At 43.6% G+C, this 70,328-nt stretch overlaps 3 protein-coding genes and 1 long non-coding RNA gene across 4 annotated transcripts; 3 read left to right on the top strand and 1 right to left on the bottom strand.

Moving 5' to 3' along the window:
* The first annotated feature begins 9,001 nt into the window (after positions 1–9,001).
* On the top strand, positions 9,002–11,551 carry LOC120673984 (ABC transporter G family member 45-like). Its single transcript, XM_039955050.1, has 3 exons — positions 9,002–9,399; positions 9,482–9,605; positions 11,381–11,551. Exons 1-3 carry the CDS (start codon positions 9,311–9,313, stop codon positions 11,534–11,536), a joined length of 369 nt encoding a protein of 122 aa, XP_039810984.1. The 5' UTR covers positions 9,002–9,310; the 3' UTR covers positions 11,537–11,551.
* Positions 11,552–11,641: 90 nt separating this feature from the next.
* Positions 11,642–12,407, top strand: LOC120674014. The gene is made up of 3 exons (XR_005674947.1): positions 11,642–12,019; positions 12,211–12,278; positions 12,354–12,407. It is a non-coding gene; the product is annotated as an uncharacterized LOC120674014 (long non-coding RNA).
* A 23,474-nt stretch (positions 12,408–35,881) lies between these two features.
* On the top strand, positions 35,882–50,442 carry LOC120695235 (ABC transporter G family member 45-like). Its single transcript, XM_039978529.1, has 9 exons — positions 35,882–36,059; positions 36,142–36,265; positions 38,041–38,129; positions 38,293–38,377; positions 38,523–38,679; positions 38,872–38,939; positions 39,015–39,068; positions 45,353–45,443; positions 50,042–50,442. The coding sequence occupies exons 1-9, from the start codon at positions 35,971–35,973 to the stop codon at positions 50,440–50,442; spliced, it is 1,158 nt and encodes a 385-aa protein (XP_039834463.1). The 5' UTR covers positions 35,882–35,970.
* Positions 50,443–50,476: 34 nt separating this feature from the next.
* Positions 50,477–50,863, bottom strand: LOC120695236 (serine/arginine repetitive matrix protein 1-like). The gene has a single exon (XM_039978530.1). It carries the CDS (start codon positions 50,861–50,863, stop codon positions 50,477–50,479), a length of 387 nt encoding a protein of 128 aa, XP_039834464.1.
* Positions 50,864–70,328: the final 19,465 nt, after the last annotated feature.

The raw sequence follows: 70,328 nt of genomic DNA on the forward strand, positions 1-70,328 counted from the left end.
CTCACCGACGATTTCCCTTCGCCGCCGCCGCACCTCGCCGCGGGGAACCTCCAATCCGCCCACCCCGAGCCCCAAGAAGACGACCAAAAGGTTCGCAAGGGCCTCCTCTTTCTTTTACCTAACCTCCCCCTCGCTCCCAGGGCCGGACCTCGCCGGTTTTGGCCGGTCAACTGTCGCCCTTCTCTCTGACCCAGCCAAGGGCCTTCGGTTTTGAATTCGAAGAAGCCCAGGGGGCTGTCTGCAAACCCAAGACACATATGAATAGTGCCTTCAGGGACTTGTTTGTTAGGATTTGCTGTAAACTTTGAAATTCAGTATAAATTCATAGGAAATTCGTAAAATAACAAATCTTGGTGTTTTGGAATCCTCTTGAAGAGCTCTATGCAGTAGAACCATAATATGTTAGGCTTTAGTTGCAAGTTTTTGCTGTAGATTTTGATTTGTGTTACTAGGTGTATAAATACTAGTTATTTTCTCTTTTTCTTATCTAATGCTTGAAAGTTGATATTGCTCTGAAATTTTGGTGGTAGTTTACTATTGTTACACTAGCTTTGATATAAAAATTTCATGATCAGTTATTTGTTGTAGCTTTTTATTTGATTTAATCCTTGTTTAATAGACTTTATTTATGATAAATAGTTTCTGTTCTTGATAAATCCTGATTTTATTCCTGAGTGTTCATCTGGAGTATATTAGCTTGACCAGAAAGTTTGAGCCTTAGTTCATGACTAGAACAGGAGCTAAAATTAAATCTTGCTAAACTTATGTCTGTTTTGTTTATTTTCTCAGAATTAATTCTGTGTAGATAAAATCATGAAAAATTCACAATAGATAAATAATCCCTGTGTAGATCTCCTGTTAAATTTTGAGCTTCTGTTTTGATCTATTTTGATCTGTATAATTCAAGCTTGTACTAGGTGTTGCCTGCATAAATGATTTATTGTGATTACATGGTTAAATGTCTTGGCATGATTTTTGCAGGGTAGCTTAGTATGTTAATGTTCTGTTTAGGGTAATTTTGGTAGAATTTATTACTATTTGTACTCTGATTTGTTGATTTATTTACAAACCATGACTTAGTGGTATAGTAAATCACCACCACTCATTTTATGAAGTTAGTTAACTTCTTTTGTGCTGTTGATCATGATGCCTTGTGTAGTTAAGTGTGTTATTTAACTACTCTATAAACGTTTGCCCATGTGTGTTTTTAATATTGTCCTTGCATTACATATAGATACGACTACTTTGTCGGACGGGACGTACGAGTTGATTCCGGAGTCTGACGGAGGTGATCTCGAAGCTCAAGCGAACACTGCGGAACTAACTGAAGCCCCGAACCAAAGTTCGGAAGAGCCTAGCGCTGAAATAGTTAGCAATTACCGAGAAGGCAAGCCCCGGACATAACCTATACTTCAAATTAATATCATTTACTGTATTATTTTACTTGTGCATTTACAGTTCATAGGAGTTGAATTGAAACCCTAGATGCATGATCCTAGGAACCTATATACTGAACACTAGACCTGAGTTCGACTACTTGCTAAGCTTATAGGACCGGTAAAAGTCGAGTGATTGCCTGTCACTCGCGAGCTTTATAGGATTTGCTTGTTTACTTTCTGTTATCAATATAAGGATGACGGACGGGGTTGTGTTCGATATCATGACCTTATGTGAGACCCCGTCTGTGTTGATGAACTTGCTAAGGTCGCGGTGTGTGGTAGCGGTGGTTAAGTTTTTGAAAGTACTAGCCACATGCCGTAAATATGGTACGCGGCAAGCCTAGTAGCCGATTGGACCGGGGAGTGGATATACCTCCCACTCTCTCTTAGGGATAGGTTTTATTTTATGTTGCGCAACACTACGACTTCAAGGGACAAGGGTGGACCGGGCACGGGTGGACCTTGGAGCCCTGTAGTCGGGGAGAGTGGCACTATCCACAAGCCGGAAAGAAAGGTCAACGGTTGTTTGGAAACGACCCGACGGTGTTCCAAACGTGTGTGTTAGGTTTATCCTTGCAAGGTTGAATTTCGATTCAGAATCGTCCGCCTCTCACGATGAAATGAGACTGCTTGATCCCTTTGCCACACAGAGTAATAAGAGCAACAATATTTTTTATTAATCTTGATGTTTGCTTAGTTTTCTACCATGTTTGGATAGTAGTTGCTTACATAGAATGGTTAATCTACTAGAATCTTGAAGGCTAAAACCTGAAAGTAAGGATCTACTCTTTATTGCTTTTCAGCAAAAAGGAAAACCAGAGCCTCACAATCCTTGCATAGTCTAGCTATAGTGGGCTACTTATACCCGTTGACGGTTAAGTCTTGCTGAGTATTAGAATACTCAGCCTTGCTGTTGAAACCCTTTTTCAGGTATGAGTCTTGAGGACCAGGTCGCTAGTTTGACCTATCCCTGCTCTTTGCCTCCTGGCTGGTCTGTAGAGTGGGATTCGTCTTCGGCCGGCAATGACCATGACGAGTGATACCTTGCTTGGGCTAGCTTGGTATACTTTTGCGACGTGTTGTAGCCATCGTTGTCTCTTTCCGCTGCTTTCAAACTCTGAAGTTAAAGTTATGGTTTGTATAACTGCTTTTTAAAGTTTGTACTTGTAATAATATTTTAGAACTGGTTTGTAATCATTTTATGCCTGTGTTGCAAAACTTGTGGTTGTAATATCTCTGGACTCGCCTTCGTGCGGGGTATGCTTGTTCGATCCAAGAACCGGTGGTTGTATCGGGACGTTACCCGACAGACCCAGAATTATTCCGTTTGAAGTGCGTTTGAGCTAATGTTGCTTTTATGGTGATGGCCTGCGCACTTGAGCCGGGATAATTTAGGCGGTTCTGCCACAGCAATCATAGTATATATAGCCAAACCATGCACCACATGATACGCCGAATAATTCTAACTTTGTTGCACAAAAGCCAAATGATCCTTATTATAACCAAATTCTTGGAAAACATAAGAGAGATTTGGCTATTATGTTTAAAGAAACTTTCGGCGTAGAACTTAAAGACAAAACTCTTGTGTGTCAAAAACCTTATTCTGAGAGTTTTGATGCTATACCATATCCTCACAATTTTAAGGTGCCAATACTATAGTAGAACTACATGGGAGCATGTTAGCCATTTTAATGCCCAAATGGGTATTCACGGTAGTCTTGATCATCCAAAAATTAGAATATTCCCTTTGTCATTGTCTGGTACTGCTTTCTCATGGTTTTCAGCATTATCTCCTAATTGTATACGTACATGATCTTAATTATAGTGTAAATTTCATGAGCATTCTTACAATGATGATAATGAATTGAGGCTATGTCATTTAGCATCGCTTAAGCAAAAGCTTGATGAGCCTATTGCCGAATACATTAAAAGGTTTAGAGATACAAAAAACCAATGTTATAGCTTGATTATTTTTGAAAAGGATGTTGCTGAATTAGCTCTTTGATTAAAAAAAACTAGAAGGGTATGAGTTCCTAACCATTAACCAAGTGCTGCAAAAGGCTTTGGCTCAAGAAAGCTAAAGTAAAGATTCTAAACCTAAAATTGATCATCTTGGTATGCATGTTCTACATGGTGATTCTTCAGACGATAAGAGTAATGATGTTTATGCTGCTAGATTCGTATGGTCATCTAACGATAAGCCAGGCACTAGTGTTTCTCTAAAGCCGATTCCCAAAAATCGGCATGATGAAGTTAAATTTACTTTTGATATGTCTAAGTGTGATAGGATCTTTGATTAGTTAGCAAGGCTTGGGAAGATTAAATTTTCTCACATAATTCCATCAATGGATGAGTTGAAATGGCGTGCTTATTGTAAATTTTATAATACCTTCTCTCATGCTACTAAGGATTGCAATATTCTTCGTGTAGACAAATACAATCAACCATAAATGAAGGACGATTGGGTTGTTCCTACAATGCAAGTTGATAAAGATTCTTTTCCATGCATACACTTGAGTTGATGAATCCAAAAGTGTTGATTCAGCTGGACCAAGCAGATAAAGCCAAAGGAAAAATGCGATAATTGGTGAAGAATGGCCTACAAATTTAGAGAAATTTACAAAAGTATCACCAGGAAAGACCCCTCAATCTTCATTAAAGACTTCGATACTCGGGGGCAAGACAGAAACAAAGGTGCCGGTTCTACACGAACCAGTCTGACTGGTTGTAGGATCGGTCTGACCAGTCACCCTAGGAATTCTAAGAACAACTCCCAATGTAAGAATACAGTAAAGCCGAGTTTCGAAGAACACATGGCCAAATATGAGAAGAAAAGGGCTATTGATAAGCAAAAGAATCAGCCAAATACAGTTAAAAGCACAAAGTCGTCACCAAAACCTCGAGAGCAACCTGATTCTTACCTACATCAAGGCAATAGTGCCACAATACTCATTGTTTGGATCAGTTACTCTAAGATTTTGGTCATATCCTTGCTATTATTGACTGTTGGATTATCGTAGAATCCATATGCAACCATATATCATTCAATATCTTTCTACATATCCAAATTGTGATTCCTCACAAAGGCCGGTTATTGCTAATAATAATCTGGTAAAAACTGAGATTGTTAACAGTAAAGCGGGTGAGAAGAGCGAAGCAGAATTCAAAATATTTACAGTTGAGTTGGGGTCCCTCAGGCTTATCTCATACTCAAAAAAGAAAGTTGCAATGATTGCACAAGCGAGAATCATTGGGGAATCAATATGATACAAAACCAGCAAGATCTGCACCAGTCAGGAAAGAGTGGAGGCCAAAAAAAAGGCAATTTTAGCATCAACATGAGCAAAATCAAGTTGTATGGCTGATAATATCTATCGGCCTTAAAACAAATATATGGCCGATGAATTGATCATCATCATCCTTAGTCAATTTTGGTCCAAAGGTTTATTTTTTTGGTATGCAATCTTTGTCAAAAAATAGGGGTCATATGTTGACGACCAAAATTAGCACGGCTATGCACAATGGTCTGACTGGACCGGTTTGTTTTGTGTGACATAATCAAAATATATATTTTACTTCACCATTGTATAGCTCTTATCGAGATGATCAAAATGCATATATAGAACGTCCAATTTAGATATCGGATGAGAGAGTTGTGACTTCGGGAAGACTTGACCCAGACCTAGACCAGTCAGACCGGTTGGCTAGGGCGGTCAGACCGGTCCAGACAACCCAGTCCGAGTTAAGACTTGTATTTTGATATGAAATTAATTAGGGTTTGCTCTCTAATGGGGCAAAATCTTCCATCCCTATAAATATAAAGGGTACAGCCGATTGAGGGCATCTAATCGATCAAAAAACTTATCAATCTATTTGTTTTCATCACTTTTTGTCTTTTTCAAATCTTAGCTCTTCCAACCCGTATCTATTGTTCTTCCTTCGTCTCAAGGATGCTTGAAGGCGTTATAGGTGGCCTGCCAACTCTAGAACAACCCTACATGCACTTGCCCAGATAGGATCCTTCCTGGGTGTGTTCGTTGGATCTTTGACAGCCTCTCGACGAAGACCAGTCTGACCAGACTTCCTGACTAGTCTGACCGGACTTGAGCGGTGGGGCAGCAACGCGTGCCTCTGCTCACTGCACGTGGTAGTGCTCTCGGGTGTTGGTCCTGAATTTGAGCCAACAGGGAGCAGGAGGGGAGGAATGGGGGAGATCTGAGAAATGTGAGAGCAGGGATCGAATGAGCTGCCCAGCTGGTGGTGCGAAGGGCGAGAAAGGCGGCGGTGGGAGAGAGGGAGAGAGAGAGGATGTGACAGGACTCTTCATCATATTTTATAAAATGTTTGGGTCCAAAACTCGTCAGGGACGCATTTACCGGATCCGCGTCACCAAAGAGTACTGATATAGGTGATGCAGATGGACAGTAAGTGTCACCAATATTATGCTTAACATAGGTGATGAATTTTAATTCAAACGCATCATCTATATTGTTATACAACCGTGATGCTGATGAACAGAACGCGACACCTATGGGTGGTGTGGACATTGGTGACACGTTTTTATAAACCGTGTCTACGATAATACGCAAATCAGTGACGACGTATTTTATCCGGGAAGCAAACATATAGACGACGTGTCTGGTTACGAAGGGTCAACAATATCACATAGGTGACACTGCTCAATTATGTGTCACTGAATGAATAGGATGTTTTCTTTGTTTTATTTTGGAATAGTGTGACGTTGGCCTATTCTGGCCACCGATTAAGCAAATAATATATATCCGCATAGTTATACGAACAATCTATAGATTACATTGTCTCTGAATCCATGTCTCAGCAGTTTGCATCAGTCGCGGATAGAGAAGGGACAATGCAAAAATAAAGACTTTGGAGGGGAATCGTATAATAAGCATAAGCAGCGACAGATTAACCACTCAATCTCTAAAGAATCTCGTCAATGGTCACTAAATAGCCATTACTAGGCCAACATTCTGATTTTATTAGCATTCAATGAGATCGCCTTTTTCATCCATATATAGCAACCCGTCATTGAAGATCCCAGATTTCATTTTATAGCTGAAAAATCTCCTTTCAGGAATGACATGCGTACGTGAATGAAAAATGGTGCCTTAGGGATTCGGTTGGTATGGTTTGTTATGGTGGAACCAATTCATCCAGATCCTGAGTTAATAGAAATCTTTTTTCAGGATTTAACCGGTGTCATTCGACAATCTTGAGATCTATCGGTGAGGCGTCTGTGGTGACTTTATCAATTTCGAAATCTCAACATCAATACATCATAGAGTTGTTAGAGCTAACAACATTCTCTTCATACAATGCCATCGAAAGGAATATACCATAGACAGATTGCAAAGGATGAGGTTGCAAATATGTTAGTCGCCAAAATATAAAAAAAAAAATCGAAGGATGCCTCCTCTATATATATGCATTTAGTATATGATTCACCTGCCAAGTGTATGTGCATTGTTTTGGGGAGTGTCTACACATCATTCAGGTTTATTCTCTGTTGTCAATCACTTTTTAGATCAATGAGATAATAGCACATCAAATGAATAAGTAAAATGAAAACTAAGTGACAGATCAAGAAACAAGAAAAAATGAATAAAAATGAGTGATAACCAAGAAAGAAATCACTCAAATTTTGAGATCCCATCTGGTTAGATGTTATGGAACGTTTCCACGTGACCCAGACTTGGTCTCAACCAAAGAAATCTCCGAATGATTGGATCCTTATGCAGATAGCGGTGGTGCCACTGAAGTTGGAGTGGATCTAGAGACTTTTATCAGGGTGAACTGACCCTGATAAAATCCTGCAATTTCTTAGCTAAGTATCATCTAACGTTTCCACCAAAAATTTTGGTTTGATCCAACGTATATCATCGACGGGTGAGTCCCAAGTGTATACAATAAGAACCAAACAACAACACTAATTATAACCAAAACGGATTCGAATATAATAAGAACCTAAAAATACAACAAAATTTGCATCCAAAAACCCATCAAAGAAAAAAAAACCAACCGCGACCTGTACAGATATTCTGACCATGGCGACGCATGGGCATATTTTTTAGTCATTTATAAATTTGACACCATATATGGTTCTATTGTTGCCGACCCCGGTGTCGTTCCCAACTGGCTTTACCCCTGGTTGCAGTCCAAGTAAGCATGGAGCTTGAACTCCATGTCTATGGAGTATGGACTCAAACTAGGTGGCAAGGGCGTCCCGCCACTCCGATCCATCAGCAGCTGCGCCAATGACGACAGTGACGAGGAGCGGCCACCGCTGCCAACGACAACAACATGCTGCTGAACGCTGGCTCGTGATCGCTGGAGCGCACTTAGGAAGAGCACGTTCTAGTGCTGAGATTCATGAAGGGGAGGTGCTCCCTCAACATCTTGCCGACGAGCTGTGCCCAAAAACCAGCCATGGCCGTCAAAGAAACCACATGTCGCTGAAGAAGAAAAAGGTTTAAAAAAATATCAGCATTATATGGATTGATGAGGTTTAGATTGTTTTGCATTGCTAACAATTACAGTATACTCCTTTCGCCCTAAAATGATTGTTGTTTTAGCCTTTAAATCTTTATCCCACAAAGAGTAATCCATCCAATTAATGTAATGCCAAGCACCAAGAAAAAATTGTATAAAAACGAATCAAATGCTTAGTAAATTCTACTTTTCTAGCTCCAATGCATATGCATTTATTGAGAATCTAGAAAACCAAATATACAGGAGCAGCAAGATCATTTCTTAAGATGAGTAATGTGTCTAAAATTTCTATAAGAACAATCTTTTTAGGATGAAGGGAGTAAGAGCTCTTGCCAATGCATGAAAAAAAAGACAAGAAAAGGTCTATAAGATTAAGGGGCAAAATGGAATCAAACATCAATCTGAGTTTGTGACTCTTATATGATGTAATAAACAATAAGCTCTAACATATCCAAAAACTGTAGGGAACCCAAAATGACTAGGAACGATCCCCACCGGAAGGAATATTTTTTCTCTAAAATACACAGGAGAGCTACGCATCTTTGTATTTTTTTAAAGAAAATACACATCCCTTAGGGTGCCTATGCATCTTTGTATTAAGAAGAAGAAAAGGATGGACATCCGCAAAGACAGTTTAGGTTACAAGCAAACGTAAAACAGGCGGAACAAACACATAGACACAGGCACAGATGTGCTAACTACTCATGTCTTAAACGACCGAGGTGCAGCGCTCCTGCTGAAAACCAACCAGAGGTCACAATCTGCAATGCAAAACATATTATCTCACACAACCTAATGCACAGATCTTGACTAAATCACAGCCACATAAATCTGAGTGAAAAAGAAACAAGAAAACACTCGAGAGATGAATAGAAAAACCGTTGTTTCTTTACAACAATTATGAAGGTAACCCTATAGCTTGTGCTCATACTGTACATAATAAATGACACTGGTTCCTTTTAGGACCGAATACTATACTTTTTTTGCAATTTGGTACTTTTCTAAAACAGTTTCTTACAAACGAACCCTTAGGAAAACTAATTTCAAAAAACAACCCTTGATCACAAGAATTTGGAGCTCTCTATATATACAATGTAGGATCAATGTCCACTTTCATGATGATCAACGTGACATTGTGACAATACAGACGTGATGGCGGCCTGTCTTGTTGAATTACCAAACTACCCTCGATCCAGAGAGGGCTTCCCGGCCTGCTCCCTTGTATAAATATGGCAGCCAACAATGCGTAGCCCCAGATCAATGAGCCTCATATATATCCGTGTATTGACAGCAGACAATACCAAGCTAGCTCTGTATTCTTGTGCGCCTCTGCAGCTGTCGAGCGAGCGAGGTTGCTGGCCATGGCTGCCATCGTCCGCGAGGAGGCTCCTCCATTGACGCACGCGGAGAACGAAGAGTTCCTTCGCGTCCTTAGGGACGTCAGGCAATGGTACTGTGGTGGCCGTGCATCTTTCTGAACAGAGCTAGATATGAGCTAGTTACGGAGCTCTCCCACGGCCATGGGCGTGCAGGGTGGGGCGAGAGCCTCCGGAGAAGGTGGAGGTCGTGTTCGACGGCGTGAGCGTCGAGGCCGAGGAGCGCGTCGGTCGGAGGGCGCTGCCAACGCTGCCGAACGCCGTCTTCAACGCCGTCAAGGTACGTGAGGCACTCTGTCGTAGAGTATGCACGCACTTGCCAACGACGCCTCCATTTTTCAGAAAAAAGACCATTTGCAGGTGTACATCATCAGGCAAAATTTCTCCCAAAAAACCGTCCAGATTCAGACTTGGCCGAATTTTATGAGATAAAGAAACTCGACATAGTAACACAAGATTTTGTAGAAATCAGCAAATAAAATGAGGATAAAATATATCTATGGCCTAAGGCATCGCAGCATCCTTTCACTGCGGTTACAAGAATCCAGAACAACATCTGCAACAAAATTTGATTGGAAAACCGAAAATTCTGCAGGATGAGCGGAAAAACCTTCGGCTATTTTTATATGTTCATATTTTTACCACCGTGATGTGAATAAGTAGCGGGATAACTGGGAACCAAAACGAGCGCATATGGTTATAGAAAAAAAACAGCAAATATGGATGGAAAGGCGATGGAAACGGACCGTCAACGGTAAGAGCAGACTTGTTGGGGAAGCAGGAGCAAGCTGGATCGACCAAAGAGCAGAGAAGAAGGTTTGGAGGAAGAGCAGAGGAAGTGGACGGATGTGGAAAGCACCATTCACCTGGACAAAAGAAAAATCTTTATGTCAGACCAGAGTGTCCAATTCCCTATTTTATTTTGTTGGAATATAAGTGAATTGTTCATCTCATCAATATGGTATCAAAGCTAAAGGTCTCAAGTTCAAATCCTAGTTAGCGCAATTAAATAAAATATAATTGCTGCTCGTTCCTATTCCTCGTCTGAGGCCCGAGGGAGCCTCCACGTGAGGGGTGTGTTGGAATATAAGTGAATTGTCTACCTCTCCCTATGAGCTTAAACTTTTTGTTGAACTGGTTGGTGCATGCAACTCAATATATTTGGTCCATATGTATGAGGAAAATTTTCATACCCGGAGCTATTAGAATTTTGAATGCTTGCATCAGTTTGAGACTCCGACTGGTTGGTGCATGCAACTCTCCGTATGTACGAGGAAAATTTTCATGTCCGGAGCTGTTAGAATTTTGAATGGTTGCATCAGTTTGAGACGGTTAACATATGGAAGGTTAAAAGTTGCAGCAATTTGTGACGGTTGCTGTCCTAAATTTGGATACCTCTTAGGTTTAGTGAAAAAAAATGGCAGATAAAATAAATTGAAAAAATAGTTTTTTTTATCTTTGCCTCTAGTTTGGAGTGCAATTGTTGTTTTTTCCTTATTGTTTAACTTTGTGATTTTTCATCTTACTTTTCACAAGTCAACGCAATTTTTCTCTTAGTCTGCACATTTGCCCATATTTTGACCATCGAAAAGGGATAAAATAGCATTGACTTGTGAATAGTAAAGTTAAAATCGCAAAGTTAAAAAAAGTCCAAATTACTCCCTTTAAGTAAGGCCAAAGTCCGGATAACCCCATTATCTATCTCTTGGTTCAATTTTGCCCCTAAACTATGTCATTTAGTTAAGGATAAATTGAACCAAGAAATAATTAAGAAGGTAAAATGACACAAGAAATAGTTTAGAGGGTCATCCGGATTTCAACTAAACTTTACGGGAGTAATCTGGACTTTAAATTATAGGGAAAAAACACAAATATCCGAAATTAATAATGAAGACAAGAGATATCACTCAAAACAAAGCTTTATGTATGCATGACAGTTAAATAGAAATGCATTCGCATGTTTAATTACTTTAGAAGTTCAAATAACTAATTAATCACCGGGGCATTTAGAAACATATGTGTATGTGCAAAACTAAAAGCTATTTTCTTGTGCAGGCTATAGTAGATTCTATGAACACGTGTGCAACGCGAAAAGGAACATTCAAGATAATAAATGAAGTGAGTGGAACAATAAGACCATCCAGGTATAATTACATGATCCACTATCAAAATTTCTTTTCAAATATAATATATACTGTGTTTAAACATTAAAATGGCACATAGCAAGAAATATTTCGGCACAGGCAAGCATAGATGTGGGTTATGTCGAAATAGATAGCAGCGAGTTCTTTCTCCTGTTCTGACCAGAAAGACACTTGTTCTTGGAGCACCTGGATCTGGAAAGACGACCTTCTTAAGGGCACTGGCAGGAAAATTAGATTCTTCTTTGAAGGTAAATCGAATTTTGCAGCAACTTCATTCCTGAAAATCAGTGTAAATAGCAGAACAAGTAACAGATGGTGACACACATATATATAACATTGATAATGAAAACCATGTGTGCATATCATTGGTATCATGTTATTTCTTGCTTACAGTTGAAGGGAAAGGTATTCTACAATGGGAAATCAAGATCTTCTACACCACACTACCTTTGTCCTTATGTCAGTCAACATGATCTCCATCTTGCTGAGATGACAGTGAGAGAGATAATTAATTTCTCCTCCAACCTGCTTGGATCAAACAATGAGTTTGGTATGATATTATTCTTCTAGTATTTTTTGGTATAATAAAATGGGTACTTCCTATTTTCTAATGTAGATGGCATGACTGCCTTCTGAAGTTTAAAGGATAAATGGGACACAAAGGCCCAAACCTCAATATTCATCCTCAAACAATTGGATGAATCCATGTATACTAACGCAAACTTACTTTTTGCTGCGTAGAGATACTGGGAGATGCAATAGAAAGAAATACAGATACTAATAAAGTGTACAAGGAACTTTTTTCTAAGGTGCTACTTAGTCATATTATTCTATAAAGTTAATCTTGTTTAGGTTTAACGATATCTAAGATGCCTTTCTTGTAGGCAACCAAGCTCGGAAGCAAGAGAAGCAACCTAAAAACTAATTATATTATCAAGGTATCATATATGAAAAAAGAATTCAATGTAACTTTGTTCATTATTGCATAAATATTTCCCTGATCCTTAAAGGTTAGTTGACTTTATACAGATTCTTGGCTTGTCTGACTGTGCTGAAACTATAGTAGGGGGATGCGCTCCATAGAGGAATTTCCGGGGGCCAGAAAAAGCGAACTACAATCGGTAAGTAAATTCCTTTCAGGAAAAAAAGTACTAATATTTCACCTAACCATTTACTGCCACTTTATTATCAAATATTCATATGAGTTTATTATGGTTAGGGATAATTTTCTCATACACATGTACTCCTACAAAAGTGCACTGATTGAAGAATTATTTTATTTCTGTGTTCCCCTAGGCCGGCCGGCCTAGCACGTGCACGCGTTGAAGCCAAGCAACCCACACCGACATCAGAAAGAGATCAGAGACATTCAGGAGGAGGTGGCCACGTGGCCACACTCCTAGGCTGGCCGGCCTAGGACAGGCCGGCCAGCCCGACTCTGTAGCGTCTCGTATCCCGGCTTCGCGTGGAAGACAAGCATACCGACCTTACCTGCTTACAAATGACGCCACATGCTTCACCTGCTCAGAACCGACTATGGAGGACTATAAGTAGCACCCTCATCCTCACTTGTCAACACACATCATTTGGAGCTCAATCTCTCTTGCTTTCTAGAGTAGGTTAGTAGTTTGGGAGTTAGAGTCGAGTCAAGCTTGCTCGGGACTCCGGAATCGTCGGAAGTCTGGTATAGCTCTTGTATCTTTCTTTTGACTTTATTAATACGGGACTCCGGAGTCGTCGAAAGTCTGGTACAGCTCTTGTATCTTTTTTTTGACTTTATTAATATAAATTATCTTTTCTACTTTTCTGAGTCAGCTTTACTTTCTGCATTCCTTTATCTTCTCGAGTCTGAGTGTTCAGCTCGAGCACGAAAGTTGTACCCTTTAGCTTAGGCTGAATTATCTATCTAGTATTCGGGATCTTATCTTATGGGTTTTCTCGCTCGGACTAGAGTAGCTCAAGTTAGTTCTCTAGGTTGAGGGGGATTTCTCTCGAAGACCTCGAGAGAAATCCTAACACTGATATGTGGTGTCCGAATTTGGTGTTAGCTAGAAAGTGTGTTCCACCCCACGGAACTGTTGTGGTAGGCGGCAGGTGGTGACAACCCTGTTCGTCCCTTGAAGTCCACCACGTTTGGGTGTTTTCATAGTAGTAGTGCCGACTACGGTTGGACTCCCTTCTCATCTCAGTCTGATTCCTTCCCTGAGGCCGCCGAAGTAAACTCTAGTTTCCCAAAGATTAGTTAGGTGTTTAGTCTGATCTAGAGAGGCTAGCTCGATAGTTCAGAAGTGTATCAGGTGTCTTATCTCGCTCGTTGTCCTCCCAGCTGCTACCGCTCTAAGGAGTTGAGCCTCCGTGTGTCACTCGGTCATTGATTGGCCATTTATCTCACCTATATATCTGGCTTACCCCCATCTAGTTAGTCGGTTGATTAAGCTAATACGGTTATCATTCGATTTACAATACTCTTTACCATAGTGCTTCCCTGAGAAAAATTACGATACCCTGGAATACTCCAAGGTGAAGTGCTACAGTAGTGATTCTGTGCGCTTGCATAATTTATATTCTGTGCGCGGATTCATTTCTTTATTCTAACACTCAATTCTACATAATTTGTAATCAACTTGCTGTTTTTCACAGTCCAAGACACATGAAGGCATCAAGTTCTCCTAGTTCGTGGGATGTGTTTTGGCCCACAAGGGCATGGCGTCCAAGGTCACCTATAACCTGGACGACCCGCTCTCGGCGTACACCAATTCCTCCATCCACACCCGCATCAATGTGTACACAGAGGAGGGAAGGCAGGTCCATGGGCCAGAGTGGGATCCGAGCGCCCACCCTCTCGATGGAGAGATCATCACGAGGTGGGAGGAGGCAAGAAGCATGGCTGATACTTTATTGGTGACGACACTCTACACACGGCCAATATTCCCACTCTTGCCTAGGTCCGAGTAAGGAGAACGAGCAGTAGCCCGGCCATATGCCCACGATTGTCCAGGACACAGCTCCAAATGCAGGAACTTCAAGTTATTTATGATTTATTCATCATTCATTCAATTTCTACATATATTTGCTTTGCATTGTAATGGAATGAAAAATTGTAGGCCCAACTGGCAGCGCAAGTGGTGGCACACGATGCGGCATTACCCGAAGAGAGGAGGATACGACAGCAGGAGATGGCGAGGCAGCAGGCCGAGGTTTAGCAGCAGATGGCCCAAATGTACAATTACATTCAAGGTCTTTCTGTTGATATAGGTCAACCCCTACCACCGATGATGTCCACTCCGATTCCGACTCTGGCTCCTGCAACTCTTCCTGTGAGCCACTTGACAACCTTGTAGTTTCATTTCAAGTATTAGAGAATTAGAGAGCATAGAGACTTAGAGACTATTGGAGACTTAGAGAACGTAGAGACATAGACTCACTTAGAGACGTAGAGAATGTAGAGACTTAGACTCACTTAGAGACTTTGATGAAATTTTGAATGTTTTACATTATAACTTAGAGAACTTGATTCTTGTCTCACATGCAATCTATTCTCCTTTCTGCAGAATCAATCGACAGCATTGAATACGCCAGAAATGTCGCCGGGCATCTAACCGACGTTCCCCGCACAACAGTTGTTCCCATCTCAGATCCGCCCACCTCCGTTTGACCCACCTGAGTGATAAACTTTACTTCCTTTGCATTTGTGAACTTGTGGATATGTACTTGTGAACTTGCTGATTTATGTGTCCTAGAATTTGTGGATTTATCTACATCAAGTTCCTGTGATGTTTAACTCAAAAAAAGTTCTTGTGATGCTTGTTGTGATATATGTATAAATGTATAATGCATGTGATACTTGTTGTGATATACGTATAATGTCTGTGATGTTTGTTTGAGTGGGGATCTTTATACATGAAAAAACAATAAAAACAACGATTGTTTGGTCAGTTCATCGTGTGACTCCTGCACAAAACACAGTGAAGTGACCATTTCTATCCATTCTGGACAACATTTTGCTGTGTGCCTCCTGCACGGCACACGACGAAGTGACCATTTCTGTCCATTCTGGATAGCACTTTGCCGTGTGCCTCCTGCAAACTTTGTCGTGTGCCTTCTACCTGGCACACGACAAAGCTGCCCCTGCGACGTCTGCCGGCTGTCTGCTGGCGCCGTCATTTGCCCCGCGCTGTTGGTTGCTTTTTTTTCATGTGCCGCACAAAACACACTGCAAAATTCTTTACCGTGTGTGTGATAAAAAGCACACGACAAAGTCCTCTTCGCCGTCAGCCAGACTGCTGTGCTGGCTTTGCTGTGGGCGGTAGACGGCAAATGCTTTGCCGTGTGCTAGAAGGGCTTTGCCTCCTAGCGGTAAACAACCCAATTCCGGTAGTGGCGGTTGTCCATGGTCTGCTTCTCCTGAGACGGTTGAGGCATGCAATGGATTAAACTCTAAAATTAAAGAGCTTGAGGACATTAGTTGATGTATCAGACTCATATTGTAGACGATTGGTTTATATTTTTTAATTTTAAATTCCACATAGGTAACGGACATTATTGAGGCCCGTCACCTATATGTTGTTACTAATAACGATTGTTGTCGATGCTTGTTACCTATATGCTTTATATTCTGTTGCTGGCAATGGGCGTGATTGATGCCCGTTACTAGCATTCTATTACTGGCAACGGGCATCATGTTAATGCTTATTACCAATGTTATTAGTAACGGGCATTTGCTTGTTACCGATGATGGGTCATTGGTAACCCACCATCGGTAATGTACGCAATGCCCGTTGCTAATACTTATCTACTAGGTTCTTTCACGTAGTGTCAGAAATGCCTATTCTGTAGAACCGACCGAAAAAATCCAGTCATGAAAATGCGTTGGGACAGGTCCTGAAAATGGTATGTAGTGATTATTATTGGATAAGGAATCCACGTGCATGATTTGCATACAGGGAATGATATATTTTCCACGTCCATGCGGTCGTTGTTGTTGTTGCTATACTCAAAAGAGACCTCTAACTGCAACGCAGTATCGCATTAGTACTATAGAGCACGACGGAGACCGGTTCAGAAAAGTAGCCACGACACATGAATCTCATAGATGATGTGGACCCTCAACTACTCCGTACAGGTCATTGGACAATGCAATCAATGACGATTATTAGCCCTAGCTGTGGATTATAGTCGACGTTTTCATCATTAATCCCAGGGCGGCACATCCAAATGGTTTTTTAATGAAAGGCACATTGTCCAGCTTTATTGAAATTGTAGCAATTGTTACAATTGGCCGATGCTTTGCTGGGACGCCAGGTCAGGTTCGACCAAAATGCACATGCGACGCTAAAAACATCCACGAAAATAAGTCAGTTCTACTAGGCCTCGTTTGGCTTTTTTAAGTTTCTGTCACATTGAGTATTGAATATTCGGATGTCAATTCGAATATTCAGATGCCAACTTAATATAAAACTAATTGCATAAGTTACAATTAGGGTTCTAGACGAATCTGTTAAGTATAACTAATGCACAATTAGCAGATGGTTACTGTAGCAATTAGTGACCAAATTATAGAGTAATTAGGCTCAATAGATTCATCTCGTGATTAAGTCATGACTTATGAAATTTGTTTTGCAATAAATTTATATTTGGTACTTCTAATTGGTGTGTAAATATGCCATATGACGGGACTTATGAGTTAAACTGAAAAAATCAAACCATGCCTCATTAACTAACTCTAAACTACTTATCTGCAGGTTCACACGACACCCTGGGAGTCCAAATTGTTATCATGCGTGATATTCATATCATCTTAATAACTACTAGGATAGTAGCGCGCTCTGCCGCGCCCAGTTCGAAATGTGGAAAAAAAGAGAAAAAATATGTCTCCCTTATCCTCTTCGTCCTCCACGCTCTCTCCCCACGCTGTGCGCAGTGCCGCCCCGGAACCACCGCCGTCGCCAACCCTCGCCGGGGCGCCGCCGCCCTGCTCGCCTTCTCTCGGCGACCCTCTGCTGTGCCCCGCCTCGTCGCCCGGGCACCGCCGCCCCGCTCGCCCTCTCCTCCTCTCCTCGTGAACCTCCGCCATGCCCCGCCTCCTCACCCGGGTGAGGCCGCCGCCATTCCTCTACGATGCCCCGCCTCCTCAACCGGGCGGCACCGCCGCCGCCGTCCCAGATGCCAGTGCCGACTGCCGAATCCGCCGCTCGCGCGCCTCCTCCTCCACGCCACCGCTCATATCCACCACCTGCACGCCGAGATCCACCAAGGCGGAGGCCAGCGGCGACCGGGATGGAGCGGGAGGGGGAAGGGGGCAGGTGCCTCGGCGGACGACGGCGCCGGAGGGCGAAGCAGGCCAAATCCGCCGCTAGGATGCCTGTGGTCGGATCCCACCCCAGCGGCGGGGCGGAGCAGACGGTGGGGCTCGAGAGGTGGGGAGCCTGGGAGACGCGCGGTGACTGACCGGCGGCGGGGGAGGAGGGCGAGGGGCAGAGGACGGCGACCGGCGGCGGGGGAGGAGGGCGAAGGGCATGGGGCAGCGGTGAGGCACGCTTGGTTGACTTTCCGGAGCTTGGCGAACACTTGCCCTCGGATTCCAGTGTGTTGATTTTTGCGTCAACACATCTTTTGGCACGCCCGATAGTACAGAAAGCTTCAACATGGTGGAATTTGGTGATCAATCTGAAGTCAATGAAGGCAACTACGTCCCTGTTGATGAAGACAAGCTCAAAGAAGATCAAAAGCAGGAGTACCTAGATCTGGTGGAAAGATTCAAAAGTGAATGCCTCAAGTCATACAACGTCATAAGATCTGGTGATGTGATCAAGAAGTTTAATCTTTCATCCTTCCAGCCATTGACAGAAGCGCAACGGGACAACAAGATGATAGATGTGGTGTCTCAAGCTGTGGCACAAGCGTTTGTCAAGAGTGCAACGGTCATGGGCAACACGGTGCACAACGCAGTAGTCAAGACTTTTGCAGAAGGCACGTTTCCAGGTTGCATGGGACCTTGTTACATACAGCCAGATCAGATGCAGTATATCCCCTTAGAAGTGTCCATGGAAGCAACTTTGTCGGCTCAAAATAGGCAGGCAGAAGCTAATAACAGTCAAACGCCACCACAAACTACTGCTGCAACATCCACGGCTACGACAGCTCCTGTCTATACAACTAGTCTGCCCATCCCTATAGCTGTGCAAGGTGGATCTGCATCTGGATTCCCCAAAGGATGGAATCCGATGACTGGGTATGGTATGCCTCCAGATTTCTTTACTATACCGTCCAAAGCACAGTTTAATGCATCGGCTTCTCAGCCGATGACCCCTCAGCCTGATCCATCAGCTACACAGCCGATGGGTTCCCAGCAAGATGCATCTGCAATACAACCGAACGCACATGGTGCATGGAGTCCACAAATGGCTGCACAAGTCAACGCATCGGCATCACCACCGGGAAAGCAGCGATGACGCCCGCATACGTCAATTTTGGGGTGGCAGTATTTTATGAACCACGAATAAATCCGCAAGCGCACAGAATACCTCTGTAGCATTTTACCCAGGAGTATATCGGGGTGCCATTTATATTTACACAGGGAAGGCAATGAGTGAAGAGATATAGACTAGTTGATGAACTTTATCTAGATTGGATATTCTCGTGAATAAACAGGGGTAAGATATATAACATGGTAGGAGGTAGTGTGACACACACACAAACTACCCTCTTAGATAAATAAACAAAAGAAAAGATAAAAGGTGCTCTAGGCCGGGAGCAAGGCAGAAGTCAGAGCTCGAGTCAACTGTGCTAGGCTAGTTATATCTATACTATCTCATTGGTTAGATCGTCAGAGATTAAACTACACAACAGGGAAACCGCTATCGAAGCAACGGGAGGAGCCCGTACACCCCGGCGGCTTTATGTACCTCCTACCCCCCATACCGAACGTGGAGGATTACTCGGGCTCGGACAGGGCTGTCACCACCTGCCGGCTACCTCTACAAACCGTGGGTATAGTTGACATCCAGCAACTCTTAGCTAATCTAGACACCATGTCTACACTAGTAAGGGATACTCTAGTGTCTCGCGCGGAGCCCCCACCCTCCGGATGGATAGACATCACACTAAAGCAAACATACGAATACTGGAGCAGTTGATAGAGTTCTAAGAACGACACGATAACCATCTCAAGCATAGGGCGATCATGCAATGCAAGCATTGAATAATAATGCAACCATATCAAGAAGCATATATCCGATAGCTCAGAACATACTTCAAGCAGATATCGATAACCATAGTCTAATTCTATTACAAACAACCGAATATTACAAGGGAGAGCTAGAGATGAACCCATACCAGACTCTCGAGCAGATCCAGCGACTCGAAGACTCCTAGACTTCTTCTAAACTCCACTAAGCCTAAAGACTATGCAAGAAGTGCAAGAGAGGAGAGGAAGTGTGGTGTGTGTGTGTCATAATCTCTACCCCCCCCTTGTATTTATAGCAAGGAACCATGGGTGAGAGCTTGGAGAACTGACTTGAGCAACCAGTGAGGAGGTGACACATGGCGAAGTTGAGGCGGTGGGGCCCACGGGCCTGTTCGATCGACCAGGTAGGTCGGTCGACCTGCCCGGGCCGCCAACCGCCCCCATCTTCTTCCAACGGGCTGTCTTGGGCCTCCTCTTATCTGAATGCTGGGGCTTGCCTTGTCTTCACTTATTTTGGTGTGGTTTTTGGGCTACACTTGGTCCAAATGAGCCTGAATCGTCGCTCTGATATTTTCTGTGATTTTATGTCGGGCCAAAGTGTGCTTGCAACCTGCATATTAGCTCAAAAACACAACTTGCATTTTCTAGAAGGTGAAGTGTGGTTTAGGGACTTTATTGGATAAAGATGCATGTAAGGAATGCAAACTCTCATGATTTTCTGATTAAGTTGATGCCTGGAAATGATCGTTAGTTAGCGTCAACAATGACCCCACAGCAGTGTCTCGCAATCTTGCTCCAAACCAAGTCTTCTACAGAAATTCTGCTTTCACAGTCTCCTCACCAGAATGGAGTCAATTGGGTTTTCCATGATCAGGCGACTGAATAGTTATGATGTGTCAACGTGTCGTACATGGATTCTACTGGTCAGCAGTCAGCTAGTTCATCGGTCCAACCGCTAGCAAATCAGCAGACACCCAATCGGGTGGCTCAGCAAGCGCATCAGATGCCATTGGCTGGACAGCCGATGACCCATATGTCACCACAGCCTGCAACGATGACAAACTCAACAAATATGGGTTCTCCTCAATAGATAACAGCAGTTGATCAGCAGGTTGATTGGAATACTAAAATAACAAAAGTGATGAGGGAACAGTTTGGTTTAAGGCCAAAACAACAGTCTGTTATGTACAAGACTCCTTATCCTCCGGCTTATAATCAGATTTCTCTCCCACGCAAGTACAAGATGCCTGACTTCACTGAGTTTTCAGGGCAGGGAGAAGTTTCTATGATGGAACATGTTAACAGGTTCCTTCTATAGTTGGGGAAAGCGGGCAACCAAGACGCACTCAGAATTCGGTTGTTCTCCTTGTCTTTATCTGGATCGGCCTTTGCTTGGTTCACCACTTTGCCAGCAAACTCCATATTGTATTGGGCTGATTTAGAGAGACAGTTCCATCAGTACTTCTTCTCTTGAGTTACTGAATTAAAGTTTATCGATTTGCCTAGTTTAAGACAGAGAAATGATGAATCGGTCGCTTTCTTCATCCAAAGGTTTAGAGATGTCAAGAACCGATGCTACAGCTAGGCACTATCCGATCAGCAGTTGGCCGATGCAGCATTTAATGGACTCTTGTCACACATCAAGGACAAGTATGCATCGCAAGAGTTTGAGAGCATTAGTCAGATTGTGAGTCTGATGACGGGAGACACTCGATCCTATGAGTCTAAGAAGCCTTTTCAGAAGAAGATTTATTATGTGGAGTATTCTGCTAATGACGATTCTGAAGAGGAGCAAGAAACGGTCACATCGGCTGAATGGATCCAAAGAAACAAGAAGCAGGTGATGTGTCCATTTGGGAAGAAAGAGCCTGAGTCATACAGGTTTGACATCACCAAAGCCAACAAGATCTTTGACTTGTTGTTGTTGGAAGGGTTGATCAAGTTGAAACCGTACCATAAGATTCCATCGGAGGAAGAGCTCAAGAACATGAAGTACTGCAAGTGGCATAACGCCACGTCGCATGACACAAACGAGTGCAAAGTCTTCCGGCAGCAAATTCAGTTGGCCTTCGAGCAAGGGAAGCTAAAGTTTGATACTCCTAAGAGGATGATAAAGATTGACCAGCATCCGTTCGCTACGAATATGGTGGATGTGGCTAGTGATAAAAATATCCCTCAGGCCAGAATCCTAACGCCATCATCGGCCAGAAAGTCTGGGGCTATTGATCCCAAGGCACAGATAGAGGCTGATGAGGTCAAAGGGAAGGGTCCACAAGAAGAGGTTGAATGTTATTCAGCGCCACGTAGACGTGTCACGTCTCAAATGTTATTGAACAAATTCCAGCGTGACCATGAGAGGCAGCAGCGCAAAGAAGAAGAAGCACGACGTGAGAAGGAACATTGGAGATATCCTTTCTTTGTCTACTACTGGGAAGACGGGTTGACGTTGCCATCGGCATATGATTGTCCCGAGTGTAATGGTCAAGGCAGCCGATCATATAAAAGGCCACGTCATGTTGATGAACTTTATCGACGTGAGCGCACTCCTGTGCATGATCGGCTAGGAAAAAAGGTATCGGTACATGATCGACTGGGGGCAGGACCATGCTACGTGATCCTGCTGGAAGGATACCCACACATGATCGGCTGGAACAGATGGCCGATGACATGGTGCAAGACGATCAGCCGATGCACAGAGATCCAGAACGCGAACCTGATTCAGATCGCGTAAATCAGCCTCAATGGTGTCCAAGAGGTTTGAGCAGATCGCAGAAGCAGCATGTTCAGAGACTACATCAACTGGAAATCATAGAGGAAAAGCAAGGACTGACTCTGAGCAAGAAAGGAGTCAGGTCACAAGTGTGGCGTGCGAAGTCGAGAGCCGATGGTGATCAAGATTTTGTATCATCGGCTGTGCCGATTAACATGATTTTCATAATGCCAAAGGAGTTTGTGGCACTATGTGATGAAGATCACGAGCCAGAATTGGAAAAATCCATGGCACAGTTGAATTTAGAGCCATTACTAGCAACATTTGAAAAGCCAGAAGATGATAAGAGGCAACATCTTAAGGAATTGTTCTTGAAAGGGTTTGTTGATGGTAAACTAGTCACCAAGATGCTCGTTGATGGAGGTGCAGCTGTGAACATAATGCCCTATGTTATGCTATGTAAACTTGGGAAGAGCCAGGATAATTTGACAAAGACCGATATGATGCTGAAAGATTTTGAGGGAGTTGTGTCTCCTGCTTTGGGGGCAATATGTGTCTATTTGACAATTGGCAGTAAGACTCTTCCTACTACTTTCTTTATTATTAATGGCAAAGGTTACTACAGTTTGCTACTGGGTCGGGATTGGATTCATGCCAATTGTTGCATTTCATCTACTATGCATCAATGTTTGATTCAATGGGTTGATGATACTGTTGAAATTGTATCAACCGATTCATCGTTCAGTGTGGCATCGGTTGAAGCTCATATAGTAAGTTATGATCGCCTGAATTGCCTTTCTGGTCAAGCGTGGGAGAAGGATTTCTTTCGGATGGCCGATTATAAGATTGCGTCAATGAAAACTGGAGATTCTTCAGACAAATCTTGATCGGTGAAGTATATGGCTGATTATGACATCGGCCATATTTTTAGTTATAGCCAATACTAAGGAGTATTGCCTTTAGTGCAAAAATATGTAAGAGCCGATTGTAAGTTGAATGCGTCGGTTGTAATATGGCCGACACGATATGAATTGCCCTTAGATCAATAAATCATAAAAAGACATGTTTCTGGGATTAGATAAGATTGTTTGTGATTTCTGAAGATTGGAATGTTAAAGGAAGTTCTTACAGTAATCATAGGGCCTCTCGGATTACTTTTATCGCACGCAGGCGAATCTGATCAACGTTTTCAATTACTTGATTATCGTCTGCCGATGAGCCAGGGATCGGCCGTAGACTCTTGTGAAGCTGTGAGCTCCTGCAGAAGACGATCGCGCTTGGCCTCCAATTCAGCTTTGTTCCTATGGATGGCAGCCTGGGTATTATTCATGGACTTGATTTCGCCACAACTGAATCTACAAGGGATTTTTATTTGTCTCTTTGGCCCATGATCTCCTCTTGCTGAAGACAATCGGCGAGTTGTTTCTGAGCCTTGAGAACTTGTACAGGATGGCTCTCAATGAAGGCCGCAGGAGTTAGTGCCTCTTCGATCGCTTTTGGGAGTTTGCCTTCCAGATCTTCTTGAATGGCATGAATCGGCTTAGCATCTTTAACTAGTTGGTCGATGTCTTGATTCAGAAACTGGAGTGTTCCCTAAAGTTTGGCCTTGATTTTGTCAGATAATGCAGCCGATTCGGCCAATGCTGCTTCGTCTCCTTCCTCTTGGGAAATGGCTCCAATCTGAAAGGAAAACAGGCTGTTGTCTGGAGACTCTTGTGCCTAAGAAGAGAAAAAGAGTTAGGATGGCCTATGGGGGCAAGAGATGTTGTGAAATCGGCTGAGAAAAGAGGTGCTTACCTGTTTCAAGTTTGTCTCATCAAAATTAGAGCCAGCAGGAATAGGAGGCATAGATGTGGAAGCCGGAGTAATGATCTTCGGCTGGTTAGATGATTCAGTCAATGCATGATCGGCAAGCTGAAAGGTAATTATCAGTAGTGCGCAAAATACTTTTATGAATGAATTCTGGGATCATACCTGGATCAATGGAGAATCTGCCCTGGGTTTCCTGGGAGCCGGAGGTGAGTGCTATACCTAATCAGGTCAAAGAGGATGTCAGATCCAGAATCGTGGAGAAGTTTAAGTACTAGTTGAAAGAACAGATTTGTACCTGAATGGTAGATGATGAAGGAGGAAGTGTGCTTTGGAGATTTTCTTCTTCTCCTTCGGATTGATCTTTGAGTGTGCCTTGATGATTGGGATGGATAATGTGATTAGTATCAAGATAAATGCAGGCATAAAGAGGATCTAGAGAGTTACCTTCTGAGGAAGAAGAAGGGAGATTTGCCAAGTTATCTATCTGAGATGTTGCTGCTACTGAAGATTGTCCTGGAGATTTCTTCTTCTTGCGGCTTGTTACCTTGGTAATCGGTAATTTGTGTTTTCTCCCAGTGACATCTGTAAGAGACGGAGCATTGTGGCCGATGTTAGGTTTATCGGCCGGCAGAGTATAGTTGATCGGATGACCGCTTCTGTTGATTGCTGGAGGATCTTGATCATCATCTTAGAAGGAGTGATGATTAAAAGATGCAAACAGAAGATACTAAGAAAAGTTGTGAAGGTTGATTTGGTTTGTACCTCATTCTCGCATGTCTGATAGTTGTTATTCCGAACAGTGCAGTATAGGTTGAAAGCTCTACAGAAAAGATGCTCTTGCCATTCGGACCACCATTGAGTAAAAGGGGTGGTAACAAATGAGGTAATTTGCCAATCGGCTAGGAGTGCCATGTCAACACTGGGCTCCAGATCTTTCAACCGATCGTACGAAAGAGCATTGCCGATAGTTCCCCTAAACTGAACTTTGCCTGTAAAGATGGGGAAGGGTGGCACATGGCCAAATCCCAATTGTCTGGCTACTATTGAAGGGTTATAGAATTCATAACTGGAAATTTCTTTGCCAGATGTGAAATTGGTTGGCAAGATTCTTGGGGAAATCATTTCCTTCATGCTCTTTGTAGCATCTTCATCAGTCTTCCAAGAATCAAGCTAGAATTTGAAGGGATTCTCATAGCTGGTACTTTCATCATGGTATGCAAACCAGATGGTAGAATCTTCAGCAAATCCTTGATAGAAGCATTTGAAGAAGTCAGTAATGCCCAAAGTCTTGAGGTCATTGGCGATCATTATGGCTGCTTCGCTGAATGATGTGCATCGGCGAGTAATTGTTTTCTCCACTTCAGAGAATTCTTCTGATGGAAACTGCATTTCTGATAAATCGACTACCATGGTTTTGTGCATATATATGTGCAGCCACAACTGAATAAACCACCAAGGGCCTCCAAGGTTGGTGATTGGCTGATTATTTCTGAGTCTGGTCGACACTTGATGGAGTAGATGATAAACTGATCCCAGGAGATGCTTGCCAAGAGGGACAAAATTTCCATTGGCCAAAGCTTCTGCCAGCTTGAGATTGTTGATTGTTGTGCTGACGGCTTTGCCACAAAAGACAAATTTCTCAAGCCACATGTTGAGAAAAGCTGTGTGTTCCCTGGCAGACACTGATCCAATGTTCATATTCTTGCCGATGTACCATTTCCATCCACCGATGCTCCTTGTTTCAATCTTGAAAGAAGCTTTTTTTAGGAGGCGGAAAGGCCTATCGGAGGCGTGAATGTTCAAACCAGTAAGCATCATGACATCCATCAGAGTGGGTGTCATTGGTCCATGGTTGAACATGAAGGCATTGATGGCATCGGACCAAAAGTAAGAAGCCAATATGAGCATCGGCTCGTTCCTAACCATCTCAGATAAGGATAAATTAAGGCATTGGCTGATATCATACTGTTCCCAGTTGGTTCTTTGGGGGGAGGCTATCCTGCGGAACCAGTTACTCCATCCCGGAGTAACACTCGGCCAAGATCTAAAAGCTTGAGACCAATCCAGATTTATATTGGAAGACTTGAGAGGGATTCTCCTAGTCTCTAGGTTGATTATGCTGGTAGGATCTGGGTTACCCATAGGACCTAAGCAAACCATGCTAGATTGGTTTTCCAGCGGAATGATTACATTACCCCTAAGATTCTGGAAACAGAGGCGGAAATAAGAGATCCGTATGAGGAAATCGGAGGAGGAATTAAAAGCAAAAGTGAGGGAGAAGAAGTTGAATGTACCTCTGGGATCTCAGAGATGGACGCCATTGCTGGAACCGGTGATTCTCGAACTTGAGTCTTCAAACCCTAGTGCAGGTGGCGGCGGTGCTGGTGTGTTCTTGAACGAGAAAGGAGGCAGAGAGGTGCTATAGGAAGTGTGCTAGCGAAGGAGAAGGTGGATATATTTATAGCCTTGATTCCAAGGGCAGAATGGGAATTTGACGAATCGTTTGGAGAACAGAGATCTCTTCGAACGTTGGCAATCATGGTTGAAATTAATTGTATTGCAAAATAAATTACTCCGAAATTGGGGGGCATGTGTTGACATCTTTTTTGACACGTGTCAAGGAAGGTGATTTGAAGAAGGAAAGATTGCCGATTTGAAAGAAGCCAAAAGATGCACAGGATCAGAATCGGCCGATGAAGTGCAGCCGATGGGCCAGAATGAATATTCTGCAAAGATGCTGATCCGCGCGGTTTGGTGATCGGCTGATAAGAGTTGCCGATGAGTCAGAAGGAAGAAAGAAGAAGTCGAAATCTATGAGGATTCTGATGATTCGGTTGTAATATTTTAATATAGTTTAAATTAGGAGGTTTTCTATCTTTTAGGTCAAGTAATATGTTTGTCGTAATCGGTTAGGACTTGTTAGCGTAGACTATAAATATCAGTTGTACGGGACCGGAAAAACTTGATACACATACAATACAACAAACACTTTACAATTCCTTTGCACTTTTTCGGCGACTTCGCCTTTCTTCTTTTCTTTTTGACGAGTTCTTTCAAGTTGATCAAGGACGTCTCACATTCGAGCGACTTGGTTTGCTGGTGAGTTTTTGTTTTACCGAGTATATTTGAACATTAGCTATTGGGCGTATTGCTGTGGCTTCGCTCAAATCTATTCAAAAGTTATCGAGTTTATCTAGGCTTTGATCTCAGGCGCATCGCTGTTTTCTCGTCTAGATTTATTCACAATTTATCGATATCGGCTAGATTTATAGATTTTTCCTATGTTTTTTGCCATTATCATATCTATCTACTTAGAAGCATATTAGATCGGCTTTAGGTTTTGCAATAACACTCTGTTATCTTAAAAGCTAGTTTAGATCTGTTTCAAGCTTGCATCATCTGAGTTACACATTCGTAGCTTAGATCTTGCTATACACGCGCAATTGGCTATCCTAAGCTGATTTTGTCGTTTTCTGCATCGGCTGATCCTGCCGACACGCTCGTTTACTACGCACCCGCATTTAATCCTTTGTTGTTTTCTGCATCGGCAAAGCTTTGCCGATACATTTGTGTGAGAGATATTAGAAATCCCAGCCGATAAGCTCTCGAATTTGACTTTGTTTTATCCCTTGTCAATTATAGGTCAAATTGACTGGCACGCTTTGTTGACTTTCCGGAGCTTGGCGAACACTTGCCCTCGGATTCTAGTGTGTTGATTTTTGCGTCAACAGCGGTGCAGGTGGGAGAGCAGCAGACGGAGGATGACGGTCGCAGAGAAGATGACTGGGCAGGAGATGGTGTCTGAGCAAGACTGGTGCGAGGCCCTGGGCCGGCCGCCCGGCCGGCGGAGCCTCCCCGACGATGGTGGCCCGGCAGAGAGGTCCCCTCCCCTCGATGTGAGGGCCGACGGCGCTGGGGCCTTGTCGACCGCTCCTCCTCCCTCATGTCACGGGGTCCCGGATCACGACAGATCTAGCGAGGCTGAGAGATAGGGTTTGGGGATGGGGTGTTGACGATCAAAATTGGCACGGTTGTGCAGACTGGTACGTACAAACCGGTCAGACTGGTCAAACCAGTTTAGATGACATTGTCAAAAATGCAAATTTGACTTCACCATTGCGTATCTCTCGTCGAGACGATAAAATGCATATATATAGAACATCCGACTTGGACTTTGGATGAGTGAGTTATAACTTTGGGAAGACTTGACCCAGACCCGGACCGGTCAGACCGGTTGGCTAGGGCGGTCAAACCGGTTCAGACAATCCAATTTGAGTTAGAAGTTGTATTTTGACACGAAATTAATTAGGATTTCAACTCCTAATGAGGCAAGACCTCTCCTCCCTATAAATATAAAGAGCCATGGCCGATTGATAGCATCCAATTGATCAAAAACTTATCGATCTATTACTTTTTACTGCTTTTTGTCTCTTCCAAACCCTAGCTATTCCAACCCTCATATCTATGATTCTTCCTTCATCTCGAGGGTGTTTGAAGGCGTTCCAAGGAGGTGGTCATTCTTTCAGCAGATGATGAGCAAGCCAAGGAAAACACCAATGTGAGTACTGTAGCATCATCTGTTACTTTGGAGCAAGTTAGTCATTTATTAGTTAGTGTTCAAAAAAAAATGCTTGCTACTATTTAGAGCATGATTGATAGATCATTAGGAAAGCAACCATTGGCCGATAATAGTAATGCTCCTAAGTCTAATGTTGCTAGTACTTCACAACATAATGCTATGCCTCCCGAGCCATCGTCAACACCTACAGCTCAATATAACGTGCCGATGAAGCGAAGGTCAAAAAACTCCAGAACAATACAATGCGAATAGAACAGTTGGGCCGGTTATGAGGGACTGCTTTAACCGGTCTGACTGCTTCTGGTGCTTTTAGTTGCATATCAATCGTCTCCTGAACCAATTGCTAGTATACCTCTTGTTCAGGCTGATCTTAAATGAACAAATGGATTTGCTGGTTATTGTGTTCCTCCATTAGTTATTGCTATGACATATAATGCATATCCCATGTGCCCCCAAAGTTCAGGTTTTTCATACGGTGCAGTGCCAAACAATGGTTATTTGCAGCAATCATAGTATATACAGCCAAACCATGCACCACATGATATGCCGAATAATTCTAACTTTGTTGCACAAAAGCCAAATGATCCTTATTATAACCAAATTCTTGAAAAACATAAGAGAGATTTGGCTATTATGTTTAAAGAAACTTTCGGCGTAGAACTTAAAGACAAAACTCTTGTGTGTCAAAAACCTTATTCTGAGAGTTTTGATGCTATACCATATCCTCACAATTTTAAAGTGCCAATACCATAGTAGAACTACATGGGAGCATGTTAGCCATTTTAATGCCCAAATGGGTATTCATGGTAGTCTTGATCATCCAAAAATTAGAATATTCCCTTTGTCATTGTCTGGTACTGCTTTCTCATGGTTTTCAGCATTATCTCCTAATTGTATACATACATGATCTCAATTATAGTGTAAATTTCATGAGCATTTTTATAATGGTGATAATGAATTGAGGCTATGTCATTTAGCATCGCTTAAGCAAAAGCTTGATGAGCCTATTGCCGAATACATTAAAAGGTTTAGAGATACAAAAAACCAATGTTATAGCTTGATTATTTTTGAAAAGGATGTTGCTGAATTAGCTCTTTGATTAAAAAAAACTAGAAGGGTATGAGTTCTTAACCATTAACCAAGTGCTGCAAAGGGCTTTGGCTCAAGAAAGCTGAAGTAAAGATTCTAAACCTAAAACTGATCATCTTGGTATGCATGTTCTACATGGTGATTCTTCAGACGATAAGAGTAATGATGTTTATGCTGCTAGATTCGTATGGTCATCTAACGATAAGCCAAGCACTAGTGTTTCTCTAAAGCCGATTCCCAAAAATTGGCATGATGAAATTAAATTTACTTTTGATATGTCTAAGTGTGATATGATCTTTGATTAGTTAGCAAGGCCTGGGAAGATTAAATTTTCTCACACAATTCCATCAATGGATGAGTTGAAATGGCATGCTTATTGTAAATTTTTTAATACCTTCTCTCATGCTACTAAGGATTGCAATATTCTTCGTGTAGACAAATACAATCATTCATAAATGAAGGACGATTGGGTTGTTCCTACAATGCAAGTTGATAAAGATCATTTTCCATGCATACACTTGAGTTGATGAATCCAAAAGTGTTGATTCAGCTGGACCAAGCAGATAAAGCCAAAGGAAAAATGCGATAATTGGTGAAGAATGGCCTACAAATTTAGAGAAATTTACAAAAGTATCACCAGGAAAGACCCCTCAATCTTCATTAAAGACTTCGATACTCGGGGGGCAAGACAGAAACAAAGGTGCCGGTTCTACACGAACCAGTCTGACTGGTTGTAGGACCGGCCTAACCAGTCACCCTAGGAATTCTAAGAACAAATCCCAATGTAAGAATACAGTAAAGCCGAGTTTCGAAGAACACATGGCCAAATATGAGAAGAAAAGGGCTATTCATAAGTAGAAGAATCAGCCGAATACAGTTAAAAGCACAAAGTCGTCACCAAAACCTCGAGAGCAACCTGATTCTTACCTACATCAAGGTAATAGTGCCACAATACTCATTGTTTGGATCAGTTACTCTAAGATTTTGGTCATATCCTTGCTATTATTGACCGTTGGATTATGGTAGAATGCATATGCAATTATATATCATTCAATATCCTTCTACATATCCAAATTGTGATTCCTCACAAAGGCCGGTTATTGCTAATAATAATCTGGTCAAAACCGAGCTTGTTGACAGTAAAGCGGGTGAGAAGAGCGAAGCAAAATTCAAAATATTTACAGTCGAGTTGGGGTCCCTCAGGCTTATCTCATACTCAAAAAAGAAAGTTGCAACGATTGCACAAGCGAGAATCATTGGGGAATCAATCTGATACAAAACCAGCAAGGTCTGCACCAGTCAGGAAAGAGTGGAGGCCAAAAAAACAAGGCAATTTTATCATCAACATGAGCAAAATCAAGTTGTATGGCTGATAATATCTATCGGCCTTAAAACAAATATATGGCCGATAAATTGATCATCATCGTCCTTAGTAAATTTTGGTCCGAAGGTTTATTTTTTTGGCATGCAATCTTTGCCAAAAAATAGGGGTCATATGTTGACGACCAAAATTAGCACGGCTATGCACACTGGTCTGACTGGACCGGTTTGTTTTGTGTGACATAATCAAAATATATATATTATTTCACTATTGTATAGCTCTTATCGAGATGATCAAAATGCATATATGGAACGTCCAATTTGGATATCGGATGAGAGAGTTGTGACTTCGGGAAGACTTGACCTAGACCTGGACCGGTGGACAAGTCAGACCGGTTGGCTAGGGCGGTCAGACCGGTCCAGACAACCCAGTCCGAGTTAAGACTTGTATTTTGATATGAAATTAATTAGGGTTTGCTCTCTAATGGGGCAAAATCTTCTATCCCTATAAATATAAAGAGTACAGCCGATTGAGGGCATCTAATCGATCAAAAAACTTATCAATCTATTTGTTTTCATCACTTTTTGTCTTTTTCAAATCCTAGCTCTTCCAACTCCGTATCTATTGTTCTTCCTTCATCTCAAGGATGCTTGAAGGCATTGTAGGTGGCCTGGCAACTCTAGAACAATCCTACATGCACTTGCCCATATAGGATCCTTCCTGGGTGTGTTCGTTGGATCTTTGACAGCCTCTCGACGAAGACCGGTCTGACTAGACTTCCTGACTAGTCTGACCGGACTTGAGCGGTGGCGCAGCAACGCGTGCCTCTGCTCGCTGCACGTGGTAGTGCTCTCGGGTGTTGGTCCTGAATTTGAGCCAACAGGGAGCAGGAGGGGAGGAATGGGGGAGATCTGAGAAATGTGAGAGCAGGGATCGAATGAGCTGCCCAGCTGGTGGTGCGAAGGGCGAGAAAGGCGGCGGCGGGAGAGAGGGAGAGAGAGAGAGGATGTGACCGGACTCTCCATCATATTTTATAAAATGTTTGGGTCCAAAAATCATCAGGGACGCATTTACCGGATCCGCGTCACCAAAGGGTACTGATATAGGTGATGCAGATGGACAGTAAGTGTCACCAATATTATGCTTAACATAGGTGATGAATTTTAATTCAAACGCATCATCTATATTGTTATACAACCGTGATGCTGATGAACAGAACGCGACACCTATGGGTGGTGTGGACATTGGTGACACGTTTTTATAAACCGTGTCTACGATATACGCAAATCAGTGACGACGTATTTCATTCGGGAAGCAAACATATAGACGACGTGTCTGGTTACGAAGGGTCAACAATATCACATAGGTGACACTGCTCAATTATGTGTCACTGAATGAATAGGATGTTTTCTTTGTTTTATTTTGGAATAGTGTGACGTTGGCCTATTCTAGCCACCGATTAAGGAAATAATATATATCCACATAGTTATACGAACAATCTATAGATTACATTGTCTCTGAATCCATGTCTCAGCAGTTCGCATCAGTCGCGGATAGAGAAGGGACAATGCAAAAATAAAGACTTTGGAGGGGAATCGTATAATAAGCATAAGCAGCGACAGATTAACCACTCAATCTCTAAAGAATCTCGTCAGTGGTCACTAAATAGCCATTACTAGGCCAACATTCTGATTTTATTAGCATTCAATGAGATCGCCTTTTTCATCCATATATAGCAACCCGTCACTGAAGATCCCAGATTTTATTTTATAGCTGAAAAAGGCCTTTATTATCTCCTTTCAGGAATGACATGCGTACGTGAATGAAAAAAGGTGCCTTAGGGATTCTGTTGGTATGGTTTGTTATGGTGGAACCAATTCATCCAGATTCTGAGTTAATAGAAATCTTTTTTCAGGATTTTTTTTAGATTACACAGTACAACTCAGACACTCACAACGCACGCACACTCACCCCTATGAACACACGTACGCAAATCCTACCCCTATGAGCATCTTCGAAGACTGAGCCGGCAAATCCTCGAGATTGACGAAGTCACCACAGGCGCATCGCTGTCGACGAGAACGTCGCGCTACCATTGAATGCACAACGCCGTTAAATCCCAGAATATTTGCTCCCATGGGGAGTCGAACCCAACATTCGACAATCTTGAGATCTATCGATGAGGCGTCTATGGTGACTTTATCAATTTCGAAATCTCAACATCAATACATCGTAGAGTTGTTAGAGCTAACAACATTCTCTTCGTACAATGCCATCGAAAGGAATATACCATAGACAGATTGCAAAGGATGAGGTTGCAAATATGTTAGTCGCCAAAATATAAAAAAAATCAAAGCATGCCTCCTCTAAATATATGCATTTAGTATATGATTCACCTGCCAAGTGTATGTGCATTGTTTTGGGGAGTGTCTACACATCATTCAGGTTTATTCTCTGTTGTCAATCACTTTTTAGATCAATGAGATAATAGCACATCAAATGAATAAGTAAAATGAAAACTAAGTGACAGATCAAGAAACAAGGAAAAAAGAATAAAAATGAGTGATAACCAATAAAGAAATCACTCAAATTTTGAGATCCCATCTGGTTAGATGTTATGGAACGTTTCTATTCACGTGACCCAGACTTGGTCTCAACCAAAGAAATCTCCGAGTGATTGGATCCTTATGCAGATAGCGGTGGTGCCACTGAAGTTGGAGTGGATCTAGAGACTTTTATCAGGGTGAACTGACCCTGATAAAATCCTGCAATTTCTTAGCTAAGTATCATCTAACGTTTCCACCAAAAATTTTGGTTTGATCCAACGTATATCATCGACGGGTGAGTCCCAAGTGTATACAATAAGAACCAAACAACAACACTAATTATAACCAAAACGGATTCGAATATAATAAGAACCTAAAAATACAACAAAATTTGCATCGAAAAACCCATCAAAGAAAAAAAAACCTACCGCGACCTGTACAGATATTCTGACCATGGCGACGCATGGGCATATTTTTTAGTCATTTATAAATTTGACACCATATATGGTTCTATTGTTGCCGACCCCGATGTCGTTCCCAACTGGCTTTGCCCCTGGTTGCAGTCCAAGTAAGCATGGAGCTTGAACTCCATGTCTATGGAGTATGACTCAAACTAGGTGGCAAGGGCGTCCCGCCACTCCGATCCATCAGTAGCTGCGCCAATGACGACAGTGACGAGGAGCGGCCATCGCTGCCAACGACAACAACATGCTGCTGAACGCTGGCTCGTGATCGCTGGAGCGCACTTAGGAAGAGCACGTTCTAGTGCTGAGATTCATGAAGGGGAGGTGCTCCCTCAACATCTTGCCGACGAGCTGTGCCCAAAAACCAGCCATGGCCGTCAAAGAAACCACATGTCGCTGAAGAAGAAAAAGGTTTAAAAAAATATCAGCATTATATGGATTGATGAGGTTTAGATTGTTTTGCATTGCTAACAATTACAGTATACTCCTTTCAGCCCTAAAATGATTGTTGTTTTAGCCTTTAAATCTTTATCCCACAAAGAGTAATCCATCCAATTAATGTAATGCCAAGCACCAAGAAAAAATTGTATAAAAACGAATCAAATGCTTAGTAAATTCTACTTTTCTAGCTCCAATGCATATGCATTTATTGAGAATCTAGAAAACCAAATATACAGAAGCAGCAAGATCATTTCTTAAGATGAGTAATGTGTCTAAAATTTCTATAAGAACAATCTTTTTAGGATGAAGGGAGTAAGAGCTCTTGCCAATGCATGAAAAAAAAGACAAGAAAAGGTCTATAAGATTAAGGGGCAAAATGGAATCAAACATCAATCTGAGTTTGTGACTCTTATATGATGTAATAAACAATAAGCTCTAACATATCCAAAAACTGTAGGGAACCCAAAATGACTAGGAACGATCCCCACCGGAAGGAATATTTTTTCTCTAAAATACGCAGGAGAGCTACGCATCTTTGTATTTTTTTAAAGAAAATACACATCCCTTAGGGTGCCTATGCATCTTTGTATTAAGAAGAAGAAAAGGATGGACATCCGCAAAGACAGTTTAGGTTACAAGCAAACGTAAAACAGGCGGAACAAACACATAGACACAGGCACAGATGTGCTAACTACTCATGTCTTAAACGACCGAGGTGCAGCGCTCCTGCTGAAAACCAACCAGAGGTCACAATCTGCAATGCAAAACATAGTATCTCACACAACCTAATGCACAGATCTTGACTAAATCACAGCCACATAAATCTGAGTGAAAAAGAAACAAGAAAACACTTGAGAGATGAATAGAAAAACCGTTGTTTCTTTACAACAATTATGAAGGTAACCCTATAGCTTGTGCTCATACTGTACATAATAAATGACACTGGTTCCTTTTAGGACCGAATACTATACATTTTTTGCAATTTGGTACTTTTCTAAAACAGTTTCTTACAAACGAACCCTTAGGAAAACTAATTTCAAAAAACAACCCTTGATCACAAGAATTTGGAGCTCTCTATATATACAATGTAGGATCAATGTCCACTTTCATGATGATCAACGTGACATTGTGACAATACAGACGTGATGGCGGCCTGTCTTGTTGAATTACCAAACTACCCTCGATCCAGAGAGGGCTTCCCGGCCTGCTCCCTTGTATAAATATGGCAGCCAACAATGCGTAGCCCCAGATCAATGAGCCTCATATATATTCGTGTATTGACAGCAGACAATACCAAGCTAGCTTTGTATTCTTGTGCGCCTCTGCAGCTGTCGAGCGAGCGAGGTTGCTGGCCATGGCTGCCATCGTCCACGAGGAGGCTCCTCCATTGACGCACGCGGAGAACGAAGAGTTCCTTCGCGTCCTTAGGGACGTCAGGCAATGGTACTGTGGTGGCCGTGCATCTTTCTGAACAGAGCTAGATATGAGCTAGTTACGGAGCTCTCCCACGGCCATGGGCATGCAGGGTGGGGCGAGAGCCTCCGGAGAAGGTGGAGGTCGTGTTCGACGGCGTGAGCGTCGAGGCCGAGGAGCGCGTCGGTCGGAGGGCGCTGCCAACGCTGCCGAACGCCGTCTTCAACGCCGTCAAGGTACGTGAGGCACTCTGTCGTAGAGTATGCACGCACTTGCCAACGACGCCTCCATTTTTCAGAAAAAGACCATTTGCAGGTGTACATCATCCGGCAAAATTTCTCCCAAAAAACCGTCCAGATTCAGACTTGGCCGAATTTTATGAGATAAAGAAACTCGACATAGTAACAAAAGATTTTGTAGAAATCAGCAAATAAAATGAGGATAAAATATATCTATGGCCTAAGGCATCGCAGCATCCTTTCACTGCGGTTACAAGAATCCAGAACAACATCTGCAACAAAATTTGATTGGAAAACCGAAAATTCTGCAGGATGAGCGGAAAAACCTTCGGCTATTTTTATATGTTCATATTTTTACCACCGTGATGTGAACAAGTAGCGGGATAACTGGGAACCAAAACGAGCGCATATGGTTATAGAAAAAAAACAGCAAATATGGATGGAAAGGCGATGGAAACGGACCGTCAACGGTAAGAGCAGACTTGTTGGGGAAGCAGGAGCAAGCTGGATCGACCAAAGGGCAGAGAAGAAGGTTTGGAGGAAGAGCAGAGGAAGTGGACGGATGTGGAAAGCACCATTCACCTGGACAAAAGAAAAATCTTTATGTCAGACAAGAGTGTCCAATTCCCTATTTTATTTTGTTGGAATATAAGTGAATTGTCCATCTCATCAATATGGTATCAAAGCTAAAGGTCTCAAGTTCAAATCCTAGTTAGCGCAATTAAATAAAATATAATTGCTGCTCATTCCTATTCCTCGTCTGAGGCCTGAGGGAGCCTCCACGTGAGGGGTGTGTTGAAATATAAGTGAATTGTCTACCACTCCCTATGAGCTTAAGCTTTTTGTTGAACTGGTTGGTGCATGCAACTCAATATATTTGGTCCATATGTATGAGGAAAATTTTCATACCCGGAGCTATTAGAATTTTGAATGCTTGCATCAGTTTGAGACTCCGACTGGTTGGTGCATGCAACTCTCCGTATGTACGAGGAAAATTTTCATGTCCGGAGCTGTTAGAATTTTGAATGGTTGCATCAGTTTGAGACGGTTAACTTATGGAAGGTTAAAAGTTGCAGCAATTTGTGATGGTTGCTGTCCTAAATTTGGATACCTCTTAGGATTAGTGAAAAAAATGGCAGATAAAATAAATTGAAAAAATAGTTTTTTTTATCTTTGCCTCTAGTTTGGAGTGCAATTGTGGTTTTTTTCCTTATTGTTTAACTTTGTGATTTTTCATCTTACTTTTCACAAGTCAACGCAATTTTTCTCTTAGTCTGCACATTTGCCCATATTTTGACCATCGAAAAGGGATAAAATAGCATTGACTTGTGAATAGTAAAGTTAAAATCGCAAAGTTAAAAAAAAGTCCAAATTACTCCCTTTAAGTAAGGCCAAAGTCCGGATAACCCCATTATCTATCTCTTGGTTCAATTTTGCCCCTAAACTATGTCATTTAGTTAAGGATAAATTGAACCAAGAAATAATTAAGAAGGTAAAATGACACAAGAAATAGTTTAGAGGGTCATCCGGATTTCAACTAAACTTTACGGGAGTAATCTGGACTTTAAATTATAGGAAAAAAACACAAATATCCGAAATTAACAATGAAGACAAGAGATATCACTCAAAACAAAGCTTTATGTATGCATGACAGTTAAATAGAAATGCATTCGCATGTTTAATTACTTTAGAAGTTCAAATAACTAATTAATCACCGGGGCATTTAGAAACATATGTGTATGTGCAAAACTAAAAGCTATTTTCTTGTGCAGGCTATAGTAGATTCTATGAACACGTGTGCAACGCAAAAAGGAACATTCAAGATAATAAATGAAGTGAGTGGAACAATAAGACCATCCAGGTATAATTACATGATCCACTATCAAAATTTCTTTTCAAATATAATATACACTGTGTTTAAACATTAAAATGGCACATAGCAAGAAATATTTCTGCACAGGCAAGCATTGATGTGGGTTATGTCGAAATTGATAGCAGCGAGTTCTTTCTCCTGTTCTGACCAGAATGACACTTGTTCTTGGAGCACCTGGATCTGGAAAGACGACCTTCTTAAGGGCACTGGCAGGAAAATTAGATTCTTCTTTGAAGGTAAATCGAATTTTGCAGCAACTTCATTCCTGAAAATCAGTGTAAATAGCAGAACAAGTAACAGATGGTGACACACATATATATAACATTGATAATGAAAACCATGTGTGCATATCATTGGTATCATGTTATTTCTTGCTTACAGTTGCAGGGAAAGGTATTCTACAATGGGAAATCAAGACCTTCTACACCACACTACCTTTGTTCTTATGTCAGTCAACATGATCTCCATCACGCTGAGATGACAGTGAGAGAGATAATTAATTTCTCTTCCAACCTGCTTGGATCAAACAATGAGTTTGGTATGATATTATTCTTCTTGTATTTTTTTGGTATAATAAAAAGCGTACTTCCTATTTTCTAAGGTAGATGGCATGACTGCCTTCTGAAGTTTAAAGGATAAATGGGACACAAAGGCCCAAACCTCAATATTCATCCTCAAACAATTGGATGAATCCATGTATACTAACGCAAACTTACTTTTTGCTGCGTAGAGATACTGGGAGATGCAATAGAAAGAAATACAGATACTAATAAAGTGTACAAGGAACTTTTTTCTAAGGTGCAACTTAGTCATATTATTCTATAAAGTTAATCTTGTTTAGGTTTAACGATATCTAAGATGCCTTTCTTGTAGGCAACCAAGCTCGGAAGCAAGGGAAGCAACCTAAAAACTAATTATATTATCAAGGTATTGTTGACACAGAATCGCGCCAACACACTCGAATGCGTTAGAACGCGCGAACGATCGTCAAAACAATCAACACCCGCGAAACCCTGGGCGGACCGGTCTGACCGGTACCGCCGACCGGTCTAACAGGTGCCTATAAGTCGTCTCCGCATCAATAAGTCGTCGGCTTAAATATATAATAATATATTCCTTCCCTTCGGTCTCTTGAATCAAAACAGCCCCAATAACCTTGTCTTCAGCAGCCACATAAAGTCTGAAAGGTACTCCTCTCCTAGGTGCTTCGAGTATGGGTGGTGAAGACAAATAAATCTTGATCTTCTCAAATACTTCTTGCTGTTTTGCCCCCAAGTAAATTCGGTTTCATCTTTTAACTGAAGAATAGGAGTAAAAGCATCGATCTTCCCAGACAAGTTAGATATAAATCTTCTCAAGAAATTTACCTTCCCAAGAACTTCTATAAATCCTTCTTGCATGTAGGGGCTTCAACCTTCTTCATGGCTTCAACTCTCTTAGGATCAATCTCTATTCCCTTCTCATGAATAATGAAACCAAGAAACTTTCCAGCCGATACACCAAAAGCACATTTGAGTGGATTCATCTTTAAACCATACCGGCGCATCCTTTCAAGAGCAATTCTTAAATCGGCTAAATGATGATCTAAACCGGCCGATTTAATGACAATATCATCAATGTACACTTCCAAGATGACACCAATCAAATCATGAAAGATTAAATTCATAGCTCTTTGATAAGTAGCACCCGCATTTTTCAAACCAAAAGTCATAACCACCCACTCAAATAAGCCGACAAATCCCGGACATCTAAAGGCCGTTTTAGATATATCTTCTTCGGCCATGAATATTTGATTGTAACCGGCGTTACCATCAAGAAAACTAATGACACGATGTCCGGAAGCCTCATTAATCAACATATCAGCTATAGGCATAGGATATTCATCCTTGGGAGTAGCTTTATTAAAATCTCTAAAATCAATGCACACTCTAATTTTCCCCGAATCCTTTTTCTCAACAGGCACAATATTAGAGATCCAATCAGCATAACGACAAGACCGAATAAATCCAGCATCAAGTAAACGATTAATTTCAGTTTTAATTTGGTCATAAATAATGGGATTGAAACGCCTAACCGGTTGTTTATATGGTCTAAAATCGGCTTTAATAGGTAAACGATGCTCAACAAGATCACGACTCAAACCAGGCATCTCATGATACTCCCAAGCAAAGCAATCGATGTATTCCTTTAATAAATTAACCAAATCGGCTTTATATTCAGCCGATAAATTTTTGTTTACAAAGGTCGGCCTAGGAATAGTTCCATCACCAATGTCTACCTTTTCTAAAGGATCGGCCGATGTAAACCCTTGTCCCAGCTTATCTAGATCACCAGAATCTTCAATGGCTTCAGACATATCGTTCGTACGCGCCCGATATTGATCTAGCCTCTGCTGTAGCCATTCTGCGTTAGACCGGTCTGACCGGTCGGGGTGTACGGTTTGACCGGTCGGCCCTGTGCGCCGAACAGAACAGGACCGGTCTGACCGGTCGGCACTGGCGGTCTGACCGGTCGCCTCTGGAATTTCTGTTGTACTCATCTGATTTACATTAAATATTTAGCCGATTATTCATCAGCTTTAGCACAGCAGAAACAAAGCCATCTTTAGTGCAACTGATCAAATCATAATCGGACAAATCCATGCCTGATAAACACTTGACGTTGTCGTGTGCACTAATAGAATCCGAATTGGCCAAAGCAACAAAGGATGAAGTGTCCCCATGGACAATCTCAACCTCATCGCCGATCCACTGAACAAGAAACTGATGCAAGGTAGAAGGAACACACTGATTTGCATGAATCCAATCCCTCCCAAGAATCAAATTGTAGTTACCTTGCACTTCCGTGACGAAGAAAGCTGTAGCAAGCATCTTACTTCCAATGGTGAGCTCCATGGAAGCAACTCCTTTGGTGCTAAGGGGCTCGCTCCCTCCAACACCACTGACCATCATGTTTGTCTTGATCAAGTCCTCGTCCTGGCCACCGAGCTTCTTGTACAGCGAGTAGGGCATAAGATTTACAATGGCCCCACCATCTATTAGCATGCGAGTCACCGGCTTCCCATTGATGTGTCCCCTCATATAAAGAGCCCTCAGATGATTGTCTTTCTCGCTTGGCTTCTGGAACACAGCTTCACGGGGCCCAAACTGAAGATGAGCCAAATCCTCCTCCGGAACCATGAAGTAATCCAAAGATAAGTGCACCACATTGATCTCCATATTGGTGCGCTCTGGAGACGCTTCGTAGTCTACCAACTCTTCGTCTTCTGATGTCGGAGGAACTGCTGGGGCTTCATCAACAGAAGAAACCGAAACGGGCGGCGCCGATTCGGCTGTTGCCTCTGTACTGGGCTCGACCGGTCTGACCGATTGGTCAGAGCGGTCTGACCGGTTTGACCGATTGGTCAGAGCGGTCTGACCGGTCTGTCTGACCGGTCTGACCGGTCGGTTGCGGCGTTCCGACCAGTCTGGCTAGCTGGTCAGCTGTCTTAGCCTTCCACACCTTGCCTTGAGGGAACATAGGCCTGTATCTGTTGAACTCCTCATCCCTCATCTTCTTCTTCTCCTGTTCCTTCTTTTCTTTGTTGCGGAGGCGCTGCAATTTCCTTTTTTGCGTATGAGTTAATCCCGAAGGGCACCATCTAGGCTGATGGTACTTATCTGTTGCACCCCTGCTGCTACCGGCCTCATGATCATTGGCCATGACCGGCTTTTGTGAAGGAACATCAACCGATGTATCTATATCCATCGGTTTCTTGCCCGTATCTTTTATGGGCACTTTGATTTCACCGATTTGAACAACATCGGCTTTGGACTTTTCTGAATCAGCCACAGTCTTCTGCTCCTCCCTCTTTTCTTTGACGCAATATTCAAACTTCGGAACAGGAGCTTGACCCGGCCTCTGATGAGACCGGTCTGACTGGTCGGCATGGACCGGTCTGACCGGTGCAACCTGCTGCACAGGACCAGATTGGCGCGGTCCCAATCGGTCATGTACTGGCACCCTGGAGCTTTCCCCTTGATAATGTGGAGGATAAGGCATCGGGAAACACTGCATCCATACCCCCCCATGCTCCCATGCCGGTTTCGTTGCATTGGAAGCCGGTGGCATCCACAGCATGGTAGCATACATCTTCTGAGGAGGATATAATGTAACAACATCACCTCTGCGCCTGCTAGACTCCCTCCTTGGGGATGCTGGACGATCTTGGCGCGGCGGTGAACGCGGTCTCTTTTTTAGTGGCCGATCATTTTGAACGGCCTTTGCGTACTTGTTCAACAACTGGTTGAAGGTAGGCTTCTGATTAGCAGCTCTTCCCTGCACCTTCACCTCATTGGTCTTCCAAGTACCCACTTTCGGATGTTTTGGCTTGAAAGTCCGGGGACGGTCACTAGGGCGGTCTGACCGGTTGGATGAACCGGTCTGACCGGTCGGACCGGTCTGAAACACCGGTCTGATTGGTCGTGCCTGATCAGCAGACCGATTTTCTGGTGGAGAGCTTCCTTGCCCCCCGAGTCTGGGATTCTTGACAATGATCTTCAGAGTACTCTTGCCATCATCAGTCTTCTCTTTAATAACTTCTCGGGCAAGGATCTTATCACTTGTATTCATCGGTCTTGGATCACCGATGACAACATGCTTCCCCTTAGCTCCTTCGGCTTGTTCCGGCCGAATGAGCACCTTTGGATTGTTCAATTCCAGCGTATGAACAGGGAAAGGAGCCTTGTCAATTTGCATCTCCGAAAGTACCAATCGTCCTTCATTAATGGCCGATTGTACCTGTCGACGAAAAACATTACAATCAGTAGTAGCATGAGATGTAGAGTTATGCCACTTACAATATGCATGTCGCTTGAGCTCGTCGGGAGATGGAATAGCATGTGACAATCGGATGTTACAATTTTTAAGTAATTCATCAAAAATCCAATCGCATTTAGAAACATCAAAAGTAAATTTCAGCTCCTATTGCCGATTCTTTTGAATCGGTTTGAGAGACGGAACTGAACCGGGTTTGGCCTTCGATGGCCAAACAAATTCAGCAGCATATACTTCTTTATTCTCATCATCCGAATTATCCGAATCACGATCAATAATGTGCGTGTTGGACCGATGAGGCTTGAAAGTATCTTTGGCATTTTTAAGCTTAAATTCTAAACCCATGACTTTGACTTGCAAGAAATTCACAGTATGATATTCAAAGCCCTCGAGTTTATCTTTCAAATAAGAACGTAAACCATTAAACGCCAAATCCGCCAAATCTTTTTCGGAAATCGTCAAACTAAAACACCGATTTTTAATTTCTTTAAATCTTTTGAAATAATCCGAAGAAGATTCATCACGTCCTTGCTTAATCGATGTTAAGTCTAACAATTTCGCTTCGGTTTCCCCACTAAAAAAGTGATCATGAAACTTATACTCCAACTGAGCCCAATTGCGAATAGAATTAGGAGCAAGCGAGGAAAACCAAGAGAAAGCCGTTCCAGTCAAAGATAAAGAAAATAAACGCACACGCAAAGCATCATTGAAACCGGCTTCTCCTAATTGCAAGACATATTGACTAACGTGTTCCCGAGTTGTACGAGAATCATCACCATTAAATTTTGTAAACTCAGGAATACGCCAACCAGCAGGAAAAGGAGTAAAATCAAACTCAGCAGGATAAGGTTTTTGATATAAACGTGTAGTACCCAGATCCACCCCAAGCTTACTCTTAATCGCATTGGCCAGATCTTCTTTGAACTTAATAAGATCGGCCTGATAGTGCTGGCTGGTATAAAACTCAGAAAAATGATGTGCATTAGGGTTTCCATGCACCATCGTCTGTGAAGAAGTTGGGATCGATCCTTGGTTAGGTCCAGATCCTCGTGGCCCTCCCACTACAGTAGTAGTGCGAGGCGGCGTATACAGCAACAACTCATTAGTTCGGCTAGGGGCAGCCGAACCAGAAATTGTCTCGAGAGGCGTCGGCGACGGCACTGAGTAACCGGTCTGACCGGTCTGGTAACTGGTCTGACCGGTCGTACCGGTCTGATCGGTCTGTGGGACCGGTCCGACCGGTGCTGTGTGCACGGTCGACGGTGGCGGGGGTTTGCCCTGAGAACGAGTTCGGCGGCATACCATAGAGTGGTTCAGATGTGAACTCAGGGGTAGCCGAACTCGGATCTGATGAGTTAGGATCTGACATGGGTTGTTTACCTTTAAGCGCATCAACATCACTACTCAATTTAATTAGAATATCACCCATAGTGGCTTGTGCAGCAACAATCTTTTGATCCATCATGGATGACATTCTATGAAACATATCAGAGGGAGAGAGGCTTACATTGGAGATCTCTTCAACCTTATCCTTGCTAAGCTTGAGAGATGGCAGTACGAACTCTTCCACTCCCTTGACGAGGCCACCACGATCCTTCTTGAAGCCCTTCAAGAATTGTGCCTTGACGTGCTCCTCCACAAGAAGGTAGGCCTTGCGCTCTTCTTCGGTGAGCTCCTCCATTGTAGCCGTGATGATGTTTTCCTTGTCGATCTCTGAAGAGCCCATCTTCTTCAAGGAGTAGATTAGATCGGTTTTAAAACCAGATTAATCTCTCCCCAGCGGAGTCGCCAAAAAGTGTGTTGACACAGAATCGCGCCAACACACTCGAATGCGCTAGAACGCGTGAACGATCGTCAAAACGATCAACACCCGCGAAACCCTGGGCGGACCGGTCTGACCGGTACCACCGACCGGTCCGACTAGTGCAGGCAGGGGCTCACTGGAAACCTAGAACAGCGAGCTCGGGAGGGACCCCATCGGAGCTCGTGATCGTAGGGTTGCTCTAAGGTCGGCAGGCCACTCAGAACGTCTTCAAACGCCGCTGGGACGAAGGAAGAAAGCAATCTAGGGTTGGAAAAGGCTAGGGTTTGAGAGATAAAAGTAATGCGATTTTTTGTATTGATTTGATTGGGAATAACCTCAATCAGCCTTAGCCTTTATATTTATAGGCCGGGGAAGACGTACCCCTTCAAGAGTAGGATTACATGAGGTCTCTTTACAAAAACCCTAATTCTACTCGGACTGTATAGACCAGACCGGTCAGACCGGTCGGCCTCAGCAGGTGCCAAATTTGGCTATCAACAGGTATCATATATGAAAAAAGAATTCAATGTAACTTTGTTCATTATTGCATAAATATTTCCCTGATCCTTAAAGGTTAGTTGACTGGATACAGATTCTTGGCTTGTCTGACTGTGCTGAAACTATAGTAGGGGATGCGCTCCATAGAGGAATTTCCAGGGGCCAGAAAAAGCGAACAACAATCGGTAAGTAAATTCCTTTCAGGAAAAAAGTACTAATATTTCACCTACCCATTTACTGCCACTTTATTATCAAATATTCATATGAGTTTATTATGGTTAGGGATAATTTTCTCATACACATGTACTCCTACAAAAGTGCACTGATTGAAGAATTATTTTATTTCTGTGTTCCCCTAGGCCGGCCGGCCTAGCACATGCACGCGTTGAAGCCAAGCAACCCACACCGACATCAGAAAGAGATCAGAGACGTTCAGGAGAAGGAGGTGGCCATGTGGCCACACTCCTAGGCTAGCCGGCCCAGGACAGGCCGGCCAGCCCGACTCTGCAGCATCTCGTATCCCGGCTTCGCGTGGAAGACAAGCACACCGACCTTACCTGCTTACAACTGACGCCACACGCTTCACCTGCTCAGAACCGACTATGGAGGACTATAAGTAGCACCCTCATCCTCACTTGTGAACACACATCATTTGGAGCTCAATCTCTCTTGCTTTCTAGAGTAGGTTAGTAGTTTGGGAGTTAGAGTCGAGTCAAGCTTGCTCGGGACTCCGGAGTCGTCGGAAGTCTGGTATAGCTCTTGTATCTTTCTTTTGACTTTATTAATACGGGACTCCGGAGTCGTCGGAAGTCTGGTATAGCTCTTGTATCTTTCTTTTGACTTTATTAATATAAGTTATCTTCTCTTCTTTTCTGAGTCAGCTTTACTTTCCGCATTCCTTTATCTTCTCGAGTCTGAGTGTTCAGCTCAAGCGCGAAAGTTGTACCCTTTAGCTTAGGCTGAATTATCTATCTAGTATTCGGGATCTTAACTTATGGGTTTTCTCGCTTGGACTAGAGTAGCTCAAGTTAGTTCTCTAGGTTGAGGGGGATTTCTCTCGAAGACCTCGAGAGAAATCCTAACACTGATCTCGAGCGTGGTGTCTGAATTTGGTGTTAGCTAGAAAGTGTGTTCCACCCCATGGAACCGTTGTGGTAGGCGGCAGGTGGTGACAGCCTTGTCCGTCCCTTGTAGTCCACCACGTTCGGGTGTTTTCATAGCAGTAGCACGACTACAGTTGGACTCCCTTCTCATCTCAGACTGATTCCTTCCCTGAGGCCGCCGAAGTAAGCTCTAGTTTCCCAAAGATTAGTTAGGTGTTTAGTCTGATCTAGATAGGCTAGCTCGATAGTTCAGAAGTGTATCAGGTGTCTTATCTCGCTCGTTGTCCTCCCAGCTGCTACCGCTCTAAGGAGTTGAGCCTCCGTGTGTCACTTGGTCATTGATTGGCCATTTATCTCACCTATATATCTGGCTTACCCCCGTCTAGTTAGTCGGTTGATTAAGCTAGTACTGTTATCATTCAATTTACGATACTCTTTACCATAGTGCTTCCCTGATAAAAATTACGATACCCTGGAATACTCCAAGGTGAAGTGCTGCAGTGGTGATTCTGTGCGCTTGCAGAATTTATATTCTGTGCGCGGATTCATTTCTTTATTCTAACACTAAATTCTACATAATTTGTAATCAACTTGTTGTTTTCACAGTCCAAGACACATGAAGGCATCAAGTTCTCCCAGTTCGTGGGATGTGTTTTGGCCCACAAGGGCATGGCGTCCAAGGTCACCTATAACCTGGACGACCCGCTCTCGGCGTACACCAATTCCTCCATCCACACCCGCATCAATGTGTACACAGAGGATAGAAGGCAGGTCCATGGGCCAGAGTGGGATCCGAGTGCCCACTCTCTTGATGGAGAGATCATCACGAGGTGAGAGGAGGCAAGAAGCATGGCTGGTACTTTATTGGTGACGACACTCTACACACGGCCAATATTCCCACTCTTGCCTAGGTCCGAGTAAGGAGAACGAGCAGTAGCCCGGCCATATGCCCACGATTGTCTAGGACACAGCTCCAAATGCAGGAACTTCAAGTTATTTCTGATTTATTCATCATTCATTCAATTTCTACGTATATTTGCTTTGCGCAAGTGGTGGCACACGATGCGGCGTTACCCGAAGAGAGGAGGATACGACAGCAGGAGACAGCGAGGCAGCAGGCCGAGGTTCAGCAGCAGATGGCCCAAATGTACAATTACATTCAAGGTCTTCCTGTTCATATAGGTCAACCACTACCACCAATGATGTTCACTCCGATTCCGACTCCGGCTCCTGCAACTCCTCCTGTGAGCCACTTGACAACCTTGTAGTTTCATTTCAAGTATTAGAGAATTAGAGAGCATAGAGACTTAAAGACTATTGGAGACTTAGAGAACGTAGAGACCTAGACTCACTTAGAGACGTAGAGAATGTAGAGATTTAGACTCACTTAGAGACTTTGATGAAATTTTGAATGTTTTACATTATAACTTAGAGAGAACTTGATTCTTGTCTCACATGCAATCTATTCTCCTTTCTGCAGAATCAATCGACAGCATTGAATATGCCAGAAATGTCGCCGGGCATCTAACCGACGTTCCCCGCACAACAGTTGTTCCCATCTCAGATCCGCCCACCTCCGTTTGACCCACCTGAGTGATAAACTTTACTTCCTTTGCATTTGTGAACTTGTGGATATGTACTTGTGAACTTGCTGATTTATGTGTCCTAGAATTTGTGGATTTATCTACATCAAGTTCCTGTGATGTTTAACTCAAAAAAAGTTCTTGTGATGCTTGTTGTGATATATGTATAAATGTATAATGCATGTGATACTTGTTGTGATATATGTATAATGTCTGTGATGTCTGTTTGAGTGGGGATCTTTATACATGAAAAAACAATAAAAACAACGATTGTTTGGTCAGTTCATCGTGTGCCTCCTGCACAAAACACAGTGAAGTGACCATTTCTATCCATTCTGGACAACATTTTGATGTGTGCCTACTGCACGGCACACGACAAAGTGACCATTTCTGTCCATTTTGGATAGCACTTTGCCGTGTGCCTCCTGCAAACTTTGTCGTGTGCCTTCTACCTGGCACACACAAAGCCGCCCCCGCGACGTCTGCCGGCTGTCTGCTGGCGCCGTCATTTGCCCCACGCCATTGGTTGCTTTTTTTTCGTGTGCCGCACAAAACACACGACAAAATTCTTTACCGTGTGTGTGATAAAAGGCACATGACAAAGTCCTCTTTGCTGTCAGCCAGACTGCCGTGCTGGCTTTGCTGTGGGCGGTAAACGGCAAATGCTTTGCCGTGTGCTAGAAGGGCTTTGCCTCCTAGTGGTAAACAACCCAATTCCGGTAGTGGCGGTTGTCCATGGTCTACTTCTCCTGAGACGGTTGAGGCATGCAATGGATTAAACTCTAAAATTAAAGAGCTTGAGGACATTAGTTGATGTATCGGACTCATATTGTAGACGATTGGTTTATATTTTTTAATTTTAAATTCCACATAGGTAACGGATATTATTGAGGCCCGCCACCTATATGTTGTTACTAGTAACAATTGTTGTCGATGCTTGTTACCTATATGCTTTATATTCTGTTGCTGGCAACGGGCGTGATTGATGCCCGTTACTAGCATTCTATTACTGACAATGGGCATCATGTTAATGCCAATGTTATTAGTAACGGGCATTTGCTTGTTACCGATGGTGGGTCATTGGTAAATGGTAACCCACCATCGGTAATGTACGCAATGCCCGTTACTAATACTTATCTACTAGGTTCTTTCACGTAGTGTCAGAAATTAATGCCTATTCTGTAGAACCGACCGAAAAATCCAGTCATGAAAATGCGTTGGGGCAGGTCCTGAAAATGGTATGCAGTGATTATTATTAGATAAGGAATCCACGTGCATGATTTGCATACAGGGAATGATATATTTTCCACGTCCATGCGGTCGTTGTTGTTGTTGCTATGCTCAAAAGAGACCTCTAACTGCAACGCAGTATCGCATTAGTACTATAGAGCACGACGGAGACCGGTTCAGAAAAGTAGCCACGACACATGAATCTCATAGATGATGTGGACCCTCAACTACTCCGTACAGGTCATTGGACAATGCAACCAATGACGATTATTAGCCCTAGCTGTGGATTATAGTCGACGTTATCATCATTAATCCCAGGGCGGCACATCCAAATGGTTTTTTAATGAAAGGCACATTGTCCAGCTTTATGGAAATTGTAGCAATTGTTACAATTGGCCGATGCTTTGCTGGGACGCCAGGTCAGGTTCAACCAAAATGCACATGCGACGCTAAAAACATCCACGAAAATAAGTCAGTTCTACTAGGCCTCGTTTGGTTTTTTTAAGTTTCTGTCACATGGAGTATTGAATATTCGGATGTCAATTCGAATATTCAGATGCCAACTTAATATAAAACTAATTGCATAAGTTACAATTAGGGCTCTAGACGAATCTGTTAAGTATAACTAATGCACAATTAGCAGATGGTTACTGTAGCAATTAGTGATCAAATTATGGAGTAATTAGGCTTAATAGATTCGTCTCGTGATTAAGTCATGACTTATGAAATTTGTTTTGCAATAAATTTATATTTGGTACTTCTAATTGGTGTGTAAATAAATAAATATGCCATGTGACGGGACTTATGAGTTAAACTGAAAAAATCAAACGACGCCTCATTAACTAACTCTAAACTACTTATCTGCAGGTTCACACGACACCCTGGGAGTCCAAATTGTTATCATGCGTGATATTCTTATCATCTTAATAACTACTAGGATAGTAGCGCGCTCCGCCGTGCCCAGTTCGAAATGTGGAAAAAAAGAGAAAAAATATGTCTCCCTTATCCTCTTCGTCCTCCCTGCTCTCTCCCCACGCTGTGCGCAGCGTCGCCTCGGAACCACCGCCATCGCCAACCCTCTCCGGGGTGCCGCCGCCCTGCTCGCCTTCTCCCGGCGACCCTCCGCCGTGCCCCGCCTCGTCGCCCGGGCGCCGCCGCCCCGCTCGCCCTCTCCTCCTCTCCTCGCGAACCTCCGCCATGCCCCGCCTCCTCACCCGGGTGAGGCCGCCGCCGTCCCTCCACCCCGCCCCACCTCCTCGCCCGGGTGAGGCCGCCGCCGTCCCTCCACGATGCCCCGCCTTCTCACCCGGGCAGCACCGCCGCCGCTGTCCCAGACGCCAGCGCCGACTGCTGAATCCGCTGCTCACGTGCCTCCTCCTCCACGCCGCCGCTCAGATCCACCACCTGCACGCCGGGATCCACCAGTGCGGAGACCGGCGGCGACGGGGATGGAGCGGGAGGGGCAAGGGGGCAGGGGCCTCGGCGAACGACGGCGCCGGACGGCGGAGCAGGACAAATCCGCCGCCGGGACGCCTGTGGTCGGATCCCCCGCCAGCGGCGGGGCGGAACAGATGGCAGGGGTCGAGAGGTGGGGAGACTGGGAGACGCGCGGTGGCCGACCGGCGGTGGGGGAGGAGGGCAAGGGGCAGAGGACGGCGACCGGCGGCGGGGGAGGAGGGCGAAGGGCATGGGGCAGCGGTGGGGCACGCTTGGTTGACTTTCCGGAGCTTGGCGAACACTTGCCCTCGAATTCCAGTGTGTTGATTTTTATGTCAACACATCTTTTGGCACGCCCGGTGGGACAGAAAGTTTTAATATGGTGGAATTTGGTGATCAATCTGAAGTCAATGAAGGCAACTACATCCCTGTTGATGAAGACAAGCTCAAAGAAGATCAAAAGCAGGAGTACCTAGATCTGGTGGAAAGATTCAAAAGTGAATGCCTCAAATCGTACAACGTCACCAGATCTGGGGACATGATCAAGAAGTTTAATCTTCCATCCTTCCAGCCATTGACAGAAGCGCAACGGGACAACAAGATGATAGATGCGGTGTCTCAAGCTGTAGCACAAGCGTTTGTCAAGAGTGCAACGGTCATGGGCAACACAGTGCACAACGCAGTAGTCAAGACTTTTGCAAAAGGCACGTTTCCAGGTTGCATGGGGCCTTGTTACATACAGCCAGATCAGATGCAGTATATCCCCTTGGAAGTGTCCATGGCAGTAGCTTTGTCGGCTCAAAATAGGCAGGCAGAAGCTAATAACAGTCAAGCGCCACCATAGACTACTGCTGCAACATCCACGGCTATGACAGCTCCTGTCTATACAATTACTCCGCCCATCCCTACAGTTGTGCAAGGTAGATCAGCATCTGGATTCCCCAAAGGATGGAATCCGATGACTGGGTATGGTATGCCTCCAGATTTCTTTACTATACCGTCCAAAGCACAGTTTAATGCATCGGCTTCTCAGCCGATGACCCCTCAGCCTGATCCATCGGCTACACAGCCGATGGGTTCCCAGCAAGATGCATCGGCAATACAACCGAATGCACATGGTGCATGGAGTCCACAGATGGCTGCACAAGTCAATGCATCGGCATCACCGCTGATGACTATTGGCGCCTACCAACATCACCACCGGGAAAGCAGCGATGACGCCCGTAGACGCCAATTTTGGGGTGGCAGTATTTCATGAACCACGAATAAATCCGCAAGCGCACGGAATACCTCTGTAGCATTTTACCCAGGAGTATATCGGGGTGTCATTTATATTTATGCATTGAAGACGGTGAGTGAAGAGATATAGACTAGTTGATGAACTTTATCTAGATTGAATATTCTCATGCATAAATTGGGGTAAGATATATAACATGGTAGGAGGTAGTGTGACACACACACAAACTACCCTCTTAGATAAATAAACAAAAGAAAAGATAAAAGGTGCTCTAGGTCGGGAGCAAGGTAGAAGTCAGAGCTCGTGTCAACTGTGCTAGGCTAGTTATATCTATACTATCTCATTGGTTAGATCATCAGAGATTAAACTACACAACAGGGAGACCGCTATCAAAGCAACTGGAGGAGCCCATACACCACGGCGGCTTTATGTACCTCCTACCCCCCATACCGAACGTGGAGGATTACTCGGGCTCGGACAGGGCTATCACCACCTGCCGGCTACCTCTACAAACCGTGGGTATAGTTGACATCCAGCAACTCTTAGCTAATCTTGACACCATGTCTACACTAGTAAGGGATACTCTAGTGTCCCGCGCGGAGCCCCCACCCTCCGGATGGACAGACATCATACTAGAGCAAACATACGAATACTGGAGCAGTTGATAGAGTTCTAAGAACAATACGATAATCATCTCAAGCACAGGGTGATCATGCAATGCAAGCATTGAATAATAACGCAACCATATCAAGAAGCATATATCTGATAGCTCAGAACATACTTCAAGCAGATATCGGTAACCATAGTCTAATTCTATTACAAACAACCGAATATTACAAGAGAGAGAGCTAGAGATGAACCTATACCAGACTCTCGAGAAGATCCGGCGACTCGAAGACTCCTAGACCTCTCCTAAACTCTACTAAGCCTAAAGACTATGCAAGAAGTGCAAGAGAGGAGAGGAAGTGGTGTGTGTGTGTGTGTGTGTGTCATAATCTCTACCCCACCCCCCTTGTATTTATAGCAAGGAGCCACAGGTGAGAGCTTGTAGAACAGACTTGAGCAACCAGTGAGGAGGTGACATGTGGCGAAGTTGAGGCGATGGGGCCCACGGGCCAGTTCGGCCGACCAGGTAGGTCGGTCGACCTGCCCGGGCCGCCAACCGCCCCCATCTTCTTCCAACGGGCTGTCTTGGGCCTCCTCTTGTCTGAATGCTGGGGCTTGCCTTGTCTTGACTGATTTTGTTGTGGTTCTTGGGCTACACTTGGTCCAAATGAGTCTGAATCATCGCTCTGATATTTTCTGTGATTTTATGTCGGGCCAAAGTGTGCTTGCAACCTGCATATTAGCTCAAAAACACAACTTGCATTTTCTAGAAGGTGAAGTGTGGTTTAGGGACCTTACTGGATAAAGATGCGTGTAAAAAATGCAAACTCTCATGATTTTCTAATCAAGTTGACGCCCGGAAATGATCGTTAGTGAGCGTCACCAAGATCCCCCAAGCTGTCCTTTGCTCGTCCCGAGCAAAGTAGGACAAATCAGGTTGTTGATCAGAAAATCACTTTGACTCGTACCTTACCTGTCATGTCATAGTCTGAAGTAATGAGATTCATCTATAAGCTTAAATAAATTGGCTATTATACCTTTGCACAATTACCTTACTCCTTCATGGGGCTTCTTAGCTGTCTCCTTGTGAGTTAGAATGGTGCATAGAGTAGTACTTGCTCATAGATCTGCAATCCATCTGGAGATACTTTTTGAAAGATTTTTGAAAATATGGCAAAGTTTCCAGGATAACTCTCTTGAGGCACTCAACTTGTTTTTCCTTACCAGGGCAGTATCTGCCTCCGCTCTTTCCTACTACTACAAAGCCTTTGTGGAGCTCAAGGTGGGATAAGAACAGGGCATAATTACATTCCATATATTGTAAAGTCAAAGAGAGGATCCATGGAGAAACAAGTCATGCAATCTCGATCAAAGGGTGTAGGTGTTTGAGTGGATGGATGGATGGATGGATGTGGCTTACTCCTTGAGGTAATGACTTTCTCTCTCGAATCATCCCTTGTCTCTTTTTTTTTGAGACATGGCTACCCCCTTTTTCTCTCTTTTTTTTTGTCATGCTTCTTTGGCATGCCATCTTTTCTCTTTTGGGGGCAACTATAATCTGACTTTATTTTATTTTCAGGGATGTTCTACGAGAGAGATCACCAAGACATGGAGCATTTATTAATGTGGAATGGATGAATGATGGTGCTAATTCCCAGTGTAGGAATGTAGCAAATGGATGTGTCGTGTATGTGCTTATGATCGAGAAAGCATGAAAGGCATCTCACTAGGGTCACACCATTTGACAAAACTCAACAGAACATCAAGCAGCATATGTGTAAAGTTTTTTATGGAGTATGTCATATGGCTCTGGAAGAACATTGCATATCACTGGGGAACTTGCCTTTTTAGATTTTTGAAAACAACTCCAGACTTCAAGCATCACTAGAATAAACTTGCACAACCTTATTTATCATATCTATACTCACAACAACTCAGACTTGGATCAAGCATATGCAACTCACAGAACTTTCAGGTTCATTGGCAAGATATTTGCATAACCAACAGATTTAAACTCAAGATAGCTCTTATTTTCAAACTAGGCACAACAGACATGGTAGAACAAAGCAAAACTCATCCTTCCAACTTATCATAAAGAGTTAAAATATTCTTACCGCGCATGATGGAAAAGAGAAATAAAGCAGTAATTATTTATTTTGTTTTTGAAAGTTTTTTATCAAATATTTTATTCAAAGCAGGTAAAGGGATACAGTTGACTTAGGGAAGGAAACCTCCCCCAAGCTAGCTCTTGGTTTAGGGTCCGAAAAGAAGGACATTTCTCCATACCTGATTAGGTTGAGGTCGTTTTGTCCGTACCTGGAGAAGTAGTAGCAGTTGATGACGTCTTTTTCTTCTTGTTATTCTTTGATGGCATAGGTGGCACAGGAATAGGATCCTTGGATGTAGGATAGACGATCTCCAAATCTTCCCATACTGTATTGGAGATGAAATCAGGGATCTTCTGGTCATCTTCCACTAGCTCGGTTAGTGGAGTATGAATCTCCCAATCCTCCCAAGCTGGCTTGGAAGGGGAGTGATAATCTTGATCATCCCAACCGGGTTCTGCCCATAATCCTTGTTTCTCACTATCCTCATGAATCAGGAATACCTCCCTCTTATTTTGAAACTTGAATTTCATGGTCTTTCCCATGATGCGGAGGCTGATTTTTCCTGTCCCTACATCAATTCTGGCGATTGTATCCTTGAGCAATAGTCGCCCAAGTTTGAGCGAAAACCCAAGATCTCCTTCTATATCGAGGACTACGAAGTCCACCAATATGTATGTATTCTTGACTTTTACCATTAACCTTTCCACAACTCCTTCTGGATATCTTATCGTGGAATCCGCCACCTGAACACACATAGTGGTAGGGGAAATTGATGGATAGCCTAACCTTTCGAATGTTACCTTGGACATGATATTGACGTTGTCTCCAAGGTCACAAAGGGTGTGATCAAATTCATAATCGAAGATTGAGCAGCTGATCACTGGGGTTCCGTGATATTCTCTTATTGTGGCTGCTAACTCGCCCCATGCACCTCTTCTTGGGCGTGTGAGCTTCTCTGCATAACTGAGGGGTGTCCTGCTAACTGGCTCTTTCCACATAGCATTGATGACATTAACGCTTTCTAGAGTTGATTCGGGTTGCCCCGGAATCTTCCCTACTTCAGCAGCAGGTGTAGCAGCAGCTAGCTGAGCCAATTGAGTTTCCAGCGTCTTGTTGAAACTCAACTAGTTCTTCATAGCGTTGGAGAATCTGTCCATCTAGGCATGGATGGTCTCCATAGATTTATCTATAGTGGTCAACTTCTTCTGAAGGGACTCATTGATCTTCGCTTGGCCGTAGACAAGATCTCTCAAGGTAGGTTGGTTAGGATTGAAAGAATTTGAATTTTCATTACCTCCTTAATAGTATGGGCGTGGTTGATTCCACCTCTGACCTCTTTGTGGACGAAACCCATTGTTGCCATTGAGGAATAGAGCTTCCTCTTGGATTTCTGGGCAATTGTCGCCCGAATGTCCAACATTCCCGCAGACCTCGCACGTCATGCGAGTTTCCAAGGCTTCAAGTGTTTGCATTTGAGCCTTATCTTAGGAATAATCCTCAAATTTCTTGAGGAGGAGATCAATCTTCATAGCGAGCATGTCGGCCTCCTTGACGGAGTGCATACCTCGCTGGCATGGTTGGAGGCGATCATCACTCCAACCTTGGTTGGAAACCATCTTCTTGATCAATGATGTAGCTCTTTCAATGGTCAGCGAGAAGAAAGCTCCACCCGCAGCGACATCCACATGATTACACGATGACTGGGTCTACCCGTTGTAGAAGTTCTGTAGAATGAGCCAGTTATCCATTCCTTGGTGCGGACTCGCAAGAATGTACTCCTGAAGTCTCTCCCAAGCTTCAGGAATTGACTCATTTGATGCCTGCTGGAAGTTCGAAATTCGTCCACGAAGAGCATTGGTTCTACCCATCGGGAAGAACTTCGAGAGGAACGCCTTGGTACATTTGTCCTAAGTGTCCATAGCAGCCTTGTTAGTATAAAACCATTGTTTCGCTCTCCCCAAGAGAGAGAACGGAAACAGACGGAGCCAGATTGCATCTTGCGAAACACCCTTGATAACAAAAGTACTACAGAGCTCCAGAAACTACTGGAGATGAGCGCTGGCATCCTCATTGGCCTTGCCACAGAAAGGGCTGGCCTGCACCATCGTAATAATACCCATCTTGATCTCGAAATTTTCCCCTCCGGTGTTAAACTCGGGCCCGATAGGGACCTGGTTAGCAGACAGAGCAGAGTAATCACAGAGTGTCTTCTGGGCCATAGCTCTAGGAGCTGACGACGATGCAATGACTGATTCGGCTGTCGAGAGTGAGATTTGAGGTGGTACGATACGAGGTCGAACTCTTCTCAAAAGTGAATTTGGATCGGAATGAAAGTTTTGCGTCAATCAAAACCAGTCATACACTACCCTGTTTTCATATCAACAAAGACAAGAAAACAAAGCCAAGTTAGCCTGTTTAGCAAGCGAATACCAATTTCGATTTTGTTCATAACTTTGTCTATATACTTCAATATGTGCCTTCCCCAGCAACGGTGCCAAAAATGCTTGTTGGCGCCTACCAACGTCACCACCGGGAAAGCAGCGATGACGCCCGCAGACGCTAATTTTTGGGTGGCTGTATTTCATGAACCACGAATAAATCCGCAAGCGCATGAAATACTGCTGTAGCATTTACCTGGGAGTATACTGGGGTGTCATTTATATTTCCACAGGGAAGGCGGTGAGTGAAGAGATATAGACTAGTTGATGAACTTTATCTAGATTGGATATTCTCATGCATAAACAGGGGTAAGATATATAACATGGTAGGAGGTAGTGTGACACACACACAAACTACACTCTTGGATAAATAAACAAAAGAAAAGATAAAACGTGCTCTAGGACGGGAGCAAGGCAAAAGTCAGAGCTCGAGACAACTGTGCTAGGCTAGCTATATCTATACTATCTCATGGGTTAGATCGTCAGAGATTAAACTGCACAGTAGGGAGACCGCTATCGAAGCAACGGGAGGAGCCTGTACACCCCGGCGGCTTTATGTATCTCCTACCCCCCCCCATACCGAACGTGGAGGATTACTCGGGCTCGGACAGTGCTGTCACCACCTGCCGGCTACCTCTGCAAACCATGGGTATAGTTGACATCCAGCAACTCTTAGCTAATCTAGACACCATGTCTACACTAGTAAGAGATACTCTAGTGTCCCGCGCGGAGCCCCTACCCTCCAGATGGACAGACATCACACTAGAGAAAACATACGAATACTGGAGCAGCTGATAGAATTCTAAGAACGATACGATAACCATCTCAAGCATAGGGCAATCATGCAATGCAAGCATTGAATAATAACGCAACCATATCGAGAAGCATATATCTGATAGCTTAGAACATACTTCAAGCAGATATCGATAACCATAGTCTAATTCTTTTACAAACAACCAAATATTACAAGAGAGAGCTAGAGATGAACCCATACCAGACTTTCGAGCAGATCCGGCGACTCGAAGACTCCTAGACTTCACCTAAAATCCACTAAGCCTAAAACTATGCAAGAAGTGCAAGAGAGGAGAGGAAGTGTGGTGTGTGTGTGTGTGTCATAATCTCTACCCCCCTCCTTGTATTTATAGCAAGGAGCCATGGGTGAGAGCTTGCAGAACTGACTTGAGCAACCAGTGAGGAGGTGACACATGGCGATGTTGAGGCGATGGGGCCCACAGGCCAGTTCGGCCGACCAGGTAGGTCGGTCGACCTGCCCGGGCCGCCAACCGCCCCCATCTTCTTCCAATGGGCTGTCTTGGGCCTCCTCTTATCTGAATGCTAGGGCTTGCCTTGTCTTCACTGATTTTAGTGTGGTTCTTGGGCTACACTTGGTCCAAATGAGCCTGAATCGTCGCTCTGATATTTTCTGTGATTTTATGTTGGGCCAAAGTGTGCTTGCAGCTAGCATATTAGCTCAAAAACACAACTTGCATTTTCTAGAATGTGAAGTGTGGTTTAGGGACTTTATTGGATAAAGATGCGTGTAAGAAATACAAACTCTCATGATTTTCTAATTAAGTTGACGCCTGGAAATGATCGTTAGTGAGCGTCAACAATGACCCCACAGCAGCGTCTCGCAATCTTGCTCCAACCCAAGTCTCCTACAGAAATTCTGCTTTCACAGTCTCCTCACCAGAATGGAGTCAATTGGGTTTTCCATGATCAGGTGACTGGACAGTTGCGATATGTCAATATGTCGTACATGGATTCTACTGGTCAGCAGTCAGGTAGTCCATTGGTCCAACCGCTAGCAAATCAGCAGACACCCAATCGGGTGGCTCAGCAAGCGCATCCAATGCCATTGGCTGGACAGCCGATGACCCATATGTCACCACAGCCTGCAATAATGACAAACTCAACAAATATGGGTTCTCCTCAACAGATAATAGCAGTTGATCAACAGGTTGATTGGAATACTAAAATAGCTGAAGTGATGAGGGAACAGTTTAGTTTAAGGCCAAAACAACAGTCTGTTATGTACAAGACTCCTTATCCTCCGGCTTATAATTAGATTTCTCTCCCACGCAAGTACAAGATGCCTGACTTAACTAAGTTTTCAGGGCAGGGAGAAGTTTCTACGATGGAACATGTTAACAGGTTCCTTCTATAGTTGGGGGAAGCGGGCAACCAAGACGCACTCAGAGTTCGGTTGTTCTCCTTGTCTTTATCTGGATCGGCCTTTGCTTGGTTCACCACTTTGCCAGCAAACTCCATATTGTATTGGGCTGATTTAGAGAGACAGTTCCATCAGTTCTTCTTCTCTGGAGTTACTGAATTAAAGTTGATCGATTTGTCTGGTTTAAGACAGAGAAATGATGAATCGGTCGCTTCCTTCATCCAAAGGTTTAGAGATGTCAAGAACCGATGCTACAGCTTGGTACTATCCGATCAGCAGTTGGCCGATGCGGCATTCAATGGACTCTTGCCACACATCAAGAACAAGTATGCATCGCAAGAGTTTGAGAGCATTAGTCTAATTGCGAGTCGGATGACGAGAGACACTCGATCCTATGAGTCCAAGAAGCCTTTTCAGAAGAAGATTTATTATGTTGAGTATTCTGCTAATGACAATTTTGAAGAGGAGCAAGAAACGGTCACATCGGCTGAATCGATCCAAAACAACAAGAAGCAGGTGACATGTCCATTTGGGAAGAAAGAGCCTGAGTCATACGGGTTTGACATCACCAAAGCCGACAAGATTTTTGACTTGTTGTTGTCGGAAGGGTTGATCAAGTTGAAACCATACCATAAGATTCCATCGGAGGAAGAGCTCAAGAACATGAAGTACTGCAAGTGGCATAACGCCACGTCGCATGACACAAACGAGTGCAAAGTCTTCCGGCAGCAAATTCAGTTGGCCTTCGAGCAAGGAAAGCTAAAGTTTGAAACTCCTAAGAGGATGATGAAGATCGACCAGCATCCGTTCGCTACGAATATGGTGGATGTGGCTAGTGATAAAAATATCCCTCAGGCCAGAATCCTGATGCCATGATCGGCCAGAAAGTCTGGGGCTGTTGATCCCAAGGCACAGATAGAGGCCGATGAGGTCAAAGGGAAGGGTCCACAAGAAGAGGCTGAACGTTCTTCAGCGCCACGTAGACATGTCACGTCTCAAATGTTATTGAACAAATTCCAGCGTGACCGTGAGAGGCAGCAGCGCAAAGAAGAAGAAGCACGACGTGAGAAGGAACATTGGAGATGTCCTTTCTTTGTCTACTACTGGGAAGAAGGGTTGACCTTGCCATCGGCATATGATTGTCCCGAGTGTAATGGTCAAGGCAGCCGATCATATAAAAGGCCACGTCATGTTGATGAACCTTATCGACGTGAGCGCACTCCTGTGCATGATCGGCTAGGAAAAAAGGTATCGGTACATGATCGACTGGGGGGCAGGACCATGCTACGTGATCCTGCTGGAAGAAGGATACCCGCACATGATCGGCTGGAACAGATGGCCGATGACAGTGTGCAAGACGATCAGCCGATACGTAGAGATCTAGAATGCGAACCTAATTCAGATCGCGTAAATCAGCCTCAATGGTGTCCAGGAGGTTTGAACAGATCGTAGAAGCAGCATGTTCAGAGACTACATCAACTGGAAATCATAGAGGAAGAGCAAGGACTGACTCTGTGCAAGAAAGGAGTCAGGTCACAAGTGTGGCGTGCGAAGTCGAGAGCCGATGGTGATCAAGATTCTGTATCATCGGCTACACCGATTAACATGGTTTTCATAATGCCAAAGGAGTTTATGGCACCATGTGATGAAGATAATGAGCCAGAATTGGAAAAAGCCACGGCACAGTTGAATTTAGAGCCATTACTAGCAACATTTGAAAAGCCAAAAGATGATAAGAGGCAACATCTTAAGGCATTGTTCTTGAAAGGGTTTGTTGATGGTAAACAAGTCACCACGATGCTCGTTGATGGAGGTGCAGCTGTGAACGTAATGCCCTATGTTATGCTATGTAAACTTGGGAAGAGCCAGGATAATTTGACAAAGACCGATATGATGCTGAAAGATTTTGAGGGAGTTGTGTCTCATGCTTTGGGGGCATTATGCGTCTATTTGACAATTGGCAGTAAGACCCTTCCTACTACTTTCTTTGTTATTAATGGCAAAGGTTACTACAGTTTGCTACTGGGTCGGGATTGGATTCATACCAATTGTTGCATTCCATCTACTATGCATCAATGTTTGATTCAATGGGTTGATGATACTGTTGAAATTGTATCAGCCGATTCATCATTCAGTGTGGCATCGGCTGAAGCTCATATAGTAAGTTATGATCAACTGAATTGCCTTTCTGGTCAAGCGTGGGTGAAGGATTTCTTTCGGATGGCCGATTATAAGATTGCATCAATGAAAACTGGAGATTCTTCAGAAAAATCTTGATCGGTGAAGGATATGGCTGATTATGACATCGGCCAGATTTTTAGTTATAACCAATACAAAGGAGTATTGCCTTTAGTGCAAAAATATGTAAGAGCCGATTGTAAGTTGAATGCGTCGGTTGTAATATGGCCGACACGATATGAGTTGCCCTTAGAGCAATAAATCATAAAAAGACATGTTTCTGGGATTAGATAAGATTGTTTGCGATTGTAAGCATCTAGGCCCTCAAGGTATGTTTCGGTGATTAATGACAACCATTATTGTGACTAATGAGTTTGTGCAGCTTAATAGATCATTATCGCTCATTTGGTCATATGTCAAAAGAGGCCCCTAAATTTCGGTTATTCAAAAAGGCGATCTCGGTTTTCAACTTATATATGTCAAGGCTAAGGATCTTTCTAGTCCTAAGTGTCACAAGGTTGAGAAGGACACTTAGGTTAGTATAGGTTTTATAGTTTTGTAGTGATCGCACTATTAAGAGGGGTTAAGGCTAAGTAACTTGAGCATGGACATGGTCATTTGAAAATGGATGCACACTATGGTCACTCAAGTTTCTAGAAGTTCAAATAAGTGGTTCTCAAACTATATCTCAAGAATATTTGGATTTCATTCAAGACTCAAATCAGAAAAGACAAAATCAGAAAAAGTCTATACACCGGTTTAACCGACGCTCTCAATTTTCTATACGTCGGTTAAACAAAGTCAGCAGAGTCTGGACAAATTCAATACACCGGTTAAACCGACGTGTTTGAATTTAACGTCGGTGCATTAGTCCAGAGTTGGTTTTTCCAGGGTATTTCAAGTTCTATACACCGGTTAAACCGACGATGTTTGAATCAAGACGTCGGTGCAATTGACCAGTGAGATGGTTTTTCAAAAAGGTTTTCAGAACTTATACTCACCGGTTAAACCGACGATAGGATTGAGTTAACGTCGGTGCTGTTGTCCAGAGACTTGGTTTTTCAGTTGATCAGTGGACAACTACATTCACCGGTTAAACCGATGATACGTCGGTTAATCTGCCCAAGTTGTAACGGCTAGTTTTCAGAAGGGGCGGTTTACATTCACCGGTTAAACCGACGATGACTATTGGAGGGACGTCGGATTAACCGGCGCTACGCAGTTTTCTGGCAGCTTTTCTCCAACGGCTCTATTCGTGTGAGCTGCCTATATATACCCCTCCAATGGGTCATTTTGCTACTCTTGACACTAGGAAACATCCAAACACTCATACTATAGTCAAGAGCCACCTTGAGCTTCATCATTCACATACTTGTGCATTCAATCAATCAAGAAGCAAGATTAAGGACTTGAGTAGAGAGAAGCTTGTGTGCATCCGTTCTTGGTGATCGGTTCTTGCTCAAGTGAAGGCCTTAGCTTGTTACTCTTGGTGATTGGCATCACCTAGGCGATCTTGGTGATCGAGGTGTTTCTCGCGGAGCTTGCCAAGGATTGTGGGAGCCCGGAGAAGAAGATTGTACGTGGCTTGATCTCCACCACGCCGGGATGGTGAACGGAGACTCTTAGTGAGCACCCTTGTCTCGGTGACTTGGGAGGTGACAAGACTCTTTGTGAGTGTCACAACGTGGATTAGGGGTGTGTGCCAACACATCGATACCACGGGAAAAAATCCGGTCGTCTCTTGTCCACTCTCTTTATTCAAGCATTTTCTTTCATGCAATTTATTCATGTGCTTGACTTAGAGATCATAACTTAGCTCTACCTTACTAGGCTTTACTTCTCGTTTTATCTCTCTTAGCTTGTGTAAGTAGCTTAGTTATCCGGTTGGTGAATTGGTGCCTTACTAGCTTTGCATAGGTTAAGGTTGCTTTACTTCGTTTTAGAAATTGAAAAAAGCCCAATTCACCCCCCCTCTTGGTCCATCGATCCTTACAATTGGTATCAGAGCCTCGTTGCTCATTTGGATCATTAGGCTTCACCGCCTAGAGCTATGGTCAAGATGGGTGGTTCGCCGCCTCACTTCGAGGGCAACAACTTTGCTTATTGGAAAGTTCGCATGGCCGCATACCTTGATGCGATTGCCCCCGAAGTGTGGTTGGCCACTAAGACCGGGTTCACCGGAACTCCCACCACCGAACAATTAAAATGGAATGCCAAGGCTAGAAATGCAATTTTCGAAGCCATTAGTGAGGAAGTCTTTGCTAGAGTTAATGGCATGGACTTAGCAAGTGATATTTGGAAGGAGCTCATAGAAATTCATGAAGGCTCCACTAAAGTTCGTGAGCAAAAATATCACTTGTTTAGAGCTAAGTATGATTCTTTTAAAATGCTAGCTCATGAAAATTGCAATGATATGTACTCTCGCTTGAATGTCATTGTCAAGGACATTAATGCACTTGAAATATCCAAAATTGACAGTGCCTCCATCAATCGCAAGATTCTCATGCTCCTTCCGAAGCCCAAGTATAACATCATCAATGCTATGCTTCAAAAGGAGAATCTTGACACAATGGAAGTGGGAGAACTTGTGGGTGAAATTCGCGCTCATGAAATGAGTATCCTTGGTATGTCCGAAGAGCCAACTTCAAGCAAATCAATTGCTCTAAAGACCAAGGCAAACAAATCCCGCAAGCTCAAAATGATCAAGCAAGATTCAAGCTCAAGCAATGAAGAAGATGATCATTATGAAAGCTCATCCGATGTTGAAGATGATGGAGAACTTGCTCTCATGATGAGAAAGTTCACACGCTTGAATGACAAGATCAATAAGAAGGGTTTCAACTTTGACTCTAAAAAGGGAATGTTCCGGCCAATGGATGTCAAGAACAAAATTTGCTATAATTGTGGAAAAAAAGGTCACATCCGTCCAAATTGCCCCAAGCCGGACAAAAGAAATATGGATAACAAGAGCAAGCATCGCCATGATTCAAGCGATGATGAAGAAGAAGAAAGGAAAAACAAAAACAAGAGAGTTGGGAAGAAAAAGAGCCATGACAAGAAGACCAAGCTCTTCCCAAAGAAGAAAGGGCACACCAAGAGAAGCTTCTTGGTGGAAAAACAAGAGTGGGTTACCGATGTCTCATCAAGCGAAGAGTCAAGTGATGAAGAAGACATAGTCACCATCGCCCTCACAAATGAAGAACCATCACTACCTCCACCTCCAATGTGCCTCATGGCCAAAGGTAACTCTAAGGTATGTGAGAGTGAAGATGATAGTGATGATGAGCTTGACCCTAATGAGTTTGCTAACCTCATTAATGAGTATACATCCGTTATCAAGAGGGAAAAGGGCAAAGTCAAGGTTCTTGAGAGCACTCGTGCCAAGTTAGAGCTTGCCCACTCCGATTTGCTTGGCAAGTACAATGACTTGCTCAAAAAGCACAATGAGTCACTTGTACTTGCTAAGCAAGTTGAAGAGAGGCACAAAATGCTTAAACAAGAGCATAGGGAGTTGGCTCACAAGTATCAAGAACTTGAATTTGCCTATGAAGCAATTGACCCAAGTCTTGAGAACTTTGCTCATGAAACTATTGAGAAGGTCAATGCTTCTACTTCATGTGATGACCTACTCATTAATGCAAATGCTACTAATGCTTTGCCCGAGCTTGTACCTTCTAGGGAAAAGGAATTGATGGATCAAGTTGCAAGCCTCAAGAGTAGTGTGGAGAAGCTCTCAAGAGGAGAATACATCCACAAGGAGATTCTCTTCAACAATGCCCGTGACTATGGCAAGAGAGGTCTTGGTTCATTTCCGGAGCCAAAAATAGCTACTACTCCTTCTCCGGAGATCAAGATTAGCTTCATCAAGGAAGTTGGATCATATTGCCAACATTGCCAAGTCACCGGGCACCACACTAGGGAGTGCACTTTACCATCACGTCCTCTTCCTAATTTACCCAAGAATTACTCTTCAATGTTTCAAAATAACCATTTTCTCTTGAGTAAAGTGAAGGGCAAGGTGAAGGCCAAATTCATTGGCAAACTCACTAAGGAGTCAAAGAAGAAGCTCCCCAAGCAACTTTGGGTCCCAAAAGCTCTTGTCACACATGTGCAAGGCCCAAAGCTTGTTTGGGTTCCTAAAACTCAAAAGTGAATTCTCATGTGTGTAGGTGAACTACAAAGCCGGTGGAAAACATTGGGTACTTGATAGCGGTTGCTCTCAACACATGACTGGCAATGATAGCATGTTCACCTCTCTTGAAGACCCCGGCGATCATGAACATGTCACCTATGGTGATAACTCAAGGGGAAAAGTTTTAGGTTTGGGTAGAATAGCTATCTCTAAAGATTTATCTATTTCTAATGTCTTGTTTGTAGAAGCACTTAGTTTTAATCTCATTTCTATTGCTCAATTGTGTGATCTTGGACTAACGTGTACCTTTGACAAGAATGGTGTTGTAGTAACTCTTAAAGAAGACAAGTCAATGGTATTCACAGGGTTTAGGCATGGCAACATCTATTTAGTAGACTTCTCTTCAAAGCAAACAAGCACCATGACATGCCTCTTCACCAAGTCTTCTCTTGGGTGGCTTTGGCATAGAAGAATTGCTCATATCGGCATGAGCAACCTCAAGAAAGCCCACAAGAGAGGGATGATCACCGGCTTGAAGGATGTCACGTTTGACAAGAACAAATTGTGCAAAGCATGTCAAGCCGGGAAGCAAGTAGCAACACATCATCCCATCAAGACGATGTTGTCTACCTCCAAGCCGCTCGAGCTACTTCACATGGATCTCTTCGGTCCAACTACATACAAGAGCATTGGTGGTAACCTCTATTGCCTAGTAATTGTTGATGATTTTTCACGTTACACTTGGGTCATGTTTCTAGGCGATAAGGGTGAAACTCCGGAAATTTTAAAGACTTTTGCAAGAAGAGCTCAAAGGGAGTACAACTCCCCAATTGTGAAGATCCGGAGTGACAACGGCACCGAGTTCAAAAATATGAAGATTGAAGAATGGTGCGATGAAGAGGGCATCAAGCATGAGTTTTCCGCCACCTACACGCCTCAACAAAATGGAGTGGTGGAAAGAAAGAACAAGACACTCATCACACTAGCTAGAGCAATGTTGGATGATTATGGCATGTCCGAGAAGTTTTGGGCGGAAGCAATCAACATGGCGTGTCATGCATCCAACCGAGTATATCCTCACCGAATCCTCAAGAAAACTCCATATGAGCTCATCACCGGGAAGAAACCAAATATATCCTACTTTCGAGTCTTTGGGTACAAATGCTTCATCTATAAGAAGAAAAGGCTCGGTAAGTTTGAAAGTAAATGTGATGAAGGTTTCTTTCTTGGTTATGCATCAAACTCCAAAGCATATAGAGTATTCAATCAAACCTCCGGGTTAGTTGAAGAAACATGTGATGTGGAGTTTGATGAATCTATTGGCTCCCAAGAGGAGGTTGTTGGCTATGAAAATGTAGGTGATGAGGAGATTGATGAAGCTTTGAAAAATATGTCCATTGGGGATATCAAGCCGGAAGAGGTACATGAAGGCAATGATCAAGGGGGAGGACCTTCCTCATCTACACCAAGTACCTCCACGGCGCCCCAAGTGGATGAAGATCAAGAAAAAGATGATCCACTACCTCAAGAAGATGTGCCAACACCAACACCCCAAGTCCAAGAACAAGAAGAGCAAAGTGTTCCACCACAAGCACAAGTCACCCATGATCCACCCCAACAAGCATCCACGCAAATACCGCTAGTGAAGCATGGTCGCATCTCCAAGGATCATCCAATTGGTCAAATCATTGGTAGTCCTTCCAAGGGAGTAAGAACTCGCTCCAAGCATGCTTCATTTTGCGAATTTTACTCGTTTGTTTCTTGTATTGAACCCACTAGCATAGAGGAAGCGCTTGAGGACTCGGATTGGGTGACGGCCATGCAAGAAGAGTTGAACAACTTCACCCGCAATGAAGTTTGGGTCCTCGAAGCTCCTCCAAAAGACAAGAACATCATCGGCACCAAGTGGGTCTTTCGAAACAAGCAAGATGAACATGGGGTGGTGATACGCAACAAAGCAAGACTTGTGGCAAAAGGGTTCTCTCAAGTCGAAGGTTTGGATTTTGGTGAAACTTTTGCTCCGGTCGCAAGACTTGAAGCTATCCGTATCCTTCTTGCTTACTCTTCACATCATAACATTAAGTTGTATCAAATGGATGTGAAAAGTGCATTCTTAAATGGCGTTATTAACGAACTTGTTTATGTTGAGCAACCTCCCGGGTTTGAAGATCCGAGAAATCCTAACCATGTTTATAGGTTGCACAAGGCACTCTATGGGCTCAAACAAGCTCCAAGGGCTTGGTATGAGAGGCTTCGTGACTTCCTAATCATGCAAGGCTTCAAGATCGGGAGGGTGGACACCACGTTGTTCACAAAAGATGTCAGCGGGGATCTTTTCATTTGTCAAATTTATGTTGACGATATTATCTTTGGCTCAACTAATGATTTACTAAGCCATGAGTTTGCTACCATGATGTCTAGGGAATTCGAGATGTCCATGATTGGCGAATTGACCTTCTTCCTTGGTTTTTAAGTTAAACAAATGAAGGAAGGGACATTCATCCATCAAGAAAAGTATACTAAAGATATCTTGAAGAAGTTCAAGATGGATGAGTGCAAGCCAATCAAGACACCCATGGCAACCAATGGGCATCTCGACTTGGATGTGGATGGTAAACCGGTTGATCAATCCCTCTATCGTTCTATGATAGGGTCTTTGCTTTACCTTACCGCATCTAGGCCCGATATAATGTTTAGTGTGTGCTTGTGTGCCCGCTTTCAAGCTAACCCAAAAGAGTCACACCTTTCGGCTGTGCATAGGATCCTTCGGTATCTCAAGCACACCCCTAGCATAGGCTTGTGGTACCCCAAAGGCGCTAGTTTAGATCTCTTGGGATACTCGGATTCGGATTTTGCCGGAAGCCGTGTGGATCGCAAGAGTACCTCCGGGGGTTGCCACTTGCTTGGGCGTTCTCTAGTTTCTTGGTCGAGTAAGAAGCAAAATTCCGTGGCTTTGTCCACCGCGGAAGCGGAATATATAGCGGCCGGTGCATGTTGTGCCCAAATCCTATATATGAAGCAAACCCTTTTGGACTTTGGTGTGAAACTAGATAGGATCCCACTCCTTTGTGACAATGAAAGTGCCGTAAAAATTGCCAAGAATCCGGTTCAACACTCTCGCACAAAGCACATTGATATACGCCATCACTTCTTGCATGATCACGAAGCCAAAGGAGACATATCTCTTCAAGGTGTGAGATCCGAGGAGCAATTGGCGGATATTTTCACAAAACCTTTAGACGAGAGTACCTTTGTTAGGCTAAGGAATGAGCTTAATGTGTTAGATGCGGCAAACGTCATGTAAGTTGCCATGTCATATAGAAAAATGCATACATATAGGACACTTGTCTAACCATGGTAAGATAGTGATGAGCAAGGGTTTAGCTAGAGGTGGTGGTCCACTTGTTTTCCTCTAGGCTTGTAGAAAGGCTCATCATGAAGAAGCTTCCCGTGGGTTCAAACTTGACAAGTAGATCTTAATTTCTTGTTATGCATTTCTTGTCATATAAATGTGCACTTCATGTTTACTTTACTTTTGCATGTGGTTGTAGCTTGCACCATCATTGCATGCGTAAGGGTCACAAAGGAGATCACTTGATGAAAATGAGACTTGTTTCATATACAAGATCTTAATTCATGAAAAGTGAAAAGAGCAAAATGTTAGGTGCGTTATTGCCTAGTGAGCAATGTCATGATGAGTTTGAAGCTTTCTATCTTCAATATTCCTATGACATGGCTCATACATTTTATTTGGCGTTTTGTCTCTCTTGCGGCTTTTCCTTGTGTTTAAAAAGAAATTTATTTAAGCAAGTGTGCTATCCTATTTATTTTGAGGGGTAAAGTCACCTATGCAAGTCCATTAACTTGAGTTTATTTGATTCTTATAAGTTTATTGGACTAAGCATAGAAGAGTGAGCTGAGTGAGGGGTTTTTGGCTTCACCGGTTAAACCGACGCTAAATGGATTTATACCCATCGGTTTAACCGGCGTTACTAAGTTGTGTCTCAGCTCAGTCAAGTTTCAGGCGTTCAACCGGCGTATACAAAAGTGACAGCAGCGGATCAACCGGTGAACGTAACACAAGTTTTGACCTGTCAATCAACCGGTGTTAGCAGCAATCAACCGACGAGCACAATTTGCATATCATCGGTTCAACCGGCGTTCAGTTTCAGATCTGCAGGAGTCTCGGGTAAACTGCACCGACGCAATCAACCGGCGCTCAAACCCTAGGCGTCGGATCGACCGGTGTTAAAGAAAATCGCGGGTCCCACCTGTCATATATGTGTCTTGTGCGGGCCGTCGGTTTCTCTTTCCTTCTCTGTTTCGCCCGACTCCTCCCATCTCACGCCGCCGCCGCTCCGCCGCCGCCTCCGCGCCGCCACCACTCGCCGCCGCTCGCCTGCACGACGAGCCGCCGCCGCCGCGCTCCTTTCTCAACGCCGCGGTCGCCAACCGCCGTTCCAAGCCGCCGCCCGCGCTCGCCTCCGTGCCCCAGCGCCGCCCGTGCGCACCTGCGCCGCCCGCGCTCGCCTCCGTGCTCCAGCGCCGCCCATCCATCCTTGCCACGCGCCGCCTTCACACGTTCTGAGACTCTGCTCCCACGCAGTACCGCCCACGCAGCCGCGCCTCCACGCCTTTCACACCGCAGCAGCACCCGATCAGTGCTCACCAGGTGTTCGAGGATTTGACTGATAGAGATGGGTCGCGAGAAGAGGAAGGGGAAGGAGGTCGTGGTTGAGAAGCCCGCTCGCAAGCGGACTCGTGCAGAGAAGGAGGCCGAGAGGGCCGAGATGGTGGCCAAGGCCGCCGAGGAGCAGGCATCAGGCCGTGCTCGTCCGTTCCAGA

This window comes from Panicum virgatum, chromosome 2K (genome assembly GCF_016808335.1).
Source record: "Panicum virgatum strain AP13 chromosome 2K, P.virgatum_v5, whole genome shotgun sequence".
NCBI lineage: Eukaryota > Viridiplantae > Streptophyta > Magnoliopsida > Poales > Poaceae > Panicum > Panicum virgatum.

Bases quoted from the DNA above. Each gene is read 5' to 3' on its own strand.
- LOC120673984 (XM_039955050.1), top strand. From the start codon at position 9,311: ATGGCTGCCATCGTCCGCGAGGAGGCTCCTCCATTGACGCACGCGGAG. The intron at 9,400-9,481 runs GTACTGTGGTGG...ATGGGCGTGCAG, and splicing joins CTTAGGGACGTCAGGCAATG to GGTGGGGCGAGAGCCTCCGG. The intron at 9,606-11,380 runs GTACGTGAGGCA...TTTCTTGTGCAG, and splicing joins CCGTCTTCAACGCCGTCAAG to GCTATAGTAGATTCTATGAA.
- LOC120695235 (XM_039978529.1), top strand. From the start codon at position 35,971: ATGGCTGCCATCGTCCACGAGGAGGCTCCTCCATTGACGCACGCGGAG. The intron at 38,130-38,292 runs GTATAATTACAT...TGTTCTGACCAG, and splicing joins GGAACAATAAGACCATCCAG to AATGACACTTGTTCTTGGAG. The intron at 38,378-38,522 runs GTAAATCGAATT...TCTTGCTTACAG, and splicing joins AATTAGATTCTTCTTTGAAG to TTGCAGGGAAAGGTATTCTA.
- LOC120695236 (XM_039978530.1), bottom strand. From the start codon at position 50,863: ATGCCCTTCGCCCTCCTCCCCCGCCGCCGGTCGCCGTCCTCTGCCCCT.